Here is a 71467-nt window from a genome sequence, read left to right as displayed (position 1 = left end):
CAGAAGCTCCCTTACCTTTCGTCTGAACCAAAGAACCAGAAGCGACGGCGCCTTTTAGATACTTCTTGATAAATGGTGCAACTTTCTCGGCATCTACCTTGTAATTGGCGGCGACGAATTTTTTTATAGCTTGAAGAGAAGAACCACCACGTTCCTTTAAACCCTTAATAGCGTTATTGACCATCTCGGAAGTGGGAGGATGAGAAGGTTTGGCTCTAGGATTTTTTGCTTTCTTCTCCTTTTTAGCATGATGATGAACTTGAGGTGAAGTCGTCGAAGCAGCAGCATTAGCCGATGCGGATTGATTTTCTACGTCTGCCATTTTTTTCTCGTATTCTCGTATTATTATTATGACAGCAGAATAGATATATACTTGATAGGTAGTATATAGTAGGTAAATATAAACCTAAACGAACCAACCAACACAATTCGAATACACGAGCGCTCAAACTAAAGATATTTTCGCGCCACGACTAAGTTTTTATTGCCTAGAAAATAAACCCGACCGCGGACTAAACAAACACCACGCTCGCCAACATTAAAATTATCGGGGCCTCACACTAGACTTTGGCGTGATGACATCGTTCCTTTTTGACGATCGTCAATGTTTTCGAGCCGACGACAAAACCAATTTTGAAAAAAAGATTTTTCCTATATATTCTGAAATTTATATCAACGAAACGACTATTCTCAGGACCTAGTGACGTCCTTACAGACGCTCGCCGTACCGACGACTTATTCGCGGTTAAAGAGAACATCAAACTGCGACGTCGTCGACAGATACTTACTGGGTAAACGTGAAAAGTTGGTCTTTGGTCTGTCGAAAGTCTAATCTATCCTCTACCGAATGCCAATAAGAATTTTTTTAAATACTTTTGTTTTTGTGCGGAAAAATTCTTTCAAAACAGTCGATGCACGAAACGAAACCAACTACGAAACCGGAACTTTTTGGAAGATGACGGGCCCCAGGAGTCATTAGGGTACATTGAATGCAAACATTAAAAAAAAAATAGTTGTTTATGTTTTCTAAAAGTTTTTTCTATACTTTGGTCTTGATAAAAACAACGAAATCTCAAAAAACATTCGAAGATGCAAACGTTTGATGTAAACTGTTGTATGATAGAAAATGTCACAATAAAAACGTTTATTTTATTAATATTTGTTGTTTTAGTATACTTATAACTTTACCGATGTTTCATTATTGTACAATACTCTATTTTATAAATAAAATGCATTTCTAAATAGAAACAAATTTGATTCGTTTCGTTGCAATGCGTTGTCATCTATACGTTCTAACTATTAGCAACATTCACTGAAAACTATTTTTAAACTTATCAATTTTGTATTTCAATTTCAATTTCAATAGTTAGTTCTATCCACCTACGTAATACAAATTCTGTCACTTTACACAAACACAAAAATGTGTTATAGTGAAGAATATGTAGGTAGTTAGTTACCAACCTATACACGTTAAAATATACTTTGGTTTTATTTGTTTGCATCTTACTGTTTTGTTTTTCTTTACCTAAAGTAAAAACCAAAATTCAACTTGGAACCAAAATTATTATAGAAAAGAACAACAACAACAACAACAACAACAACAACAACAACAACAACAACAACAACAACAGATGACAATGTAGTTTACTTCTTTCGTTTATATGAGATGCTTTTTTTCAAGTGACACTTCACAAATTGTAAATTCTACTAAAACAGATATACCTAATGTCTGTTTGTCTCTTTCTCTCTCTCTCTTGCACTCAGTAATAAATTGGTACTTTTTAATAAATTAATAATACCTAGATAATAGAAAACAGTTCCTTTCGCGCTCTCGAGGTGAACACATCGAGTCTCTGCGCTGACTCTGATCGCTCAGCCACTCGATTGTTTGCTAAGTGAAGTGACAGTGAAATCCAAAGTGATAAATTGCAAAAGTTTCCACAATGGAGAACGAGCGTCGGCTCCGCTCCAAGGGCCCGGTGAAACACTCACCAAAAAAACCCCTCAACCTACCCACTTCACTTCCGTCTTCTGCAAACTCTCCAAAAACGCTTCCCCAAAACAAACCCATTCCGTCCCTTATGGACAAAAAAATTTTGCCACCCCCACAAACTCACGCCACTACATTAAAATCCACAAAACACACCCAACAACGTTCACGCACACCCTCACCATCAAACTCCGAAACATCAGCATCCTTTTCGTCTACCACTTCGGAAAAATCGTCTTCAACTACCACTTCAAAAAAACTCTCATTTCGCTACTCAATCCAAAACATCCCTGCCCCACTCGCCACTCAAAAAAGCTTTTACTCTCACCTCATTTCACTCGGCCTCCACCAAATTGACTCTCTAAAAGTCAATTACAACAAATCCGCTCTTCTTGTTCTTTCCAGGCAACTTACCCCTAACCAAATTTCAACGCTTCAAGCTGGCTTCCCTGGCTCGAAAATCCAGTTCAAACTCTTAAACCCCACACGCCTCCTACCCCAAATCGAACCCAAACCCATCACTTTTTCCATCGTTGTCAGAGACGTCAGCTCTGACATCGAACCCCAAGACGTCATTTCAGCCCTGAATAATTTCCACATTCAAAAAGTTTGGCGCATCATTTCCGCCAAAACCAACAAACCAACTCCTCTCATGCGTATCGTGACACCGGACAAAACGGCGATCGACACACTCCTGTCAAATGGCCTTTCACTTTTCGGCCACGTTCACCCCTGCGAGCCGTCGCACCCCCCAAAACCAGCCCCTCTCCAGTGCGCCAAGTGCTTCACATTTGGCCATTCTTTTTCCCAATGCCCCAACAAGCCCATCTGCCCCACTTGCCCCGACAATCATCGGTCAAAACCGTGCCCTTCCGCAGTTTCAAACCCCAAATGCCCCAAATGCCAGGGGAATCACCCCGCTTGGTCCCGAGATTGCCCCCAATTTATCAAACCCTCCCAAATGACCCCAGAAACCCCCGTCGTTCCCATCAAAATCGTTGACAAGGAATTCGATCCCGAAAATTCTGACGACGACTCCGACGAGCGCGAACCCTTCGTTTCTGCCCGTCAATTCCTACGCTTCATCACAAAAACCCTTTTTGACCTTTTTCCGTTCGAGAAACAGAAAATCCAATCTGTTCTCGAACATTCCGCTCGCGCTTGTCTCCGACGCGATCTAAAAATCTCACACTCATCAAACAAAATTCACTTCACTTTTGGATAAATCCACCATTTCGGTGAATCCTTCTGGCCCCCGTTTCAAAAATGGCTTCTCTGAATTTCGCCACAGTCAATACGGGAGGGATTTCTCGTAAATTTGCCTCCTTGAGACATTTTCTACACATCGACCAAATTCACATCGCAGCAATCACAGAGACACAATCCAAACGACCCGTAAACATCACAGGCTTCCACTCCTACAACAAACCCAGCCCCACAACCCGAGCCAAACACGGCGTCACACTTCTTGTCTCAACTTCACTCGCTTCATCTCAACACATCTTACCCCCTCATCTTGACCACCTTCAAGCCGTTGCAGCCACCATTCACATTAACAATTTAAACATTCTGTTTATTTGTTATTACAATCCTCCTCTCGAAACCGTCAGTACCCAACTCCTCGATTACACTTCCACATTCAGACACGCAGTCATTCTCGGAGACTTCAACGCTCGACACACCGATTTTGGCGACACAATTTCAAACACAAACGGCAGACACCTCACACGCTCTCTCAACACTCTTCCTCTTTGTCGTCTTCGAAATCAATTTCCCACACTCATCAATCACGTTGGCACATCGATCGTAGACCACATCATTGTGACCGATAATCTCACACACATCACAAACACAGACTCTTTCATTGGCACCACAGTCACCTCCGATCATCTCCCTCTTGTCTCAAACTTCACACTTCAAGGCCCCCAACCGCGACCCACGCACATCCCCATTTTCGATTTCAACAACACAAACTGGACCGACTTTCAAAATTACATCACAAACAACCTCCCACACATTGACGACACACTTGACCCCAACACCATTGACACACAAGTAACACAACTAACACAACTCATCAAACAAGCTCAAACACTTTTTGTACCCATCAAACACATTCCAACAAATCGCAAACCATTGCCCCCTCAAATCCTTGCCCTCATCCGAGTCAAACGCCGAATTTATCGCGAATTCGTGCAAACCAGATCTCCAGTCCTCAAAACTGTCTTTAACCGTCTCAATGCACAAATAAGACGTGACATCAACCAATTTCGTCTTGCCCACTGGTCAAACAGTTGTAGCTCCCTCGATTACCGAGACGGTAAAAAGTTTTGGGACAAATTCAATTCACTCACAGGCCGAAAATCTCACCCCATCCACCATTTGTCAGTCAACAACACCATTTTTAACACCCCACAAGACAAAGCAAATTGTTTTGCTGCTACCCTCCAAAACATCCACCAAGTCCCCAATGACCCACATTTCAACCAACACTTTTTTAACACAGTCACTAACAACACTCTCCGTTTCAGGCAAAACCTCCCCCGACTTGACTACGACGCTGACCTCGACCCAGACCCCGACCCAGACTTTCCACCCGACAACCCGGACTTGACCGCTCCAACCACCGACGACGAGATCAAAGCCCTCATTATCCGGCTGAAGAACTCGAAAGCCCCAGGACCAGACCAGATCAAACCCATTCTTCTCAAACATCTCCCTGACACAGCCATCACATCCATCACCACAATTTACAATTCTTGCTTCAATTCCGGTCACTTTCCAACCCCATGGAAAGAAGCCACCACCATCATGATTCCCAAGCCCAACAAAGACCCCAACAACCCACTTTCTTATCGTCCCATCTCTCTCCTCAACATTCTGGGAAAAATCTTCGAAACAATTCTTGCCTCTCGTCTCCGACACACTCTCGAAGAAAACAACCTACTGCCCCCTGAACAATTCGGTTTTCGCCCCCATCGCTCCACTTCCGACCCCACTTTCGAACTCTTCACCGACTCAACCCGGAGTGCCAATCTCGGCCAGTGCACACTAGCCGTCTTCTTGGACGTCGAACGTGCATTTGACCGTGTTTGGCACGATGGTCTCATCCAAAAATTTCTTTCCCACAACATCAACCTCAACTTCATCAAATTAATCGACTCTTTTCTCTCAAACCGCTCCTGCAAAGTCAAAGTCCAAAATTCCTTTTCTTATCCCGTCCCCCTTCTCTCCGGGGTCCCTCAAGGCTCCGTTCTGTCGCCCATTCTTTACATTTTTTACAGTTCTGATTTTCCTGTTTCAGATCTTCACCAGACCAAAACCCGCTTCTTCGCCGACGACACCGCCCTCTGGACATCCCGGACCACCGCCGCCTCAGCCTCCAGGACCCTGCAGCCCCTCCTCAACCAGATCTCCACATGGACTCGCAAGTGGAGAGTGAAGATCAACCCCACAAAATCCACCGCCATCCTCTTCAAACACCCCAACCTCACACGAAACAAGAAATTCGACCCACGCGACATCACCATCACACTCAACAACACACCCATCGACCTTGTGCCATCCACAAGGTACCTAGGAATCACCTACACACACACATGCTCACTCGACACCGACCTCCAGAACACGCTCAAGAAAGTCCGCAACCGATCCAACCTCCTCCGCCATCTCATGGGAAACTTCCAAGGGTGCCATTCCCGCACTCTTCTCCACACCTACAACACATTCATCCGACCCGTCATCGAGTACCGAGCCCCCATCTACGCATCTCTCCCACACACCAAGACACATCGCATTGCCACATGCGAACGACAAATCCTTCGCCGAATTCACCGCCTCGACCGCTTCCACGCCAGCAATTCCCTCCACCAGGACACAAACACCACCCCCATCACAGACCGTCTTCACAAACTCCAACAAAACTACATCAAACGCACACTCAACAACAACAACACAATTGCCCAAAACACACTCAACACTTCACATAAGTTTCTCACACGCGACAACACTCTTCGCAACCGAGTCCCCCGGATCCCCAGAAGAAAACTGCCCCATCCACCCACGGCGCTTCTCTCAGCGCTGTACCCCGACCTGCCCGACAATCTTCAACTTCTCGTTGAAGAGACGCCCCTCACAATGAGACGCCACTGACGACACCGACAAGACACCCACGACGACATCCACATCCACAGCTTCCTACGAGCCCCAAACTTCTCACACACACATAATAGGAAACTCTTTCCTTCGATGTCGACAATGGCGCGCGCGTATAAAATAAAAATAATTATAACTTGGAAGATAATTTAAAAATTATCACTAAAATATTTTTATTTATTTGCCTACGCAATTAGATAGAAATTTGGTAGAAATCTATTTTTACTAATTTGGATGATTTTTGATATATGAACCGAATATTTGATTGCATGTTTCAACAATAACTAAGATTAAATTCTCGAAACGTTTTACGTGGCGTATCATAATCTATTTTGCATTTAGATTAAAAAAAAGTATGTAATGTTTTGGTTAAGCACAAACGTGTTTCTAACTGTTTTTTTTTGTGATTTGAAGTAAAAAAAGTCATATACAAAATGAAAATTTTAAATATGATAGAAAGACAGATTGATAGATTAAGTAGTTTAAGTTTACTAGATATAGATAGTTTAAGTTTAATCTGGTTTTTTTTAATTCTTAAGCACACAACGTCAAAGAAGTTAATTAAAATGTTGCCAAATGTTTATAAATATTAGATCATTTGTCTGCTGATCTACTTAATTCATAAACCGAGTAAGTATTGTAGACTTTATTGAATCAATAAAAAATTTACAACTTTTGATGAAACAAATATGTTTTTTATAAAAAATATTTATAGTGTTAATTTGAAGATATTTAAAAAAATAATATTTGTTACAAATTTTTATTTTATTAACAAAAATTGAAATAGTCATTACAGAACGCCACCGAGTTACTTTAAAATTGAAGAGGATAATTAATAAATAAGTTTATTAAAAAATCGAGAAATATTTGTTTGAATAAGATAGATTTATACAAATTCATTATTGTTTTAAAAATTAGTAAACATGGTTTTCTTTATCTGTAGATATTATAGCTAATAAAGATGCGTAAATTTTCTAGATCAGGCAACTAACATTTTAAGCATTGTCATAAAATTGTCATTTTTTGACTATTTTTCATTTGGAAGTATATTAAGTATTTAATATAAATACTTTTTTTTTGTTTTAATCAGTTATTATTAATTCTATTACATTTATTTTTTTGTTTTGTTTTTACTTTCCAATATTAAAGCTTCTGTACTAATAATATTAGCTTTGTTTGCGTAGGATATTTAGGACTAATCCTAAATTAGTCCAAGACTCATTTAAAGCGCATGTGCGGTTCTGAACCAGCTATGGATTATCGTTTACCACAAACAATAATATACCGTTGTCAAGTATGCAGTAAATGTTTAAAAATCGGAAAACCGCAAAAAATTATCACACATTTATAAAAGAGAAACATTGGTACAAAAAAGTGTAAAATGTAAAAAACTACTCATTTTCACATTCACAAAAGTTATTTTACAAATAATTTCGATTTAGTAATATATTAAATAAATCTCAATAATAAAATAGACAGTAAAGCACCAAAACACGAGAGTAACAAAGACAAAACCGCTTTCGTCAACTGCGCAAGTCTAGAACTAAAAATCTTTGATCGAATGAACATGAAGATCGTTTGGACTGGTTCTGAACTGATCCGGTATCTAGGTTATATTCTCGACCGTGAACGACGGCCTGTAACTAAAAGTTCAGGTTTTTTTCTCATATGTACTGTGCATGCAATTAATGCCAGAACAAGCTGATCGATCGCTATCGTGAACAAAGCTTTTGATTCCCTATCTGTATACCTATGACTAAACGTAATTATCATAGTAAGATATTATTTTATTTATCTGTTTAAGGTTTGAGTATAATTGTACAAGTACAAGTATAGAGTTAAGAAGATAAAGTCAGGTTAGGTCAGGTCAGATCAGGTCGGGTCGGGTCGGGTCAAGTCGGGTCGGGTCGGGTCGGGTCGGGTCGGGTCGGGTCGGGTCGGGTCGAGTCGAGTCGAGTCGAGTCGGGTCGGGTCGGGTATTAGAGAGGGGTATTGAAAATGAAGAAATATAAGCAAAAACTTATAAGTGTGCAGAGGAAACTCCTTCGGCCCACATCTTGACTACGCACTCGCGAAGGGTAAGATAGCCACGGGAATGCTGAGATCTCTCGTATGTCGGCGGAGCGCGTTGTCAATTGACAACAAGCTCTTGTTGTACAAATCAGTGATCCGACCTACCATGACTTATGCTTCTGTGGCTTGGGCGTTCGCGCCCTGTAAGACTCGGATGCATAAGTTACAAACTTTCCAAAACAAATTTCTCCGTCAAGCATTCAACGCCCCGTGGTTTGTTCGCAACAACCAATTGCACCGAGAGGCGAAGATGCCGACGATGGAGGAATTCTTCCGTGAGACCGCCGAGCGAGCCTTTTCGAAGGCGGAAGCCCACCCGAACCCCCTGGTGCGAGAGGCCGTTGACTACGACGAAAACGGTCCGTCCAGATGCAAGAGGCCAAGGATGGCTCTCTTGTGATCGAAAAATGCCTTCTCACTCAGATCTTCCGAATCTGGTAAGCATCAAATGTCATTGCCACATTTATCTGTCGCAGCTCTTTTCAGATTCCATCAAATGGATCACTTCGGGGGAATCCCCGGAGCGCCCTCTTCTTTTCTTCTGGCGCCATGCAAACCGGCATGGCTACCCAGCGTGCGTTCAGGTATGAAGGACCAATGGTTCCGATCCCTAAGGTGACGCGAGGGGTTTTAGTGGGTATTGTCGGCTTGCACATTTACCGACCGAGTCCCACATAACCAGACCTAGTCTGGTATGCGTAAAAGCATTTCCCCTCAGATAATAGCAGAGGTCGCTTCTGGCTTCTATCGCCTTTCAAATTAAAGACAGTAGGAAGGTACTTGATAGAACAGGCAACAAGCATAAAGTGATAGAGCAATCTATCACGGCATGGCAAGCCAGATGGGACAACAGTTCCAAAAGAAAATGGACGCATCGCATCGTCTTATCTCGAACATAAGTCGGTAGATGGAAAGGAGAAAACCTGTGAGACAGGTAAATTACTACCTAATACAGTTTTTAATAGGACATAAGGCTTTTCTGTCATATCTACACCGTATGCATCGAGCAGATGATGACCGCTGTGTATACTGCAACGAGGAAGATACAGCCGAACATGTGTTTTTCGAAAACATGTGTTTTATCAACGCGATGCCATTCGATAGAAGTGGGAATTACAAATAAGTAATAAACTTATACATGATAATCTAGTTGAAAAAATGCTCGAGAACAATGAGCATTGGAGAACAGTACAGAAATTTACAGAGGAGATTTATAAAACTAAGAAAATGGGGGAAGAAGGAAGAAATCAATGTTCGAAAAGCTCTGATTCTTCGTAAACGAAAAGACGTAGAAAAATGCCCGCTGAGGGACCTAGATCATCTGCCGTAGGAGGCGGCCAGAAGATGTCTTGGGAACCAGCGTGCACGATCTAAGAACGGAGGCGCTAATTCCTGGAGAAAAAGAATAAGCTTTCACTCCTGACGGTATGGTCAGGTCAGGTCAGGTCAAGTGGCTGAGATGGGTGGCTTAGATTCTATACATTAGATATACCTTTTTCATTGCCTAGTATGGTTGAAAGTGTATTTTGGACATTTAAAAAAACCATACAAATCTTAAGAATGCATCAAGTTCAAGAAAATCTAAGAATGCTTCTCCTGTAGAAATGTCATAAAAAGATATTGGAAGATTAGAAATAATAGTTGTCTGAGATAGTTCAAGCATTAATAATTTTAAAATAGCAAACACATTATATCTTTGATCAAGTTTTGGGTATGGGAAAAAATTGACAAAAACACATTTTCTGAGCACAGAAGCTCGCCGGAAAAACGAAAACTGAACAATGTAAGGAGCTGTTTTAGCGCAATTCTTTAGATTTTATACGACAATTTAAAAAAAGTAAATTTTAGTCTATTTTCCAATTTAAGAAAAAAATACACTGGAAAAAATATAACGAAAATTTTCAAGATATCACAGCTCTAAAAAACTTGGTTTAAAAAGTTACCAGAATTGACCCACATGGATGGGATTCCAAACCCCGATTAACCAAGTGTATGTAATAAAAAGGTAGTTATAGTAAAAAGTAATCAAAAAATTGTTTTGCTAAATTATTGTTTTCTATGTGAGGCCATAAATTAATCATTCCACTCTTGTATATAGTTTTATAAATCGAATTTATAACAAACATTTAGGGTAGATATCTACTATAAAAGATTTGTTTATTATAATAAATTGTTAGTTAATTTCTTTGAGGAAAGTACTATTGATCTATTTATTTTTTATAATTATTAATAATAACTATTAGTGTACCTATTAATAGCGCAAAGTTGTACCTTTGTCGATTGAAGCATTTTCTCAAAATCGACAATATAAATTTGCGCTCGCAACACACATACACAAAACTTTTTCTGAATCTCCAAGTATTAACAATATACCATAATATTCAGAACAAAACCATGTAACAATTTATTAAAATTGGCAATTATTTATTTTCTGTTTACTCGTTGTTACTAGTAACTATAGCTAGTTACAAAAATCACTGGACATTTGATTTCAAAAAAAAAAAAATAATAATAATAATAAAAAATAAACAAAATGGGAGAACAAGCGTTTTTTTCAGTTATGTCGCTTTAAAGCGACAAAGTGACAGTTTTGGAGAAACGTCAACCTTACGTTGCTAATATAGACATTATAATATGTAATAATTATAAATGACAGCACAACAACTTATACTTATTTTAAGAAATCCGCGTCTTAATTATGCACCCAAATATAATACTAAATATTAAACTAAAAAGGATGTACAAACGAGAGAATGTTATAAATATTTTTTAAATTTCTAATTTAAGAGTTCGTCGCTGCTCCTTTCAGATTCCATCAAATGGATAACTTCGGGGGAAAACCCGGAGCGCCGTCTTCTTTTTTTTCTAAGGCAACACGGCATGGCATGGCTGCCCAGGGTGCGTTCAGGAATGAAGAACCAATGGTTCCGATTCCTCAGGTGAAATTGAATTCGTATCAGAATATGTAGTATTGTTTGTAATGTAATAACTAAAAAAAATGAAATTAAGACATATAGAAGAAACACTAAAGAGAGTTAAGAATTTGATTAATCCGAGATGTTACTTTCCTGCTATTTCTTGATTTCTTTTGCGTCGCACTTTTACCGATGTAATTTGTTTTTGCTGTTTCATTTTAAATTTAATTTAAAAAGAGCTTCGATTGATAAAAAAAAATCTAGATTTGAGTGGTCGGTCATTAGATTTATTTTTTACTTAATGAAACAAATTTTATTTACTTTTAAATGTTAATTGTGGTTCTGAAAAGAACCGATTTCATTTTTTTCTTCTTTTTAAACGATGAAAGAAAAAACTTCTCTATTTTGAACTTGTGTATTTGGTGACGGCTTTGGTACCTTCAGAGACTGCGTGCTTTGCCAATTCACCAGGCAACAAGAGACGAACCGCTGTTTGAATTTCCCGGCTCGTAATCGTCGAACGCTTGTTGTAATGCGCAAGACGAGAAGCTTCAGCGGCGATCCGTTCAAAGATATCATTAACGAAACTGTTCATGATGCTCATCGCCTTGCTCGAAATACCGGTATCGGGGTGTACTTGCTTCAATACCTTATAAATATAGATTGCATAGCTTTCCTTCCTCCTGCGCTTCTTTTTCTTGTCGCTCTTCGAAATATTCTTTTGAGCTTTTCCAGCCTTTTTCGCTGCTTTACCGCTTGTCTTTGGTGGCATATTTTTTAATATTTCTAATCTTAATAAAGAAAAAAAAAACACGACACAAACGAACTGTAATACGCACAACGAACACAAAATATACCTGTCAACTTGAAAGTTCAAGCTAAAATCATGGTGCACTTTTTTTTTTTTTTTTTTTTTTTTTGGAGAGGGGAAATGCCTTTACGCATACCAGACTAGGTCTGGTTATGTGGGACTCGGTCGGTAAGTGTGCAAGCCGACAATACCCACTAAAACCCCTCGCGTCACCTTAGGGATCGGAACCATTGGTCCTTCATCCCTGAACGCACGCTGGGCAGCCATGCCGGTTTGCATGGCGCCAGAAGAAGAGAAGAGGGCGCTCCGGGGATTCCCCCGAAGTGATCCATTTGATGGAATCTGAAAAGAGCAGATTCGGAAGATCTGGGTGAGAAGGCATCTTCGATCACAAGAGAGCCATCCTTGGCCTCTTGCATCTGGATGGACCGTTTTCGTCGTAGTCAACGGCCTCTCGGACCAGGGGGTTCGGGTGGGCTTCCGCCTTCGAAAAGGCTCGCTCGGCTGTCTCACGGAAGAATTCCTCCATCGTCGGCATCTTCGCCTCTCGGTGCAATTGGTTGTTGCGAACAAACCACGGGGCGTTGAATGCTTGACGGAGAAATTTGTTTTGGAAAGTTTGTAACTTATGCATCCGAGTCTTACAGGGCGCGAATGCCCAAGCCACAGAAGCATAAGTCATGGTAGGTCGGATCACTGATTTGTACAACAAGAGCTTGTTGTCAATTGACAACGCGCTCCGCCGACATACGAGAGATCTCAGCATTCCCGTGGCCATCTTGCCCTTCGCGAGTGCGTAGTCAAGATGTGGGCCGAAGGAGAGTTTTTTGTCCAGAATGACCCCGAGATATTTGACCTGGTCAGACCAGGGAATATCCGCGTTGAACATTCGAACAAACCCATCAGGGCTGACTCTACGTCGTGCCAACAAAAGCGCTCGGCTTTTGTCGGGGTTGACGTTTATGAGCCACCTGCGACACCAGTTTTCGATGCATTCCACAGACTCCTGCAAGTAGCGGGTAGCCATGTAGGGTTGCTTCGATCTGGTGAGAATCGCTGTGTCATCTGCGTATATTGCCAGTGTCGTACGGTCAGTTTTTGGGATGTCGTGGGTGAAAATGGAGTAAAGGAGAGGTGAAAGAACGGAGCCCTGAGGGACTCCGGCTTCCAGGTCCTGGGGATCTGAAACAGAGTTATTGATTCTCACCTGGAAACGGCGTCCAACGAGAAACGATCTGATCATTTGAACCATTGCGAGCGGAATGCCAGTCTGATGGAGCTTATGAATAAGCCCATCATGCCAAACCGCATCGAATGCTTTAGCCACGTCGAGAAACACTGCACCAGTAACTTGCTTGCGCTCGATACTGATGGAAGCGTGCTCTACGACTCGTAGTAGCTGATCAGTTGTTGAATGATTCGACCGAAAGCCGAATTGTTCATCGGGGACGATGTGCCGCTCCTGGGTGAGCTGGAGGAGGCGGGTGCGGATGAGACGTTCTGCGACCTTTCCCACGGCCGACAGCAAGCTGATTGGCCTGTGGTTCTGGGGAAACTTTGGGTCCTTCCCCGGTTTCGGGATGAAAATGACCGTTGCCATTTTCCAACGCTGTGGAAAATATCTGAAACTGAACATTGCATTTAAAATACCTGTCAGTTCGACGATGACTTTCAGCGGGAGGTTCTTGAGAGCCCTGTTGCTGATTTCGTCTGGTCCGGATGCCTTCCGTTTCTTCAGTTTCCGAATCACTCCGGAAACTTCTTCGGGGGTTGTCGGGGTCAGGGGTTCATCTGGGTCTTCGGTGGCGATGGATTCCACGTGATCCTCGATCTCTTCGACGTGGTCCAGGTCCGCATTCGTGAGGTTGAGTGAGCATTGTCTGCTCATGCTCAACGCGAACGCTTCTGCTTTCTCCTCGTCGGTGAAGACGATCCCGTTCTCACTGTGGATTGGTGGAAGCGGTTTTCGGTCAGATCTCAGCACCCTCGACATTCTCCAGACGGAGTTGTCCTCGGTGGTGAGAGATTGAAGCTTGGCCTCCCATCTCTCGTTTCTGAAATCAGAAAGTGCTTTTCTCACCTCCCATCTCAGCCGGTTGGCTTCTGCACGGTCCACCGGAAAACCGGTACGTTGTGCAATCCGTCTGGCTCGCCTTTTTGCCCTGATGAGGTCCCTGATTTCCCATGAAATCTCCAGTCTTGGGGCCGGAGTTCTCCGTTCCCTGGTGGCGGAGGCGATGGCGTCCCGGATCTTCGTCTCGAAGGTTTGGACCGCCTCGTCGATTTCTTCTTTGGATCTGATCGGTGGGATTGTTCCGAAGTTGTTCACCAGGTGCTTGGTGAACTTCCTCCAATCCACTGAGGTATAACGACATACAATCGGATCGTTTGCCTCGTTCCCGATTTGCATCAGGACGGGGTTATGATCCGAAGAGAGGTCGTTTATTGCCGTCAGCCGAACCTGGTGCACGACGTTTTTGACGATTGCTACGTCAAGGATGTCTGCAGCACCGTCCGAGTTTCGGTAGAACGTGGGTTCTACCGGAGCCATGACGGAGATGTCCAGGTTTTGATCCGTGAAGCCGTTGAGGAAGTTTCCGTTTCTGTTCGAACGGCGGCTTCCCCAGTTGATGTGCTTGGCGTTAAAATCACCAGCAGCGATCGTTGGTGTGTTGCCGTCGAAAAGTGTCTGCAGGTCCTCTTCGAGAATTGGAATTTGTGGTCGGTTGTAGCATGCAAACAGGCGCAGGGGCCCATTTGCAGTGGCTACGTTGATGCCCACGGCTTCCATGTTGCGAAGATCGGGTGTTGCTAGAACAGAATGTTTTATTCTGTTACTTACAAAAATTGCCGTTCCTCCTCCTGGGCCGATCCCTCTGTCCGCCCTGTGGAGAGTGAAACCCCGAATTTTTGGGTCCGTCGTTTGAGGTTGCAACTTTGTTTCGCACACAAGTACGATGTCAAGTTGCAGCCTGTCGACGAATTCTTCGAGTTCGTCCCGGGCCGCTCGAAGACCATTGGCGTTCCAGAACGCCACCTGAAAAGAATTTTGGATCAGTTGATTTGCACCCATCAACGATTCAAAAGAAGAGCGACGAAAGCTGAGAGCTTTTCAGCCAACTCTTCCGGGCTCTTTGCCATTGCCACGGCCGTGGCAATCTGGTTCCTCTGCAAACCAAAGGTCACCGTTTGACGCTGTTGAGCGGTCTTTTTGGCGCCTCCTTTGCCTTTGGTGGCGGTGGGGTTTGCCTTGGGAGCGACGACCTTGGGGGCGGCCGTTGGCTTGGGAGCGGCGGCCTTTTTGGGGGCTGCTGCCTTGGGGGTGGCGGCCTTGGCGGGGGCGGCCTTGGCGGGGGCGGTTGTCCTGGGGGTGGCGGTTTTCTGCAGCTTGGGGAACTGCGGACAGCCTCTGTAATTGGCCGTGTGGGGGCCATTACAATTGGCACACTTGGGAGGCTCCTTGCTCTCCTTCGTGCACACTTTTGTGTCATGTGCTTCCCCGCACTTGACACATCGGTGTTCTGCCGTGCAGTTCCTCTGTGCGTGGAAAAATCGCTGGCACCGATGGCACTGTGCTGCTTTGCCTGATTTCCTCGGTTTTTCAACCTTGACCATCAGGCTGCAGACGGTCTTGATTTGCCAGACATCCTTTGTCTGGCTGAGTGGTGCCTCGACGAGCACCAACGGGAGTTGCCTCTTTCCGGCGTGCATCCGGTGGACGCAGACAGGATTGAAGCCCTGGAGCTTCAAGTCCTGGAGCACTGCCTCCATGGATACCTGGACTGGAATCCCGCGCAGGACGACCCTGGTGTTCTTCTCCTCAGGGAGGGTGAAAGTATGGTACGGGATTTTCTCCTCGTCCATGAATTTCGTGAATGATCTGAAATCAGCTACGGTAGTTGGCTGAATTCGGATCTGATCACTCACGCTCCTCGCCTTTGTGAAACCGTACTTCCGTTCATTGGCCACGGACGAAACGCGTTGCCATTTTCCTGCGTCTCTCAAGAAAATCGGCGGAATTCGTGGGGCCTTTGAAATGGGGGCTGTCGGGGTGGAGCCCTGGGGGGCTGTCGGGGGAGAGACCCGGGGGGCTGCCGGGATGGAGATCCGGGGGGCTGCCGATGTGGAGCACTTTGGGGCCGCCGCGACGGAAGCCCAAGTGGCGATCCTGGGAGAGGGCTTGGGCGAAGAAGGCTTCTTCTTCTTCCTCCTTTCTTCCATCTCACTTTCTTCCCCATTTTCGACATCCGATGGGGTCGGCTCGAAATCATCCTCGTTCGACAGGCTCGAGAACCTGTTCCCTGTGTCGATCTCATTGTCGACGGGGGATGGGGATGGAGCTCCTCGCTTCTTCCCAGTTTTCACTGGGCTGAAGCCCTCGGTTTCCATGAAATCCTGGGATTCCCCGGATTTCAGCGAATGTGCTGAAAACCCGGTGAAGGTCGAGGTGGAACCGGCTTCGGAGGCTTTGTCTGAAAAGACTGCCTCCTCGAGACGCTGGAGTCTCTCGCTGAGGGGTGCCAGAAGAGTCTTCATGGCACCCATGATGGCTTCGAGTGTCAATGGGGGACTTGAACCCGCCATTTTTTCACTCTTTACTTACTTGTAAACTTTAGATATTTGTAGAAGGAACTTTCCCTCCTTCTAACGTGTTGAAAAACACGTTTCGAAGTCGGAGAAAGTTCGTGTGAAACGTTTTATTTGCCAATCAGCGCGTTGAAAAAACACGCTTTTTGAACAAAAGTCGGCTTAAAAAAGCCGATTTTGAATTTCGGCTTGAAAAAGCCGTGAATGAATTTGTTCCGGCTTGAAAAAGCCGAATTTTGAACTTGTTAGTTCAGACGAAGCTAAAATTTAACCATAAGGTTAAATCGAGCCCGACCGTAAACTAAACAAGGGGGCGGGCATTGACTTAACGCCGAGACGTTAAATTGTACCTGACTGAAGACTGAACGTGGCTCTTCGAAAGTCGATTGGAGAAAATCGGAAACAGGACTGCTCTCGACGGCTACTCGGACACGACTGATCATGGTGCACTACTTGTTAAAAATGTTTTATATACGAATTTACTCCGAATCAAGACCCCACCTTTTAGTATAATCATCCAGTCAGAAATACGACTTCTCTATAAGTAACCGTATAAATACGAAGCCAGAAACGCAACTTTAGTCATTCGCAGTCGCAGTAGTAGCATACAAGTTATACGCGCAGCATATTCTTATAGTTTATTTTGACTTTTCCATAAACTACGAAAACCACCATCATATCAACATGTCTGGACGTGGAAAAGGAGGAAAGGTAAAAGGAAAAGCCAAGTCTCGTTCGAGCAGGGCCGGTCTTCAGTTTCCTGTTGGAAGAATACATCGTTTACTTCGTAAAGGTAATTACGCCGAACGAGTCGGTGCCGGTGCTCCAGTTTATTTGGCGGCTGTGATGGAATATCTTGCCGCTGAAGTTCTTGAATTGGCTGGAAATGCTGCTCGTGACAACAAAAAAACTCGTATTATTCCACGTCATCTTCAATTGGCCATCAGAAATGACGAAGAATTAAACAAGCTCCTTTCCGGTGTGACAATCGCTCAAGGTGGTGTTTTACCCAACATCCAGGCGGTCCTTTTGCCGAAAAAAACCGAAAAGAAACCATAAACAGCTAACTGTTGTCTCTCTAGTTGCTGTGAGAAGCAGCAAGCTACAAAAAAATAATAATATCGGCCCTTCTCAGGGCCATCATTTTTTTAACAAATAAAAAAAAGAATCACAAACTTTTTTTAAAGAGTAAATAAACATACCTACTTAAAGTTACATAAAACTTGGCAAAAATTTATTGCACGATTTAAAAAAAAAAGAGCACTCAAGATGTTTTATTTTCTTAATAGTTTAAAAGCAGGTAAATTTTTATTGCCTCTCCTAGACGGCGAGCTACACGCCGCGCCGGTGGGGGGCTAGCTAATCCATGTATATCGGTTAGGCTTTGATGTTTTCTTTCTTTAGTGGTAATTATTATTTATCTCTGAAAAGTCAAAATTCATCCCTTTAAGGAAAAGCATACGATTGATTAAACAACAAAGTCATAAAAACCACACAACTTTATTTGTTACATTTCCTAGAAATATAAAAACAGTTTGGAAATCAAACATTTATTATACTGGTGGTTTAACTGAGAGCCTTGTGATACGTACTTTTTTCATTTGTTTAGAAATATTTTTGTGGTTCTGAAAAGAACCGTTTTTTTTCGTCGAAAATTAAAATGCGATGAATAGTAGAGAGTAGATTGATGTAACTAACGATGAGGAAGAAACATAAAAACCAAACAATGCTGGTATACCGGTATTGTCGTCGCCTCGTAGTCTCATAGATAAAACATAGGTTATAAAAAAAACTTAACCGCCAAAACCGTAAAGTGTACGCCCTTGACGCTTCAAAGCGTAAACGACATCCATGGCGGTGACGGTTTTACGTTTTGCGTGTTCGGTGTAGGTGACGGCATCACGAATGACGTTTTCGAGGAATACCTTCAGGACACCTCTGGTTTCTTCGTAAATGAGACCGGAGATACGTTTCACTCCTCCACGACGTGCCAATCTTCTGATCGCGGGCTTCGTGATGCCCTGGATGTTATCACGTAAAACTTTACGATGACGTTTTGCTCCACCTTTTCCCAATCCCTTTCCACCTTTGCCACGACCGGTCATTTTGAATGATTATTGATTCAAATTAAGCTTTGTTTCACAAAAGAAAACGACACAGATTTGACTGCTTCGTCGAAAACAACTACCTGCTCGCCAGATTAGTCAACTCATTTTATAGTTTAGTTTCGCTCCGCCTCTTAAGTTACTTTTTTGACCAATCAGATAACGCATAGTGTCACCCTAGTTAATAAAATACGGCGAAAAATTTTGTTGCAGGGTCATATGAACCGTCGCCGTTGTTAGTGACGTACGTAGGTGTTTATGTGTGTGTATGTGTAGTTGAGGGATAAAGAAGTAGTCAAAAAAATGGCCCGTACCAAACAAACTGCTCGTAAATCGACCGGTGGAAAAGCTCCACGAAAACAGCTTGCCACTAAGGCAGCAAGAAAAAGCGCACCCGCCACTGGAGGAGTGAAAAAACCTCATCGCTACAGGCCCGGTACAGTGGCACTGCGTGAAATTCGTCGTTATCAGAAAAGCACCGAACTGTTGATTCGTAAATTGCCCTTCCAACGCTTGGTCAGGGAAATAGCCCAGGATTTCAAGACCGATCTTCGTTTCCAAAGTTCTGCCGTTATGGCACTCCAAGAAGCGAGTGAAGCGTATCTTGTCGGACTTTTTGAAGATACAAATTTATGTGCCATCCATGCAAAACGCGTCACCATCATGCCTAAAGACATCCAACTGGCAAGACGTATTCGAGGAGAACGAGCTTAAAATGAAAAAATAAACAAAAAAAAAAACGGTTCTTTTCAGAACCACAAAATTGTTTACAAATGAAAATGTTTCGCAATATTGACAGTAATTAAAGTAATAGTACGCGGATCATAATGAATTTTAAACTCTGTCAAACAATAAAAACAATGATGCTTTTATTTATGATTGTTCGCTCTGGTTAAGGGTAGGTAAACAAATCGTTTTAATTGATCGGTACTTCAAGAACGGCGGCGGCATCAAAAGAATTTAATTTATTTAAGTAGGTACCATAAAAATGAGTAAAGTTAAATATCGAATAAAGTCATAAAAGTGGTTAGGTAGGTGAGGAGGGATAATGCGTTTTTAGCGCCGACACCCTACAGACATTATCGTTTGTTTGTTTGTATAAATTAATAATTATATTTCGATTTAGGTATATGCAGATAGGTGTGAAAACTTTTTTTTATTTGTATAGAAATTAATTTGTGGCCCTGAAAAGGGCCATTTATGTATGCCCTCGACGGCCTTAAACAGTCGATAATCCAGGACGTCACCACCATCATCATCATCATCATTATCATCATCATCGGTTCGTAGTCGACGACGACGAAGACGACGACAAATGAGATTATTGCCATAGCTCACTTCTTTCTTTTAGGAGAAGCAGGAGATTTCTTCGCTTTAGCAGATATAGCCTTGGCGCTTTTTGGTTTCGGTGCCTTAGGTTTCTTCGTTGGACCGGCCTTATTTGATTTCTTTGCTTTCGAAGGTGATTTCGGCTTTGATGAAGCTGTTGCCGCAACAGCTCTACCTGTAGAGGAAGCAGCGGTTGTTTTCTTCTCAGCGCCGACAGAAGCGGCCTTTTTTGCTTTCGCGACGGCTACGCTCTTCTTTTCGGCTGCGACTTTTTTCGCTTTTGGCGAAGATGGTTTCTTACCGGTTTTTGGTGCCGAAACGGCGGAACGTTTTCCAGTGTTTTTTTTAACTTTTGAAACTGCTGAGGATTTTTTCTTTCTTTCGCCAGTAGCAGCGGCTGCCGCGGCGGCAGCAGCTCTAGCAGCAGAAGCAGCAGCAGCAGCTCTGGCCTTTGCACCACCACCGGAGGCGGACGAGGAAGCAAGTTTAAACGATCCAGAAGCTCCCTTACCTTTCGTCTGAACCAAAGAACCAGAAGCGACGGCGCCTTTTAGATACTTCTTGATAAATGGTGCAACTTTCTCGGCATCTACCTTGTAATTGGCGGCGACGAATTTTTTTATAGCTTGAAGAGAAGAACCACCACGTTCCTTTAAACCCTTAATAGCGTTATTGACCATCTCGGAAGTGGGAGGATGAGAAGGTTTGGCTCTAGGATTTTTTGCTTTCTTCTCCTTTTTAGCATGATGATGAACTTGAGGTGAAGTCGTCGAAGCAGCAGCATTAGCCGATGCGGATTGATTTTCTACGTCTGCCATTTTTTTCTCGTATTCTCGTATTATTATTATGACAGCAGAATAGATATATACTTGATAGGTAGTATATAGTAGGTAAATATAAACCTAAACGAACCAACCAACACAATTCGAATACACGAGCGCTCAAACTAAAGATATTTTCGCGCCACGACTAAGTTTTTATTGCCTAGAAAATAAACCCGACCGCGGACTAAACAAACACCACGCTCGCCAACATTAAAATTATCGGGGCCTCACACTAGACAACTCTTTGATCATCCCCCGAAGAGATCAGTCGTGCCGCGTATTGTGTCTCTTCGAGTGAGGTTAGCGTGAAAATGGCCGGCCGCAGTTCGCGGCAAAGGCCGTTACAGTCAACGAAAGCATTGACCACTGTCACGGGGGTGGTTAATGCCAGGAAGCGACCCGTGAGTCTACAGAAAAAGACGTCGTCTTCGACATCACAACCTCAGCCAGCTCCAGGCGCTAAAACGGTTTTCAAGGGCAGGAAAACCGTTGTTGCCAGGGAACTGGATATCAACAGGCCACCTCCATCAAAGGACAAGAAGGCCCCAAAACCCTCCAAAACGGAGGGCGATCACCATACAGCGGACTCGGTGAGTGAGCATTCCGCTAGCCTAACCGACTCTGACCTTATGCGAAAGGTCATTGAATATATTGAAGGAAATTCCCGCGCGAAAAAAGTCGTTGGCTCTTCCCGCGCTCCAACCGTCTTAACCGCCGTAACCGACTCCGTAACGGAGTCGAGTATTTCTGGCGGTAGTCAAAGACCTAAGCCCCATCGGTCGGGGGTAAAGGTCATCAAAGCCCAGGTCCATAAATCGGCGTCTCAGTCGTCACTGACCAAGGCAAATCAGCCATCGGTAGCTCATCCACGCTATCAAATACACCATCTCCCCAGAGATTTTCAAACCTTGAAAAAACTCCACTGCACCCTCCGCTCGGTCGCGGTCAAACTCATCACCCTAAACATTTTCAAGAAGGATGAGAGCGCTATTTTCACGAGCGTACATCCCCTGACCCCGGACCATCAGAAAATGATCTTGGATGCTCTGGGTTCCCCAGGCGCCAAAATCACTCCTATCAATAAGCCCGCAAAGCCCCAGCCCCCGAAGCGGAAAAATCATCTACCGTCGTTCTCCTGCGTCCTGCGTCACGTCGACGAGGACATAAATGACACCGACATTCTGGAAGCCTGCTCCGAGCAGGGATACCATGTCACAAAGGTGTGGCGAATAATTTCTCGCAAAACAGGTAAATCGACCGACCTGTATCGCCTCCTTACTAGGGAACAGGAAACCCTAGATAAACTTCTGAAGAAAGGCCTCATCCTTTTCTCTAAACTCCACAGATGCGAACCCTCACAAGTTCCACCTGTAACCCAGGCCGTGTGCGCCAGGTGTCAAACAGTCGGACACAGTCAGGATAAATGCCCGTCCTCATCTATCAAGTGTCCCAAGTGTGGTGAAACACACAAACTCCATGAGTGCACGAGCGAACTCACCCGTTGCGTGAACTGCGAAGGAGAGCACTTAACGTTCTCCAAAAAATGCCCTGCTAGAAAAGCCCCTCTAGCAACAAATTCTCAAGCGACTTACGTCCAGATTGTGAAGAATTCGAGACCCGAAACGGCTGAGCCGGTCACGGTCGATCAGTTTATCCGAGCACTGTCCTTTGTGGTATTAAATCTTTTCCCGGACAAGCGAGACCAAGGAAGTATGCTTGTCAGTCGTGCATCACGAATCTTTTTGAAAAGAGAAGTTAAATACAATTTTTCTGGGGACATGCTTCATGTCTCAATTGACAAGTTGAGTACCCACAAAAATGGCGGTTAATTCCATCAAAATCGCCACGGCCAACTCCGGGGGGGTCACCCGGAAGAAGGCCGCAATAGAAAATTTCCTTTTCCGGGATAATATTGAAATTCTGGGTATCACCGAAGTTAAGGCCAAATCCTTTCCAAAATTCAGAGGCTTCAATGCCATCCACAGGAGATACCCAGCTCAACAGGGTCAACGCGAAACTCGAGGAGTAGCCATTCTAATCAAAAAAGGTTTTGCCTTCAGCGAACACCAACTCCCCAACAACTTACAACACTTGGATTGCATCGCGGTCGACACTTACATTGACTCCAACATCATTACATTCTTTACCTACTACAATTCCCCAAGACAGTGTCTAAGCAACGAATTAATGCAGTACGCCGCATCTCTCCCCAAAGCCATCATCCTAGGCGATTTTAATGCTAGACATACTGATTTTGGCGACACTTTAACCAATCGAAACGGCCACATTCTCATCGATGCAATCAGTAATTTGCCCCTGTACAGAATTCCCAACTCTTCCCCGACCCACATCAATCATTGGGAAGGATACTCTATCGTAGATCACATCCTCGTCACAGATTCCTTGTCCAACCGTGCTAGCGACTCTGCTAACATCGGAACAACAATTACGTCAGACCACCTTCCACTAGTATTTGATCTATCTGTATCCAAGCCAAGAACCCCAACTCCAGAGTACATCATCATTCGAGATTCCAAAAACACAGATTGGGAAAAGTTCCGTATCATCCTGGAAAAGGAAATTGTACCTCTTGACCCAACCACCACCCCCGAGGAGATCGAGCGCCAGGTCTTCTACATATCAGAACTAATACAAGACGCATATCTTCAATGCACTCCCGAAAAACAAATTCCATTGCACAAAACCCCGCTCCCCCCTGAAATTGTCGACAAAATTCGGCTGAAACGACAAGTTTACAGAGAATACATTAACACCCGCGATCCGGACATTAAGACACAATGGAACCGACTTAATGCCACAATTCGACGCGACATTAATCGTCATCGAGAGAAACTTTGGAGAGAAACATGTTCAGGACTCAACTACCGCGACGGGAAACGCTTTTGGAACAAATTAAAAATCTTAACGGGACAAAAATCAAACCCACGACACTTTTTGAAAGTTAACAATCAATTCATCACAACTGACACGGACAAAGCAAACGCTTACGCAAAACACTTAGAGAAAATTTTCCAAATTCCTGAAGATCCGTTGTTCAATGACTCTCATAAAAAACGGGTCGAGACATTCCACTCGCAGTTCATTCACCGCACCCAAGCACGCACCTGCTACATAACACAAGCCGACCGCCACAAGGACACACAAACAGATGACGTCAGCACCGTACTCGAACCCATTCAATTAGAGGAAATCGCGACAAAAATACACTTACTAAAAAACAACAAAGCACCCGGAAATGATAACATTAAAAACATTACACTCAAACACCTTCCACACTCTGTCTTGCAGGCAATTGTTCAAATTTTCAACAATTGTCTTTCTACGTCTTACTTTCCTTGTCTCTGGAAATCTGGAATCGCAATTATGATCCAAAAACCCGGAAAACCCCCAGACGACCCAAACTCTTATAGGCCAGTCACACTTCTGAGTGGAATTGGAAAACTTTTTGAGAGAATAATCACCGAAAGACTTCGTAATTTCTGCGAAGGCAACTCGCTCTTCCCCCCCACGCAGTTTGGATTCCGTGCACAAAGGTCAACGTGCGACCCACTTACGGCGCTGCAAACAGATGTTGCGCGGCACTTGAACCTAGGTCAGTGTGTCTTGGGAGTCTTTCTCGACATCGAAAAAGCTTTCGATAAAGTTTGGCACGCTGGATTGATTTACAAATTAAAACAATTACACTTTAGCGACCAATTAACACAACTAATACACTCGTTTTTATCGCACAGAACACTAAAAGTTCGAGAAGGAAATGAACTATCTAACCCAATCAGTATAAACGCCGGGGTTCCCCAAGGTTCTGTTCTGTCCCCTCTTCTCTACCTAATCTACTGTCATGATATACCAATCAAATCTCAAATTGCTACAAAAACCATTCTCTTTGCTGATGACACGGCCCTGTGGACAGGACAGAAAACATCTTTCAAGGCCACTCAAGTCCTTCAAGAGTGCCTGGATGAATTCCAAAAGTGGGCTTCCAAATGGAGGATAAAACCTAACCCAACCAAGTCTTCGGCCATTCTCTTCCGAAACGGACACCAATGCCAGTCGTGGAAATTTCAAACCCGGAACATCCACCTTTCTCTTTGGAATATCCAAATTCCCCTAAGCAACGAGGTCCGATATCTAGGTATCTCATTCCATAAATATGGAAACTTTTCTTCTGACTTGAATGCTACCCTTCGAACGGTGAGGCAAAGAGCGGGAATTATTTCTAGGTTACGGGGAGGGTTGCAAGGCTGTTCTTCCGAAACCTTGCACCACACATATAAAACATTCATACGGCCGGTCATCGAATTCCGTGCTGTACTCTATGTGTCCCTCAACTCTCCTGAAATCGAAAGACTCATCTCTTGCGAAAGGAAGATCTTGCGTAAAATCTTCGACTTATATTTCAAATTCCCGTCCGAACGACTGTATGAACACATTGGCGCACACTCGATCAATGAGCGTTTAAAAAAGCTCCAGTCGTCTTACGTACTTCGTACGCTCCGGTCCCAAAATGAAATAGCAAAGCAAACGCTCCGTACATCTTGGACTGACCCCCACAATAAAAACCTCTCCACTTCTCAAACCTTTCCAAGCAAACCCAAAATGAAAAAAGTCCACCTTCCGAGCGCTTTGCTAGAAATAACAGCCCGTGAAAACGAGCTGTCGGCCAGTCTGGAAAACATCATCGAAGAAACACCACTTTCCATTAGAGTCAAATAATCCAAACATCTCTAATCTCTAATCCCCTTTTCAAACCAGACTGACCATTTAACTCAAACGGAGCCGGGAAACTATCGACTTACGACTTTACACTGCTCTTAACAAACAATGACATAACACCATACACAAAACAGATACTGCTTTCCTGTTGACTGTTCTAGGAAAAGGCCGTGAAGAGGCCCAACGCGGAATCCCTCTATGAAGGATTCGCGGCCTCTTCACCTCCCCAACTCCACAAACAAATTACACCATCACGCTGGAACAGAGGAGCCGGAAGTAACAACTGAACGGGGGCCCAAAGTCAACAAAGACCAGCAAGATAAGAACATAGAACCTAAAACCCACGCAAACACGTCGCTCTACTCTCATCTTTAAACAATCTATGTACAACTACGAATCTTCTTTACTTTCCGGTCCCGGTGGAGGTTTTTCTGCAGTTTCCCTCTACCCTACGCGAATGCGGGGACTTTGTCCGAAGTCGGCTGCAGACGCAAAAACTTTCTCTTTGCACAATTTCCTACAACTTCAAGTTCACTCTATTTGGCAATCAAGCAATTCCAACTTTATCTCAAGCTCAACTAGATTTTCGCTCTTCACACTCACCCCCCCTCACCCAGACTCAACAGATGACAACAACACTTAGATCAAGGCTGAAGAGGCATGACGCCTAGAACGGCCTTGGGGAACTGCAACGTCGCAACATGAAGCCGAACACCTGGCCTAACTGTGTGGACATTGTATTGTATTATATCACAGCATAATTGCACTTGTATGTTTCCCAATAAACGTTTTTCACTTCACTTCACTTCTCACACTAGACTTTGGCGTGATGACATCGTTCCTTTTTGACGATCGTCAATGTTTTCGAGCCGACGACAAAACCAATTTTGAAAAAAAGATTTTTCCTATATATTCTGAAATTTATATCAACGAAACGACTATTCTCAGGACCTAGTGACGTCCTTACAGACGCTCGCCGTACCGACGACTTATTCGCGGTTAAAGAGAACATCAAACTGCGACGTCGTCGACAGATACTTACTGGGTAAACGTGAAAAGTTGGTCTTTGGTCTGTCGAAAGTCTAATCTATCCTCTACCGAATGCCAATAAGAATTTTTTTAAATACTTTTGTTTTTGTGCGGAAAAATTCTTTCAAAACAGTCGATGCACGAAACGAAACCAACTACGAAACCGGAACTTTTTGGAAGATGACGGGCCCCAGGAGTCATTAGGGTACATTGAATGCAAACATTAAAAAAAAAATAGTTGTTTATGTTTTCTAAAAGTTTTTTCTATACTTTGGTCTTGATAAAAACAACGAAATCTCAAAAAACATTCGAAGATGCAAACGTTTGATGTAAACTGTTGTATGATAGAAAATGTCACAATAAAAACGTTTATTTTATTAATATTTGTTGTTTTAGTATACTTATAACTTTACCGATGTTTCATTATTGTACAATACTCTATTTTATAAATAAAATGCATTTCTAAATAGAAACAAATTTGATTCGTTTCGTTGCAATGCGTTGTCATCTATACGTTCTAACTATTAGCAACATTCACTGAAAACTATTTTTAAACTTATCAATTTTGTATTTCAATTTCAATTTCAATAGTTAGTTCTATCCACCTACGTAATACAAATTCTGTCACTTTACACAAACACAAAAATGTGTTATAGTGAAGAATATGTAGGTAGTTAGTTACCAACCTATACACGTTAAAATATACTTTGGTTTTATTTGTTTGCATCTTACTGTTTTGTTTTTCTTTACCTAAAGTAAAAACCAAAATTCAACTTGGAACCAAAATTATTATAGAAAAGAACAACAACAACAACAACAACAACAACAACAACAACAACAACAACAGATGACAATGTAGTTTACTTCTTTCGTTTATATGAGATGCTTTTTTTCAAGTGACACTTCACAAATTGTAAATTCTACTAAAACAGATATACCTAATGTCTGTTTGTCTCTTTCTCTCTCTCTCTTGCACTCAGTAATAAATTGGTACTTTTTAATAAATTAATAATACCTAGATAATAGGAAACTCTTTCCTTCGATGTCGACAATGGCGCGCGCGTATAAAATAAAAATAATTATAACTTGGAAGATAATTTAAAAATTATCACTAAAATATTTTTATTTATTTGCCTACGCAATTAGATAGAAATTTGGTAGAAATCTATTTTTACTAATTTGGATGATTTTTGATATATGAACCGAATATTTGATTGCATGTTTCAACAATAACTAAGATTAAATTCTCGAAACGTTTTACGTGGCGTATCATAATCTATTTTGCATTTAGATTAAAAAAAAGTATGTAATGTTTTGGTTAAGCACAAACGTGTTTCTAACTGTTTTTTTTTGTGATTTGAAGTAAAAAAAGTCATATACAAAATGAAAATTTTAAATATGATAGAAAGACAGATTGATAGATTAAGTAGTTTAAGTTTACTAGATATAGATAGTTTAAGTTTAATCTGGTTTTTTTTAATTCTTAAGCACACAACGTCAAAGAAGTTAATTAAAATGTTGCCAAATGTTTATAAATATTAGATCATTTGTCTGCTGATCTACTTAATTCATAAACCGAGTAAGTATTGTAGACTTTATTGAATCAATAAAAAATTTACAACTTTTGATGAAACAAATATGTTTTTTATAAAAAATATTTATAGTGTTAATTTGAAGATATTTAAAAAAATAATATTTGTTACAAATTTTTATTTTATTAACAAAAATTGAAATAGTCATTACAGAACGCCACCGAGTTACTTTAAAATTGAAGAGGATAATTAATAAATAAGTTTATTAAAAAATCGAGAAATATTTGTTTGAATAAGATAGATTTATACAAATTCATTATTGTTTTAAAAATTAGTAAACATGGTTTTCTTTATCTGTAGATATTATAGCTAATAAAGATGCGTAAATTTTCTAGATCAGGCAACTAACATTTTAAGCATTGTCATAAAATTGTCATTTTTTGACTATTTTTCATTTGGAAGTATATTAAGTATTTAATATAAATACTTTTTTTTTGTTTTAATCAGTTATTATTAATTCTATTACATTTATTTTTTTGTTTTGTTTTTACTTTCCAATATTAAAGCTTCTGTACTAATAATATTAGCTTTGTTTGCGTAGGATATTTAGGACTAATCCTAAATTAGTCCAAGACTCATTTAAAGCGCATGTGCGGTTCTGAACCAGCTATGGATTATCGTTTACCACAAACAATAATATACCGTTGTCAAGTATGCAGTAAATGTTTAAAAATCGGAAAACCGCAAAAAATTATCACACATTTATAAAAGAGAAACATTGGTACAAAAAAGTGTAAAATGTAAAAAACTACTCATTTTCACATTCACAAAAGTTATTTTACAAATAATTTCGATTTAGTAATATATTAAATAAATCTCAATAATAAAATAGACAGTAAAGCACCAAAACACGAGAGTAACAAAGACAAAACCGCTTTCGTCAACTGCGCAAGTCTAGAACTAAAAATCTTTGATCGAATGAACATGAAGATCGTTTGGACTGGTTCTGAACTGATCCGGTATCTAGGTTATATTCTCGACCGTGAACGACGGCCTGTAACTAAAAGTTCAGGTTTTTTTCTCATATGTACTGTGCATGCAATTAATGCCAGAACAAGCTCATCGATCGCTATCGTGAACAAAGCTTTTGATTCCCTATCTGTATACCTATGACCTATGACTAAACGTAATTATCATAGTAAGATATTATTTTATTTATCTGTTTAAGGTTTGAGTATAATTGTACAAGTACAAGTATAGAGTTAAGAAGATAAAGTCAGGTTAGGTCAGGTCAGATCAGGTCGGGTCGGGTCGGGTCAAGTCGGGTCGGGTCGGGTCGGGTCGGGTCGGGTCGGGTCGGGTCGGGTCGAGTCGAGTCGAGTCGAGTCGGGTCGGGTCGGGTATTAGAGAGGGGTATTGAAAATGAAGAAATATAAGCAAAAACTTATAAGTGTGCAGAGGAAACTCCTTCGGCCCACATCTTGACTACGCACTCGCGAAGGGTAAGATAGCCACGGGAATGCTGAGATCTCTCGTATGTCGGCGGAGCGCGTTGTCAATTGACAACAAGCTCTTGTTGTACAAATCAGTGATCCGACCTACCATGACTTATGCTTCTGTGGCTTGGGCGTTCGCGCCCTGTAAGACTCGGATGCATAAGTTACAAACTTTCCAAAACAAATTTCTCCGTCAAGCATTCAACGCCCCGTGGTTTGTTCGCAACAACCAATTGCACCGAGAGGCGAAGATGCCGACGATGGAGGAATTCTTCCGTGAGACCGCCGAGCGAGCCTTTTCGAAGGCGGAAGCCCACCCGAACCCCCTGGTGCGAGAGGCCGTTGACTACGACGAAAACGGTCCGTCCAGATGCAAGAGGCCAAGGATGGCTCTCTTGTGATCGAAAAATGCCTTCTCACTCAGATCTTCCGAATCTGGTAAGCATCAAATGTCATTGCCACATTTATCTGTCGCAGCTCTTTTCAGATTCCATCAAATGGATCACTTCGGGGGAATCCCCGGAGCGCCCTCTTCTTTTCTTCTGGCGCCATGCAAACCGGCATGGCTACCCAGCGTGCGTTCAGGTATGAAGGACCAATGGTTCCGATCCCTAAGGTGACGCGAGGGGTTTTAGTGGGTATTGTCGGCTTGCACATTTACCGACCGAGTCCCACATAACCAGACCTAGTCTGGTATGCGTAAAAGCATTTCCCCTCAGATAATAGCAGAGGTCGCTTCTGGCTTCTATCGCCTTTCAAATTAAAGACAGTAGGAAGGTACTTGATAGAACAGGCAACAAGCATAAAGTGATAGAGCAATCTATCACGGCATGGCAAGCCAGATGGGACAACAGTTCCAAAAGAAAATGGACGCATCGCATCGTCTTATCTCGAACATAAGTCGGTAGATGGAAAGGAGAAAACCTGTGAGACAGGTAAATTACTACCTAATACAGTTTTTAATAGGACATAAGGCTTTTCTGTCATATCTACACCGTATGCATCGAGCAGATGATGACCGCTGTGTATACTGCAACGAGGAAGATACAGCCGAACATGTGTTTTTCGAAAACATGTGTTTTATCAACGCGATGCCATTCGATAGAAGTGGGAATTACAAATAAGTAATAAACTTATACATGATAATCTAGTTGAAAAAATGCTCGAGAACAATGAGCATTGGAGAACAGTACAGAAATTTACAGAGGAGATTTATAAAACTAAGAAAATGGGGGAAGAAGGAAGAAATCAATGTTCGAAAAGCTCTGATTCTTCGTAAACGAAAAGACGTAGAAAAATGCCCGCTGAGGGACCTAGATCATCTGCCGTAGGAGGCGGCCAGAAGATGTCTTGGGAACCAGCGTGCACGATCTAAGAACGGAGGCGCTAATTCCTGGAGAAAAAGAATAAGCTTTCACTCCTGACGGTATGGTCAGGTCAGGTCAGGTCAAGTGGCTGAGATGGGTGGCTTAGATTCTATACATTAGATATACCTTTTTCATTGCCTAGTATGGTTGAAAGTGTATTTTGGACATTTAAAAAAACCATACAAATCTTAAGAATGCATCAAGTTCAAGAAAATCTAAGAATGCTTCTCCTGTAGAAATGTCATAAAAAGATATTGGAAGATTAGAAATAATAGTTGTCTGAGATAGTTCAAGCATTAATAATTTTAAAATAGCAAACACATTATATCTTTGATCAAGTTTTGGGTATGGGAAAAAATTGACAAAAACACATTTTCTGAGCACAGAAGCTCGCCGGAAAAACGAAAACTGAACAATGTAAGGAGCTGTTTTAGCGCAATTCTTTAGATTTTATACGACAATTTAAAAAAAGTAAATTTTAGTCTATTTTCCAATTTAAGAAAAAAATACACTGGAAAAAATATAACGAAAATTTTCAAGATATCACAGCTCTAAAAAACTTGGTTTAAAAAGTTACCAGAATTGACCCACATGGATGGGATTCCAAACCCCGATTAACCAAGTGTATGTAATAAAAAGGTAGTTATAGTAAAAAGTAATCAAAAAATTGTTTTGCTAAATTATTGTTTTCTATGTGAGGCCATAAATTAATCATTCCACTCTTGTATATAGTTTTATAAATCGAATTTATAACAAACATTTAGGGTAGATATCTACTATAAAAGATTTGTTAATTTTATTAATTTGTAGTTAATTTCTTTGAGGAAAGTACTATTGATCTATTTATTTTTTATAATTATTAATAATAACTATTAGTGTACCTATTAATAGCGCAAAGTTGTACCTTTGTCGATTGAAGCATTTTCTCAAAATCGACAATATAAATTTGCGCTCGCAACACACATACACAAAACTTTTTCTGAATCTCCAAGTATTAACAATATACCATAATATTCAGAACAAAACCATGTAACAATTTATTAAAATTGGCAATTATTTATTTTCTGTTTACTCGTTGTTACTAGTAACTATAGCTAGTTACAAAAATCACTGGACATTTGATTTCAAAAAAAAAAAAATAATAATAATAATAAAAAATAAACAAAATGGGAGAACAAGCGTTTTTTTCAGTTATGTCGCTTTAAAGCGACAAAGTGACAGTTTTGGAGAAACGTCAACCTTACGTTGCTAATATAGACATTATAATATGTAATAATTATAAATGACAGCACAACAACTTATACTTATTTTAAGAAATCCGCGTCTTAATTATGCACCCAAATATAATACTAAATATTAAACTAAAAAGGATGTACAAACGAGAGAATGTTATAAATATTTTTTAAATTTCTAATTTAAGAGTTCGTCGCTGCTCCTTTCAGATTCCATCAAATGGATAACTTCGGGGGAAAACCCGGAGCGCCGTCTTCTTTTTTTTCTAAGGCAACACGGCATGGCATGGCTGCCCAGGGTGCGTTCAGGAATGAAGAACCAATGGTTCCGATTCCTCAGGTGAAATTGAATTCGTATCAGAATATGTAGTATTGTTTGTAATGTAATAACTAAAAAAAATGAAATTAAGACATATAGAAGAAACACTAAAGAGAGTTAAGAATTTGATTAATCCGAGATGTTACTTTCCTGCTATTTCTTGATTTCTTTTGCGTCGCACTTTTACCGATGTAATTTGTTTTTGCTGTTTCATTTTAAATTTAATTTAAAAAGAGCTTCGATTGATAAAAAAAAATCTAGATTTGAGTGGTCGGTCATTAGATTTATTTTTTACTTAATGAAACAAATTTTATTTACTTTTAAATGTTAATTGTGGTTCTGAAAAGAACCGATTTCATTTTTTTCTTCTTTTTAAACGATGAAAGAAAAAACTTCTCTATTTTGAACTTGTGTATTTGGTGACGGCTTTGGTACCTTCAGAGACTGCGTGCTTTGCCAATTCACCAGGCAACAAGAGACGAACCGCTGTTTGAATTTCCCGGCTCGTAATCGTCGAACGCTTGTTGTAATGCGCAAGACGAGAAGCTTCAGCGGCGATCCGTTCAAAGATATCATTAACGAAACTGTTCATGATGCTCATCGCCTTGCTCGAAATACCGGTATCGGGGTGTACTTGCTTCAATACCTTATAAATATAGATTGCATAGCTTTCCTTCCTCCTGCGCTTCTTTTTCTTGTCGCTCTTCGAAATATTCTTTTGAGCTTTTCCAGCCTTTTTCGCTGCTTTACCGCTTGTCTTTGGTGGCATATTTTTTAATATTTCTAATCTTAATAAAGAAAAAAAAAACACGACACAAACGAACTGTAATACGCACAACGAACACAAAATATACCTGTCAACTTGAAAGTTCAAGCTAAAATCATGGTGCACTATTCAATTCAATTCAAATACGTTTATTCAAAATAAATTACATTTCAAAAGGGATTTTGATAAAATATATACAAGATATTTATAACTTAATCTACGAGTCCGGACTGTTTTAGGCTTTTGGCCTCTTCAGTCAAGGAAATGGATGAATGTTGTGTGGGAGTGTGTGTGTCGTCGGGTGGTGAGTGAAAGAGTGAGAAGTTTGGGGCTCGTAGGAAGCTGTGGATGTGGATGTCGTCGTGGGTGTCTTGTCGGTGTCGTCAGTGGCGTCTCATTGTGAGGGGCGTCTCTTCAACGAGAAGTTGAAGATTGTCGGGCAGGTCGGGGTACAGCGCTGAGAGAAGCGCCGTGGGTGGATGGGGCAGTTTTCTTCTGGGGATCCGGGGGACTCGGTTGCGAAGAGTGTTGTCGCGTGTGAGAAACTTATGTGAAGTGTTGAGTGTGTTTTGGGCAATTGTGTTGTTGTTGTTGAGTGTGCGTTTGATGTAGTTTTGTTGGAGTTTGTGAAGACGGTCTGTGATGGGGGTGGTGTTTGTGTCCTGGTGGAGGGAATTGCTGGCGTGGAAGCGGTCGAGGCGGTGAATTCGGCGAAGGATTTGTCGTTCGCATGTGGCAATGCGATGTGTCTTGGTGTGTGGGAGAGATGCGTAGATGGGGGCTCGGTACTCGATGACGGGTCGGATGAATGTGTTGTAGGTGTGGAGAAGAGTGCGGGAATGGCACCCTTGGAAGTTTCCCATGAGATGGCGGAGGAGGTTGGATCGGTTGCGGACTTTCTTGAGCGTGTTCTGGAGGTCGGTGTCGAGTGAGCATGTGTGTGTGTAGGTGATTCCTAGGTACCTTGTGGATGGCACAAGGTCGATGGGTGTGTTGTCGAGTGTGATGGTGATGTCGCGTGGGTCGAATTTCTTGTTTCGTGTGAGGTTGGGGTGTTTGAAGAGGATGGCGGTGGATTTTGTGGGGTTGATCTTCACTCTCCACTTGCGAGTCCATGTGGAGATCTGGTTGAGGAGGGGCTGCAGGGTCCTGGAGGCTGAGGCGGCGGTGGTCCGGGATGTCCAGAGGGCGGTGTCGTCGGCGAAGAAGCGGGTTTTGGTCTGGTGAAGATCTGAAACAGGAAAATCAGAACTGTAAAAAATGTAAAGAATGGGCGACAGAACGGAGCCTTGAGGGACCCCGGAGAGAAGGGGGACGGGATAAGAAAAGGAATTTTGGACTTTGACTTTGCAGGAGCGGTTTGAGAGAAAAGAGTCGATTAATTTGATGAAGTTGAGGTTGATGTTGTGGGAAAGAAATTTTTTTTTTTTTTTGCACTACTTGTTAAAAATGTTTTATATACGAATTTACTCCGAATCAAGACCCCACCTTTTAGTATAATCATCCAGTCAGAAATACGACTTCTCTATAAGTAACCGTATAAATACGAAGCCAGAAACGCAACTTTAGTCATTCGCAGTCGCAGTAGTAGCATACAAGTTATACGCGCAGCATATTCTTATAGTTTATTTTGACTTTTCCATAAACTACGAAAACCACCATCATATCAACATGTCTGGACGTGGAAAAGGAGGAAAGGTAAAAGGAAAAGCCAAGTCTCGTTCGAGCAGGGCCGGTCTTCAGTTTCCTGTTGGAAGAATACATCGTTTACTTCGTAAAGGTAATTACGCCGAACGAGTCGGTGCCGGTGCTCCAGTTTATTTGGCGGCTGTGATGGAATATCTTGCCGCTGAAGTTCTTGAATTGGCTGGAAATGCTGCTCGTGACAACAAAAAAACTCGTATTATTCCACGTCATCTTCAATTGGCCATCAGAAATGACGAAGAATTAAACAAGCTCCTTTCCGGTGTGACAATCGCTCAAGGTGGTGTTTTACCCAACATCCAGGCGGTCCTTTTGCCGAAAAAAACCGAAAAGAAACCATAAACAGCTAACTGTTGTCTCTCTAGTTGCTGTGAGAAGCAGCAAGCTACAAAAAAATAATAATATCGGCCCTTCTCAGGGCCATCATTTTTTTAACAAATAAAAAAAAGAATCACAAACTTTTTTTAAAGAGTAAATAAACATACCTACTTAAAGTTACATAAAACTTGGCAAAAATTTATTGCACGATTTAAAAAAAAAAGAGCACTCAAGATGTTTTATTTTCTTAATAGTTTAAAAGCAGGTAAATTTTTATTGCCTCTCCTAGACGGCGAGCTACACGCCGCGCCGGTGGGGGGCTAGCTAATCCATGTATATCGGTTAGGCTTTGATGTTTTCTTTCTTTAGTGGTAATTATTATTTATCTCTGAAAAGTCAAAATTCATCCCTTTAAGGAAAAGCATACGATTGATTAAACAACAAAGTCATAAAAACCACACAACTTTATTTGTTACATTTCCTAGAAATATAAAAACAGTTTGGAAATCAAACATTTATTATACTGGTGGTTTAACTGAGAGCCTTGTGATACGTACTTTTTTCATTTGTTTAGAAATATTTTTGTGGTTCTGAAAAGAACCGTTTTTTTTCGTCGAAAATTAAAATGCGATGAATAGTAGAGAGTAGATTGATGTAACTAACGATGAGGAAGAAACATAAAAACCAAACAATGCTGGTATACCGGTATTGTCGTCGCCTCGTAGTCTCATAGATAAAACATAGGTTATAAAAAAAACTTAACCGCCAAAACCGTAAAGTGTACGCCCTTGACGCTTCAAAGCGTAAACGACATCCATGGCGGTGACGGTTTTACGTTTTGCGTGTTCGGTGTAGGTGACGGCATCACGAATGACGTTTTCGAGGAATACCTTCAGGACACCTCTGGTTTCTTCGTAAATGAGACCGGAGATACGTTTCACTCCTCCACGACGTGACAATCTTCTGATCGCGGGCTTCGTGATGCCCTGGATGTTATCACGTAAAACTTTACGATGACGTTTTGCTCCACCTTTTCCCAATCCCTTTCCACCTTTGCCACGACCGGTCATTTTGAATGATTATTGATTCAAATTAAGCTTTGTTTCACAAAAGAAAACGACACAGATTTGACTGCTTCGTCGAAAACAACTACCTGCTCGCCAGATTAGTCAACTCATTTTATAGTTTAGTTTCGCTCCGCCTCTTAAGTTACTTTTTTGACCAATCAGATAACGCATAGTGTCACCCTAGTTAATAAAATACGGCGAAAAATTTTGTTGCAGGGTCATATGAACCGTCGCCGTTGTTAGTGACGTACGTAGGTGTTTATGTGTGTGTATGTGTAGTTGAGGGATAAAGAAGTAGTCAAAAAAATGGCCCGTACCAAACAAACTGCTCGTAAATCGACCGGTGGAAAAGCTCCACGAAAACAGCTTGCCACTAAGGCAGCAAGAAAAAGCGCACCCGCCACTGGAGGAGTGAAAAAACCTCATCGCTACAGGCCCGGTACAGTGGCACTGCGTGAAATTCGTCGTTATCAGAAAAGCACCGAACTGTTGATTCGTAAATTGCCCTTCCAACGCTTGGTCAGGGAAATAGCCCAGGATTTCAAGACCGATCTTCGTTTCCAAAGTTCTGCCGTTATGGCACTCCAAGAAGCGAGTGAAGCGTATCTTGTCGGACTTTTTGAAGATACAAATTTATGTGCCATCCATGCAAAACGCGTCACCATCATGCCTAAAGACATCCAACTGGCAAGACGTATTCGAGGAGAACGAGCTTAAAATGAAAAAATAAACAAAAAAAAAAACGGTTCTTTTCAGAACCACAAAATTGTTTACAAATGAAAATGTTTCGCAATATTGACAGTAATTAAAGTAATAGTACGCGGATCATAATGAATTTTAAACTCTGTCAAACAATAAAAACAATGATGCTTTTATTTATGATTGTTCGCTCTGGTTAAGGGTAGGTAAACAAATCGTTTTAATTGATCGGTACTTCAAGAACGGCGGCGGCATCAAAAGAATTTAATTTATTTAAGTAGGTACCATAAAAATGAGTAAAGTTAAATATCGAATAAAGTCATAAAAGTGGTTAGGTAGGTGAGGAGGGATAATGCGTTTTTAGCGCCGACACCCTACAGACATTATCGTTTGTTTGTTTGTATAAATTAATAATTATATTTCGATTTAGGTATATGCAGATAGGTGTGAAAACTTTTTTTTATTTGTATAGAAATTAATTTGTGGCCCTGAAAAGGGCCATTTATGTATGCCCTCGACGGCCTTAAACAGTCGATAATCCAGGACGTCACCACCATCATCATCATCATCATTATCATCATCATCGGTTCGTAGTCGACGACGACGAAGACGACGACAAATGAGATTATTGCCATAGCTCACTTCTTTCTTTTAGGAGAAGCAGGAGATTTCTTCGCTTTAGCAGATATAGCCTTGGCGCTTTTTGGTTTCGGTGCCTTAGGTTTCTTCGTTGGACCGGCCTTATTTGATTTCTTTGCTTTCGAAGGTGATTTCGGCTTTGATGAAGCTGTTGCCGCAACAGCTCTACCTGTAGAGGAAGCAGCGGTTGTTTTCTTCTCAGCGCCGACAGAAGCGGCCTTTTTTGCTTTCGCGACGGCTACGCTCTTCTTTTCGGCTGCGACTTTTTTCGCTTTTGGCGAAGATGGTTTCTTACCGGTTTTTGGTGCCGAAACGGCGGAACGTTTTCCAGTGTTTTTTTTAACTTTTGAAACTGCTGAGGATTTTTTCTTTCTTTCGCCAGTAGCAGCGGCTGCCGCGGCGGCAGCAGCTCTAGCAGCAGAAGCAGCAGCAGCAGCTCTGGCCTTTGCACCACCACCGGAGGCGGACGAGGAAGCAAGTTTAAACGATCCAGAAGCTCCCTTACCTTTCGTCTGAACCAAAGAACCAGAAGCGACGGCGCCTTTTAGATACTTCTTGATAAATGGTGCAACTTTCTCGGCATCTACCTTGTAATTGGCGGCGACGAATTTTTTTATAGCTTGAAGAGAAGAACCACCACGTTCCTTTAAACCCTTAATAGCGTTATTGACCATCTCGGAAGTGGGAGGATGAGAAGGTTTGGCTCTAGGATTTTTTGCTTTCTTCTCCTTTTTAGCATGATGATGAACTTGAGGTGAAGTCGTCGAAGCAGCAGCATTAGCCGATGCGGATTGATTTTCTACGTCTGCCATTTTTTTCTCGTATTCTCGTATTATTATTATGACAGCAGAATAGATATATACTTGATAGGTAGTATATAGTAGGTAAATATAAACCTAAACGAACCAACCAACACAATTCGAATACACGAGCGCTCAAACTAAAGATATTTTCGCGCCACGACTAAGTTTTTATTGCCTAGAAAATAAACCCGACCGCGGACTAAACAAACACCACGCTCGCCAACATTAAAATTATCGGGGCCTCACACTAGACTTTGGCGTGATGACATCGTTCCTTTTTGACGATCGTCAATGTTTTCGAGCCGACGACAAAACCAATTTTGAAAAAAAGATTTTTCCTATATATTCTGAAATTTATATCAACGAAACGACTATTCTCAGGACCTAGTGACGTCCTTACAGACGCTCGCCGTACCGACGACTTATTCGCGGTTAAAGAGAACATCAAACTGCGACGTCGTCGACAGATACTTACTGGGTAAACGTGAAAAGTTGGTCTTTGGTCTGTCGAAAGTCTAATCTATCCTCTACCGAATGCCAATAAGAATTTTTTTAAATACTTTTGTTTTTGTGCGGAAAAATTCTTTCAAAACAGTCGATGCACGAAACGAAACCAACTACGAAACCGGAACTTTTTGGAAGATGACGGGCCCCAGGAGTCATTAGGGTACATTGAATGCAAACATTAAAAAAAAAATAGTTGTTTATGTTTTCTAAAAGTTTTTTCTATACTTTGGTCTTGATAAAAACAACGAAATCTCAAAAAACATTCGAAGATGCAAACGTTTGATGTAAACTGTTGTATGATAGAAAATGTCACAATAAAAACGTTTATTTTATTAATATTTGTTGTTTTAGTATACTTATAACTTTACCGATGTTTCATTATTGTACAATACTCTATTTTATAAATAAAATGCATTTCTAAATAGAAACAAATTTGATTCGTTTCGTTGCAATGCGTTGTCATCTATACGTTCTAACTATTAGCAACATTCACTGAAAACTATTTTTAAACTTATCAATTTTGTATTTCAATTTCAATTTCAATAGTTAGTTCTATCCACCTACGTAATACAAATTCTGTCACTTTACACAAACACAAAAATGTGTTATAGTGAAGAATATGTAGGTAGTTAGTTACCAACCTATACACGTTAAAATATACTTTGGTTTTATTTGTTTGCATCTTACTGTTTTGTTTTTCTTTACCTAAAGTAAAAACCAAAATTCAACTTGGAACCAAAATTATTATAGAAAAGAACAACAACAACAACAACAACAACAACAACAACAACAACAACAACAACAACAACAGATGACAATGTAGTTTACTTCTTTCGTTTATATGAGATGCTTTTTTTCAAGTGACACTTCACAAATTGTAAATTCTACTAAAACAGATATACCTAATGTCTGTTTGTCTCTTTCTCTCTCTCTCTTGCACTCAGTAATAAATTGGTACTTTTTAATAAATTAATAATACCTAGATAATAGGAAACTCTTTCCTTCGATGTCGACAATGGCGCGCGCGTATAAAATAAAAATAATTATAACTTGGAAGATAATTTAAAAATTATCACTAAAATATTTTTATTTATTTGCCTACGCAATTAGATAGAAATTTGGTAGAAATCTATTTTTACTAATTTGGATGATTTTTGATATATGAACCGAATATTTGATTGCATGTTTCAACAATAACTAAGATTAAATTCTCGAAACGTTTTACGTGGCGTATCATAATCTATTTTGCATTTAGATTAAAAAAAAGTATGTAATGTTTTGGTTAAGCACAAACGTGTTTCTAACTGTTTTTTTTTGTGATTTGAAGTAAAAAAAGTCATATACAAAATGAAAATTTTAAATATGATAGAAAGACAGATTGATAGATTAAGTAGTTTAAGTTTACTAGATATAGATAGTTTAAGTTTAATCTGGTTTTTTTTAATTCTTAAGCACACAACGTCAAAGAAGTTAATTAAAATGTTGCCAAATGTTTATAAATATTAGATCATTTGTCTGCTGATCTACTTAATTCATAAACCGAGTAAGTATTGTAGACTTTATTGAATCAATAAAAAATTTACAACTTTTGATGAAACAAATATGTTTTTTATAAAAAATATTTATAGTGTTAATTTGAAGATATTTAAAAAAATAATATTTGTTACAAATTTTTATTTTATTAACAAAAATTGAAATAGTCATTACAGAACGCCACCGAGTTACTTTAAAATTGAAGAGGATAATTAATAAATAAGTTTATTAAAAAATCGAGAAATATTTGTTTGAATAAGATAGATTTATACAAATTCATTATTGTTTTAAAAATTAGTAAACATGGTTTTCTTTATCTGTAGATATTATAGCTAATAAAGATGCGTAAATTTTCTAGATCAGGCAACTAACATTTTAAGCATTGTCATAAAATTGTCATTTTTTGACTATTTTTCATTTGGAAGTATATTAAGTATTTAATATAAATACTTTTTTTTTGTTTTAATCAGTTATTATTAATTCTATTACATTTATTTTTTTGTTTTGTTTTTACTTTCCAATATTAAAGCTTCTGTACTAATAATATTAGCTTTGTTTGCGTAGGATATTTAGGACTAATCCTAAATTAGTCCAAGACTCATTTAAAGCGCATGTGCGGTTCTGAACCAGCTATGGATTATCGTTTACCACAAACAATAATATACCGTTGTCAAGTATGCAGTAAATGTTTAAAAATCGGAAAACCGCAAAAAATTATCACACATTTATAAAAGAGAAACATTGGTACAAAAAAGTGTAAAATGTAAAAAACTACTCATTTTCACATTCACAAAAGTTATTTTACAAATAATTTCGATTTAGTAATATATTAAATAAATCTCAATAATAAAATAGACAGTAAAGCACCAAAACACGAGAGTAACAAAGACAAAACCGCTTTCGTCAACTGCGCAAGTCTAGAACTAAAAATCTTTGATCGAATGAACATGAAGATCGTTTGGACTGGTTCTGAACTGATCCGGTATCTAGGTTATATTCTCGACCGTGAACGACGGCCTGTAACTAAAAGTTCAGGTTTTTTTCTCATATGTACTGTGCATGCAATTAATGCCAGAACAAGCTCATCGATCGCTATCGTGAACAAAGCTTTTGATTCCCTATCTGTATACCTATGACTAAACGTAATTATCATAGTAAGATATTATTTTATTTATCTGTTTAAGGTTTGAGTATAATTGTACAAGTACAAGTATAGAGTTAAGAAGATAAAGTCAGGTTAGGTCAGGTCAGATCAGGTCGGGTCGGGTCGGGTCAAGTCGGGTCGGGTCGGGTCGGGTCGGGTCGGGTCGGGTCGGGTCGGGTCGAGTCGAGTCGAGTCGAGTCGGGTCGGGTCGGGTATTAGAGAGGGGTATTGAAAATGAAGAAATATAAGCAAAAACTTATAAGTGTGCAGAGGAAACTCCTTCGGCCCACATCTTGACTACGCACTCGCGAAGGGTAAGATAGCCACGGGAATGCTGAGATCTCTCGTATGTCGGCGGAGCGCGTTGTCAATTGACAACAAGCTCTTGTTGTACAAATCAGTGATCCGACCTACCATGACTTATGCTTCTGTGGCTTGGGCGTTCGCGCCCTGTAAGACTCGGATGCATAAGTTACAAACTTTCCAAAACAAATTTCTCCGTCAAGCATTCAACGCCCCGTGGTTTGTTCGCAACAACCAATTGCACCGAGAGGCGAAGATGCCGACGATGGAGGAATTCTTCCGTGAGACCGCCGAGCGAGCCTTTTCGAAGGCGGAAGCCCACCCGAACCCCCTGGTGCGAGAGGCCGTTGACTACGACGAAAACGGTCCGTCCAGATGCAAGAGGCCAAGGATGGCTCTCTTGTGATCGAAAAATGCCTTCTCACTCAGATCTTCCGAATCTGGTAAGCATCAAATGTCATTGCCACATTTATCTGTCGCAGCTCTTTTCAGATTCCATCAAATGGATCACTTCGGGGGAATCCCCGGAGCGCCCTCTTCTTTTCTTCTGGCGCCATGCAAACCGGCATGGCTACCCAGCGTGCGTTCAGGTATGAAGGACCAATGGTTCCGATCCCTAAGGTGACGCGAGGGGTTTTAGTGGGTATTGTCGGCTTGCACATTTACCGACCGAGTCCCACATAACCAGACCTAGTCTGGTATGCGTAAAAGCATTTCCCCTCAGATAATAGCAGAGGTCGCTTCTGGCTTCTATCGCCTTTCAAATTAAAGACAGTAGGAAGGTACTTGATAGAACAGGCAACAAGCATAAAGTGATAGAGCAATCTATCACGGCATGGCAAGCCAGATGGGACAACAGTTCCAAAAGAAAATGGACGCATCGCATCGTCTTATCTCGAACATAAGTCGGTAGATGGAAAGGAGAAAACCTGTGAGACAGGTAAATTACTACCTAATACAGTTTTTAATAGGACATAAGGCTTTTCTGTCATATCTACACCGTATGCATCGAGCAGATGATGACCGCTGTGTATACTGCAACGAGGAAGATACAGCCGAACATGTGTTTTTCGAAAACATGTGTTTTATCAACGCGATGCCATTCGATAGAAGTGGGAATTACAAATAAGTAATAAACTTATACATGATAATCTAGTTGAAAAAATGCTCGAGAACAATGAGCATTGGAGAACAGTACAGAAATTTACAGAGGAGATTTATAAAACTAAGAAAATGGGGGAAGAAGGAAGAAATCAATGTTCGAAAAGCTCTGATTCTTCGTAAACGAAAAGACGTAGAAAAATGCCCGCTGAGGGACCTAGATCATCTGCCGTAGGAGGCGGCCAGAAGATGTCTTGGGAACCAGCGTGCACGATCTAAGAACGGAGGCGCTAATTCCTGGAGAAAAAGAATAAGCTTTCACTCCTGACGGTATGGTCAGGTCAGGTCAGGTCAAGTGGCTGAGATGGGTGGCTTAGATTCTATACATTAGATATACCTTTTTCATTGCCTAGTATGGTTGAAAGTGTATTTTGGACATTTAAAAAAACCATACAAATCTTAAGAATGCATCAAGTTCAAGAAAATCTAAGAATGCTTCTCCTGTAGAAATGTCATAAAAAGATATTGGAAGATTAGAAATAATAGTTGTCTGAGATAGTTCAAGCATTAATAATTTTAAAATAGCAAACACATTATATCTTTGATCAAGTTTTGGGTATGGGAAAAAATTGACAAAAACACATTTTCTGAGCACAGAAGCTCGCCGGAAAAACGAAAACTGAACAATGTAAGGAGCTGTTTTAGCGCAATTCTTTAGATTTTATACGACAATTTAAAAAAAGTAAATTTTAGTCTATTTTCCAATTTAAGAAAAAAATACACTGGAAAAAATATAACGAAAATTTTCAAGATATCACAGCTCTAAAAAACTTGGTTTAAAAAGTTACCAGAATTGACCCACATGGATGGGATTCCAAACCCCGATTAACCAAGTGTATGTAATAAAAAGGTAGTTATAGTAAAAAGTAATCAAAAAATTGTTTTGCTAAATTATTGTTTTCTATGTGAGGCCATAAATTAATCATTCCACTCTTGTATATAGTTTTATAAATCGAATTTATAACAAACATTTAGGGTAGATATCTACTATAAAAGATTTGTTAATTTTATTAATTTGTAGTTAATTTCTTTGAGGAAAGTACTATTGATCTATTTATTTTTTATAATTATTAATAATAACTATTAGTGTACCTATTAATAGCGCAAAGTTGTACCTTTGTCGATTGAAGCATTTTCTCAAAATCGACAATATAAATTTGCGCTCGCAACACACATACACAAAACTTTTTCTGAATCTCCAAGTATTAACAATATACCATAATATTCAGAACAAAACCATGTAACAATTTATTAAAATTGGCAATTATTTATTTTCTGTTTACTCGTTGTTACTAGTAACTATAGCTAGTTACAAAAATCACTGGACATTTGATTTCAAAAAAAAAAAAATAATAATAATAATAAAAAATAAACAAAATGGGAGAACAAGCGTTTTTTTCAGTTATGTCGCTTTAAAGCGACAAAGTGACAGTTTTGGAGAAACGTCAACCTTACGTTGCTAATATAGACATTATAATATGTAATAATTATAAATGACAGCACAACAACTTATACTTATTTTAAGAAATCCGCGTCTTAATTATGCACCCAAATATAATACTAAATATTAAACTAAAAAGGATGTACAAACGAGAGAATGTTATAAATATTTTTTAAATTTCTAATTTAAGAGTTCGTCGCTGCTCCTTTCAGATTCCATCAAATGGATAACTTCGGGGGAAAACCCGGAGCGCCGTCTTCTTTTTTTTCTAAGGCAACACGGCATGGCATGGCTGCCCAGGGTGCGTTCAGGAATGAAGAACCAATGGTTCCGATTCCTCAGGTGAAATTGAATTCGTATCAGAATATGTAGTATTGTTTGTAATGTAATAACTAAAAAAAATGAAATTAAGACATATAGAAGAAACACTAAAGAGAGTTAAGAATTTGATTAATCCGAGATGTTACTTTCCTGCTATTTCTTGATTTCTTTTGCGTCGCACTTTTACCGATGTAATTTGTTTTTGCTGTTTCATTTTAAATTTAATTTAAAAAGAGCTTCGATTGATAAAAAAAAATCTAGATTTGAGTGGTCGGTCATTAGATTTATTTTTTACTTAATGAAACAAATTTTATTTACTTTTAAATGTTAATTGTGGTTCTGAAAAGAACCGATTTCATTTTTTTCTTCTTTTTAAACGATGAAAGAAAAAACTTCTCTATTTTGAACTTGTGTATTTGGTGACGGCTTTGGTACCTTCAGAGACTGCGTGCTTTGCCAATTCACCAGGCAACAAGAGACGAACCGCTGTTTGAATTTCCCGGCTCGTAATCGTCGAACGCTTGTTGTAATGCGCAAGACGAGAAGCTTCAGCGGCGATCCGTTCAAAGATATCATTAACGAAACTGTTCATGATGCTCATCGCCTTGCTCGAAATACCGGTATCGGGGTGTACTTGCTTCAATACCTTATAAATATAGATTGCATAGCTTTCCTTCCTCCTGCGCTTCTTTTTCTTGTCGCTCTTCGAAATATTCTTTTGAGCTTTTCCAGCCTTTTTCGCTGCTTTACCGCTTGTCTTTGGTGGCATATTTTTTAATATTTCTAATCTTAATAAAGAAAAAAAAAACACTACTTGTTAAAAATGTTTTATATACGAATTTACTCCGAATCAAGACCCCACCTTTTAGTATAATCATCCAGTCAGAAATACGACTTCTCTATAAGTAACCGTATAAATACGAAGCCAGAAACGCAACTTTAGTCATTCGCAGTCGCAGTAGTAGCATACAAGTTATACGCGCAGCATATTCTTATAGTTTATTTTGACTTTTCCATAAACTACGAAAACCACCATCATATCAACATGTCTGGACGTGGAAAAGGAGGAAAGGTAAAAGGAAAAGCCAAGTCTCGTTCGAGCAGGGCCGGTCTTCAGTTTCCTGTTGGAAGAATACATCGTTTACTTCGTAAAGGTAATTACGCCGAACGAGTCGGTGCCGGTGCTCCAGTTTATTTGGCGGCTGTGATGGAATATCTTGCCGCTGAAGTTCTTGAATTGGCTGGAAATGCTGCTCGTGACAACAAAAAAACTCGTATTATTCCACGTCATCTTCAATTGGCCATCAGAAATGACGAAGAATTAAACAAGCTCCTTTCCGGTGTGACAATCGCTCAAGGTGGTGTTTTACCCAACATCCAGGCGGTCCTTTTGCCGAAAAAAACCGAAAAGAAACCATAAACAGCTAACTGTTGTCTCTCTAGTTGCTGTGAGAAGCAGCAAGCTACAAAAAAATAATAATATCGGCCCTTCTCAGGGCCATCATTTTTTTAACAAATAAAAAAAAGAATCACAAACTTTTTTTAAAGAGTAAATAAACATACCTACTTAAAGTTACATAAAACTTGGCAAAAATTTATTGCACGATTTAAAAAAAAAAGAGCACTCAAGATGTTTTATTTTCTTAATAGTTTAAAAGCAGGTAAATTTTTATTGCCTCTCCTAGACGGCGAGCTACACGCCGCGCCGGTGGGGGGCTAGCTAATCCATGTATATCGGTTAGGCTTTGATGTTTTCTTTCTTTAGTGGTAATTATTATTTATCTCTGAAAAGTCAAAATTCATCCCTTTAAGGAAAAGCATACGATTGATTAAACAACAAAGTCATAAAAACCACACAACTTTATTTGTTACATTTCCTAGAAATATAAAAACAGTTTGGAAATCAAACATTTATTATACTGGTGGTTTAACTGAGAGCCTTGTGATACGTACTTTTTTCATTTGTTTAGAAATATTTTTGTGGTTCTGAAAAGAACCGTTTTTTTTCGTCGAAAATTAAAATGCGATGAATAGTAGAGAGTAGATTGATGTAACTAACGATGAGGAAGAAACATAAAAACCAAACAATGCTGGTATACCGGTATTGTCGTCGCCTCGTAGTCTCATAGATAAAACATAGGTTATAAAAAAAACTTAACCGCCAAAACCGTAAAGTGTACGCCCTTGACGCTTCAAAGCGTAAACGACATCCATGGCGGTGACGGTTTTACGTTTTGCGTGTTCGGTGTAGGTGACGGCATCACGAATGACGTTTTCGAGGAATACCTTCAGGACACCTCTGGTTTCTTCGTAAATGAGACCGGAGATACGTTTCACTCCTCCACGACGTGACAATCTTCTGATCGCGGGCTTCGTGATGCCCTGGATGTTATCACGTAAAACTTTACGATGACGTTTTGCTCCACCTTTTCCCAATCCCTTTCCACCTTTGCCACGACCGGTCATTTTGAATGATTATTGATTCAAATTAAGCTTTGTTTCACAAAAGAAAACGACACAGATTTGACTGCTTCGTCGAAAACAACTACCTGCTCGCCAGATTAGTCAACTCATTTTATAGTTTAGTTTCGCTCCGCCTCTTAAGTTACTTTTTTGACCAATCAGATAACGCATAGTGTCACCCTAGTTAATAAAATACGGCGAAAAATTTTGTTGCAGGGTCATATGAACCGTCGCCGTTGTTAGTGACGTACGTAGGTGTTTATGTGTGTGTATGTGTAGTTGAGGGATAAAGAAGTAGTCAAAAAAATGGCCCGTACCAAACAAACTGCTCGTAAATCGACCGGTGGAAAAGCTCCACGAAAACAGCTTGCCACTAAGGCAGCAAGAAAAAGCGCACCCGCCACTGGAGGAGTGAAAAAACCTCATCGCTACAGGCCCGGTACAGTGGCACTGCGTGAAATTCGTCGTTATCAGAAAAGCACCGAACTGTTGATTCGTAAATTGCCCTTCCAACGCTTGGTCAGGGAAATAGCCCAGGATTTCAAGACCGATCTTCGTTTCCAAAGTTCTGCCGTTATGGCACTCCAAGAAGCGAGTGAAGCGTATCTTGTCGGACTTTTTGAAGATACAAATTTATGTGCCATCCATGCAAAACGCGTCACCATCATGCCTAAAGACATCCAACTGGCAAGACGTATTCGAGGAGAACGAGCTTAAAATGAAAAAATAAACAAAAAAAAAAACGGTTCTTTTCAGAACCACAAAATTGTTTACAAATGAAAATGTTTCGCAATATTGACAGTAATTAAAGTAATAGTACGCGGATCATAATGAATTTTAAACTCTGTCAAACAATAAAAACAATGATGCTTTTATTTATGATTGTTCGCTCTGGTTAAGGGTAGGTAAACAAATCGTTTTAATTGATCGGTACTTCAAGAACGGCGGCGGCATCAAAAGAATTTAATTTATTTAAGTAGGTACCATAAAAATGAGTAAAGTTAAATATCGAATAAAGTCATAAAAGTGGTTAGGTAGGTGAGGAGGGATAATGCGTTTTTAGCGCCGACACCCTACAGACATTATCGTTTGTTTGTTTGTATAAATTAATAATTATATTTCGATTTAGGTATATGCAGATAGGTGTGAAAACTTTTTTTTATTTGTATAGAAATTAATTTGTGGCCCTGAAAAGGGCCATTTATGTATGCCCTCGACGGCCTTAAACAGTCGATAATCCAGGACGTCACCACCATCATCATCATCATCATTATCATCATCATCGGTTCGTAGTCGACGACGACGAAGACGACGACAAATGAGATTATTGCCATAGCTCACTTCTTTCTTTTAGGAGAAGCAGGAGATTTCTTCGCTTTAGCAGATATAGCCTTGGCGCTTTTTGGTTTCGGTGCCTTAGGTTTCTTCGTTGGACCGGCCTTATTTGATTTCTTTGCTTTCGAAGGTGATTTCGGCTTTGATGAAGCTGTTGCCGCAACAGCTCTACCTGTAGAGGAAGCAGCGGTTGTTTTCTTCTCAGCGCCGACAGAAGCGGCCTTTTTTGCTTTCGCGACGGCTACGCTCTTCTTTTCGGCTGCGACTTTTTTCGCTTTTGGCGAAGATGGTTTCTTACCGGTTTTTGGTGCCGAAACGGCGGAACGTTTTCCAGTGTTTTTTTTAACTTTTGAAACTGCTGAGGATTTTTTCTTTCTTTCGCCAGTAGCAGCGGCTGCCGCGGCGGCAGCAGCTCTAGCAGCAGAAGCAGCAGCAGCAGCTCTGGCCTTTGCACCACCACCGGAGGCGGACGAGGAAGCAAGTTTAAACGATCCAGAAGCTCCCTTACCTTTCGTCTGAACCAAAGAACCAGAAGCGACGGCGCCTTTTAGATACTTCTTGATAAATGGTGCAACTTTCTCGGCATCTACCTTGTAATTGGCGGCGACGAATTTTTTTATAGCTTGAAGAGAAGAACCACCACGTTCCTTTAAACCCTTAATAGCGTTATTGACCATCTCGGAAGTGGGAGGATGAGAAGGTTTGGCTCTAGGATTTTTTACTTTCTTCTCCTTTTTAGCATGATGATGAACTTGAGGTGAAGTCGTCGAAGCAGCAGCATTAGCCGATGCGGATTGATTTTCTACGTCTGCCATTTTTTTCTCGTATTCTCGTATTATTATTATGACAGCAGAATAGATATATACTTGATAGGTAGTATATAGTAGGTAAATATAAACCTAAACGAACCAACCAACACAATTCGAATACACGAGCGCTCAAACTAAAGATATTTTCGCGCCACGACTAAGTTTTTATTGCCTAGAAAATAAACCCGACCGCGGACTAAACAAACACCACGCTCGCCAACATTAAAATTATCGGGGCCTCACACTAGACTTTGGCGTGATGACATCGTTCCTTTTTGACGATCGTCAATGTTTTCGAGCCGACGACAAAACCAATTTTGAAAAAAAGATTTTTCCTATATATTCTGAAATTTATATCAACGAAACGATTATTCTCAGGACCTAGTGACGTCCTTACAGACGCTCGCCGTACCGACGACTTATTCGCGGTTAAAGAGAACATCAAACTGCGACGTCGTCGACAGATACTTACTGGGTAAACGTGAAAAGTTGGTCTTTGGTCTGTCGAAAGTCTAATCTATCCTCTACCGAATGCCAATAAGAATTTTTTTAAATACTTTTGTTTTTGTGCGGAAAAATTCTTTCAAAACAGTCGATGCACGAAACGAAACCAACTACGAAACCGGAACTTTTTGGAAGATGACGGGCCCCAGGAGTCATTAGGGTACATTGAATGCAAACATTAAAAAAAAAATAGTTGTTTATGTTTTCTAAAAGTTTTTTCTATACTTTGGTCTTGATAAAAACAACGAAATCTCAAAAAACATTCGAAGATGCAAACGTTTGATGTAAACTGTTGTATGATAGAAAATGTCACAATAAAAACGTTTATTTTATTAATATTTGTTGTTTTAGTATACTTATAACTTTACCGATGTTTCATTATTGTACAATACTCTATTTTATAAATAAAATGCATTTCTAAATAGAAACAAATTTGATTCGTTTCGTTGCAATGCGTTGTCATCTATACGTTCTAACTATTAGCAACATTCACTGAAAACTATTTTTAAACTTATCAATTTTGTATTTCAATTTCAATTTCAATAGTTAGTTCTATCCACCTACGTAATACAAATTCTGTCACTTTACACAAACACAAAAATGTGTTATAGTGAAGAATATGTAGGTAGTTAGTTACCAACCTATACACGTTAAAATATACTTTGGTTTTATTTGTTTGCATCTTACTGTTTTGTTTTTCTTTACCTAAAGTAAAAACCAAAATTCAACTTGGAACCAAAATTATTATAGAAAAGAACAACAACAACAACAACAACAACAACAACAACAACAACAACAACAACAACAACAGATGACAATGTAGTTTACTTCTTTCGTTTATATGAGATGCTTTTTTTCAAGTGACACTTCACAAATTGTAAATTCTACTAAAACAGATATACCTAATGTCTGTTTGTCTCTTTCTCTCTCTCTCTTGCACTCAGTAATAAATTGGTACTTTTTAATAAATTAATAATACCTAGATAATAGGAAACTCTTTCCTTCGATGTCGACAATGGCGCGCGCGTATAAAATAAAAATAATTATAACTTGGAAGATAATTTAAAAATTATCACTAAAATATTTTTATTTATTTGCCTACGCAATTAGATAGAAATTTGGTAGAAATCTATTTTTACTAATTTGGATGATTTTTGATATATGAACCGAATATTTGATTGCATGTTTCAACAATAACTAAGATTAAATTCTCGAAACGTTTTACGTGGCGTATCATAATCTATTTTGCATTTAGATTAAAAAAAAGTATGTAATGTTTTGGTTAAGCACAAACGTGTTTCTAACTGTTTTTTTTTGTGATTTGAAGTAAAAAAAGTCATATACAAAATGAAAATTTTAAATATGATAGAAAGACAGATTGATAGATTAAGTAGTTTAAGTTTACTAGATATAGATAGTTTAAGTTTAATCTGGTTTTTTTTAATTCTTAAGCACACAACGTCAAAGAAGTTAATTAAAATGTTGCCAAATGTTTATAAATATTAGATCATTTGTCTGCTGATCTACTTAATTCATAAACCGAGTAAGTATTGTAGACTTTATTGAATCAATAAAAAATTTACAACTTTTGATGAAACAAATATGTTTTTTATAAAAAATATTTATAGTGTTAATTTGAAGATATTTAAAAAAATAATATTTGTTACAAATTTTTATTTTATTAACAAAAATTGAAATAGTCATTACAGAACGCCACCGAGTTACTTTAAAATTGAAGAGGATAATTAATAAATAAGTTTATTAAAAAATCGAGAAATATTTGTTTGAATAAGATAGATTTATACAAATTCATTATTGTTTTAAAAATTAGTAAACATGGTTTTCTTTATCTGTAGATATTATAGCTAATAAAGATGCGTAAATTTTCTAGATCAGGCAACTAACATTTTAAGCATTGTCATAAAATTGTCATTTTTTGACTATTTTTCATTTGGAAGTATATTAAGTATTTAATATAAATACTTTTTTTTTGTTTTAATCAGTTATTATTAATTCTATTACATTTATTTTTTTGTTTTGTTTTTACTTTCCAATATTAAAGCTTCTGTACTAATAATATTAGCTTTGTTTGCGTAGGATATTTAGGACTAATCCTAAATTAGTCCAAGACTCATTTAAAGCGCATGTGCGGTTCTGAACCAGCTATGGATTATCGTTTACCACAAACAATAATATACCGTTGTCAAGTATGCAGTAAATGTTTAAAAATCGGAAAACCGCAAAAAATTATCACACATTTATAAAAGAGAAACATTGGTACAAAAAAGTGTAAAATGTAAAAAACTACTCATTTTCACATTCACAAAAGTTATTTTACAAATAATTTCGATTTAGTAATATATTAAATAAATCTCAATAATAAAATAGACAGTAAAGCACCAAAACACGAGAGTAACAAAGACAAAACCGCTTTCGTCAACTGCGCAAGTCTAGAACTAAAAATCTTTGATCGAATGAACATGAAGATCGTTTGGACTGGTTCTGAACTGATCCGGTATCTAGGTTATATTCTCGACCGTGAACGACGGCCTGTAACTAAAAGTTCAGGTTTTTTTCTCATATGTACTGTGCATGCAATTAATGCCAGAACAAGCTCATCGATCGCTATCGTGAACAAAGCTTTTGATTCCCTATCTGTATACCTATGACTAAACGTAATTATCATAGTAAGATATTATTTTATTTATCTGTTTAAGGTTTGAGTATAATTGTACAAGTACAAGTATAGAGTTAAGAAGATAAAGTCAGGTTAGGTCAGGTCAGATCAGGTCGGGTCGGGTCGGGTCAAGTCGGGTCGGGTCGGGTCGGGTCGGGTCGGGTCGGGTCGGGTCGGGTCGAGTCGAGTCGAGTCGAGTCGGGTCGGGTCGGGTATTAGAGAGGGGTATTGAAAATGAAGAAATATAAGCAAAAACTTATAAGTGTGCAGAGGAAACTCCTTCGGCCCACATCTTGACTACGCACTCGCGAAGGGTAAGATAGCCACGGGAATGCTGAGATCTCTCGTATGTCGGCGGAGCGCGTTGTCAATTGACAACAAGCTCTTGTTGTACAAATCAGTGATCCGACCTACCATGACTTATGCTTCTGTGGCTTGGGCGTTCGCGCCCTGTAAGACTCGGATGCATAAGTTACAAACTTTCCAAAACAAATTTCTCCGTCAAGCATTCAACGCCCCGTGGTTTGTTCGCAACAACCAATTGCACCGAGAGGCGAAGATGCCGACGATGGAGGAATTCTTCCGTGAGACCGCCGAGCGAGCCTTTTCGAAGGCGGAAGCCCACCCGAACCCCCTGGTGCGAGAGGCCGTTGACTACGACGAAAACGGTCCGTCCAGATGCAAGAGGCCAAGGATGGCTCTCTTGTGATCGAAAAATGCCTTCTCACTCAGATCTTCCGAATCTGGTAAGCATCAAATGTCATTGCCACATTTATCTGTCGCAGCTCTTTTCAGATTCCATCAAATGGATCACTTCGGGGGAATCCCCGGAGCGCCCTCTTCTTTTCTTCTGGCGCCATGCAAACCGGCATGGCTACCCAGCGTGCGTTCAGGTATGAAGGACCAATGGTTCCGATCCCTAAGGTGACGCGAGGGGTTTTAGTGGGTATTGTCGGCTTGCACATTTACCGACCGAGTCCCACATAACCAGACCTAGTCTGGTATGCGTAAAAGCATTTCCCCTCAGATAATAGCAGAGGTCGCTTCTGGCTTCTATCGCCTTTCAAATTAAAGACAGTAGGAAGGTACTTGATAGAACAGGCAACAAGCATAAAGTGATAGAGCAATCTATCACGGCATGGCAAGCCAGATGGGACAACAGTTCCAAAAGAAAATGGACGCATCGCATCGTCTTATCTCGAACATAAGTCGGTAGATGGAAAGGAGAAAACCTGTGAGACAGGTAAATTACTACCTAATACAGTTTTTAATAGGACATAAGGCTTTTCTGTCATATCTACACCGTATGCATCGAGCAGATGATGACCGCTGTGTATACTGCAACGAGGAAGATACAGCCGAACATGTGTTTTTCGAAAACATGTGTTTTATCAACGCGATGCCATTCGATAGAAGTGGGAATTACAAATAAGTAATAAACTTATACATGATAATCTAGTTGAAAAAATGCTCGAGAACAATGAGCATTGGAGAACAGTACAGAAATTTACAGAGGAGATTTATAAAACTAAGAAAATGGGGGAAGAAGGAAGAAATCAATGTTCGAAAAGCTCTGATTCTTCGTAAACGAAAAGACGTAGAAAAATGCCCGCTGAGGGACCTAGATCATCTGCCGTAGGAGGCGGCCAGAAGATGTCTTGGGAACCAGCGTGCACGATCTAAGAACGGAGGCGCTAATTCCTGGAGAAAAAGAATAAGCTTTCACTCCTGACGGTATGGTCAGGTCAGGTCAGGTCAAGTGGCTGAGATGGGTGGCTTAGATTCTATACATTAGATATACCTTTTTCATTGCCTAGTATGGTTGAAAGTGTATTTTGGACATTTAAAAAAACCATACAAATCTTAAGAATGCATCAAGTTCAAGAAAATCTAAGAATGCTTCTCCTGTAGAAATGTCATAAAAAGATATTGGAAGATTAGAAATAATAGTTGTCTGAGATAGTTCAAGCATTAATAATTTTAAAATAGCAAACACATTATATCTTTGATCAAGTTTTGGGTATGGGAAAAAATTGACAAAAACACATTTTCTGAGCACAGAAGCTCGCCGGAAAAACGAAAACTGAACAATGTAAGGAGCTGTTTTAGCGCAATTCTTTAGATTTTATACGACAATTTAAAAAAAGTAAATTTTAGTCTATTTTCCAATTTAAGAAAAAAATACACTGGAAAAAATATAACGAAAATTTTCAAGATATCACAGCTCTAAAAAACTTGGTTTAAAAAGTTACCAGAATTGACCCACATGGATGGGATTCCAAACCCCGATTAACCAAGTGTATGTAATAAAAAGGTAGTTATAGTAAAAAGTAATCAAAAAATTGTTTTGCTAAATTATTGTTTTCTATGTGAGGCCATAAATTAATCATTCCACTCTTGTATATAGTTTTATAAATCGAATTTATAACAAACATTTAGGGTAGATATCTACTATAAAAGATTTGTTAATTTTATTAATTTGTAGTTAATTTCTTTGAGGAAAGTACTATTGATCTATTTATTTTTTATAATTATTAATAATAACTATTAGTGTACCTATTAATAGCGCAAAGTTGTACCTTTGTCGATTGAAGCATTTTCTCAAAATCGACAATATAAATTTGCGCTCGCAACACACATACACAAAACTTTTTCTGAATCTCCAAGTATTAACAATATACCATAATATTCAGAACAAAACCATGTAACAATTTATTAAAATTGGCAATTATTTATTTTCTGTTTACTCGTTGTTACTAGTAACTATAGCTAGTTACAAAAATCACTGGACATTTGATTTCAAAAAAAAAAAAATAATAATAATAATAAAAAATAAACAAAATGGGAGAACAAGCGTTTTTTTCAGTTATGTCGCTTTAAAGCGACAAAGTGACAGTTTTGGAGAAACGTCAACCTTACGTTGCTAATATAGACATTATAATATGTAATAATTATAAATGACAGCACAACAACTTATACTTATTTTAAGAAATCCGCGTCTTAATTATGCACCCAAATATAATACTAAATATTAAACTAAAAAGGATGTACAAACGAGAGAATGTTATAAATATTTTTTAAATTTCTAATTTAAGAGTTCGTCGCTGCTCCTTTCAGATTCCATCAAATGGATAACTTCGGGGGAAAACCCGGAGCGCCGTCTTCTTTTTTTTCTAAGGCAACACGGCATGGCATGGCTGCCCAGGGTGCGTTCAGGAATGAAGAACCAATGGTTCCGATTCCTCAGGTGAAATTGAATTCGTATCAGAATATGTAGTATTGTTTGTAATGTAATAACTAAAAAAAATGAAATTAAGACATATAGAAGAAACACTAAAGAGAGTTAAGAATTTGATTAATCCGAGATGTTACTTTCCTGCTATTTCTTGATTTCTTTTGCGTCGCACTTTTACCGATGTAATTTGTTTTTGCTGTTTCATTTTAAATTTAATTTAAAAAGAGCTTCGATTGATAAAAAAAAATCTAGATTTGAGTGGTCGGTCATTAGATTTATTTTTTACTTAATGAAACAAATTTTATTTACTTTTAAATGTTAATTGTGGTTCTGAAAAGAACCGATTTCATTTTTTTCTTCTTTTTAAACGATGAAAGAAAAAACTTCTCTATTTTGAACTTGTGTATTTGGTGACGGCTTTGGTACCTTCAGAGACTGCGTGCTTTGCCAATTCACCAGGCAACAAGAGACGAACCGCTGTTTGAATTTCCCGGCTCGTAATCGTCGAACGCTTGTTGTAATGCGCAAGACGAGAAGCTTCAGCGGCGATCCGTTCAAAGATATCATTAACGAAACTGTTCATGATGCTCATCGCCTTGCTCGAAATACCGGTATCGGGGTGTACTTGCTTCAATACCTTATAAATATAGATTGCATAGCTTTCCTTCCTCCTGCGCTTCTTTTTCTTGTCGCTCTTCGAAATATTCTTTTGAGCTTTTCCAGCCTTTTTCGCTGCTTTACCGCTTGTCTTTGGTGGCATATTTTTTAATATTTCTAATCTTAATAAAGAAAAAAAAAACACGACACAAACGAACTGTAATACGCACAACGAACACAAAATATACCTGTCAACTTGAAAGTTCAAGCTAAAATCATGGTGCACTATTCAATTCAATTCAAAATACGTTTATTCAAAATAAATTACATTTCAAAAGGGATTTTGATAAAATATATACAAGATATTTACAACTTAATCTACGAGTCCGGACTGTTTTAGGCTTTTGGCCTCTTCAGTCAAGGAAATGGATGAATGTTGTGTGGGAGTGTGTGTGTCGTCGGGTGGTGAGTGAAAGAGTGAGAAGTTTGGGGCTCGTAGGAAGCTGTGGATGTGGATGTCGTCGTGGGTGTCTTGTCGGTGTCGTCAGTGGCGTCTCATTGTGAGGGGCGTCTCTTCAACGAGAAGTTGAAGATTGTCGGGCAGGTCGGGGTACAGCGCTGAGAGAAGCGCCGTGGGTGGATGGGGCAGTTTTCTTCTGGGGATCCGGGGGACTCGGTTGCGAAGAGTGTTGTCGCGTGTGAGAAACTTATGTGAAGTGTTGAGTGTGTTTTGGGCAATTGTGTTGTTGTTGTTGAGTGTGCGTTTGATGTAGTTTTGTTGGAGTTTGTGAAGACGGTCTGTGATGGGGGTGGTGTTTGTGTCCTGGTGGAGGGAATTGCTGGCGTGGAAGCGGTCGAGGCGGTGAATTCGGCGAAGGATTTGTCGTTCGCATGTGGCAATGCGATGTGTCTTGGTGTGTGGGAGAGATGCGTAGATGGGGGCTCGGTACTCGATGACGGGTCGGATGAATGTGTTGTAGGTGTGGAGAAGAGTGCGGGAATGGCACCCTTGGAAGTTTCCCATGAGATGGCGGAGGAGGTTGGATCGGTTGCGGACTTTCTTGAGCGTGTTCTGGAGGTCGGTGTCGAGTGAGCATGTGTGTGTGTAGGTGATTCCTAGGTACCTTGTGGATGGCACAAGGTCGATGGGTGTGTTGTCGAGTGTGATGGTGATGTCGCGTGGGTCGAATTTCTTGTTTCGTGTGAGGTTGGGGTGTTTGAAGAGGATGGCGGTGGATTTTGTGGGGTTGATCTTCACTCTCCACTTGCGAGTCCATGTGGAGATCTGGTTGAGGAGGGGCTGCAGGGTCCTGGAGGCTGAGGCGGCGGTGGTCCGGGATGTCCAGAGGGCGGTGTCGTCGGCGAAGAAGCGGGTTTTGGTCTGGTGAAGATCTGAAACAGGAAAATCAGAACTGTAAAAAATGTAAAGAATGGGCGACAGAACGGAGCCTTGAGGGACCCCGGAGAGAAGGGGGACGGGATAAGAAAAGGAATTTTGGACTTTGACTTTGCAGGAGCGGTTTGAGAGAAAAGAGTCGATTAATTTGATGAAGTTGAGGTTGATGTTGTGGGAAAGAAATTTTTGGATGAGACCATCGTGCCAAACACGGTCAAATGCACGTTCGACGTCCAAGAAGACGGCTAGTGTGCACTGGCCGAGATTGGCACTCCGGGTTGAGTCGGTGAAGAGTTCGAAAGTGGGGTCGGAAGTGGAGCGATGGGGGCGAAAACCGAATTGTTCAGGGGGCAGTAGGTTGTTTTCTTCGAGAGTGTGTCGGAGACGAGAGGCAAGAATTGTTTCGAAGATTTTTCCCAGAATGTTGAGGAGAGAGATGGGACGATAAGAAAGTGGGTTGTTGGGGTCTTTGTTGGGCTTGGGAATCATGATGGTGGTGGCTTCTTTCCATGGGGTTGGAAAGTGACCGGAATTGAAGCAAGAATTGTAAATTGTGGTGATGGATGTGATGGCTGTGTCAGGGAGATGTTTGAGAAGAATGGGTTTGATCTGGTCTGGTCCTGGGGCTTTCGAGTTTTTCAGCCGGATAATGAGGGCTTTGATCTCGTCGTCGGTGGTTGGAGCGGTCAAGTCCGGGTTGTCGGGTGGAAAGTCTGGGTCGGGGTCTGGGTCGAGGTCAGCGTCGTAGTCAAGTCGGGGGAGGTTTTGCCTGAAACGGAGAGTGTTGTTAGTGACTGTGTTAAAAAAGTGTTGGTTGAAATGTGGGTCATTGGGGACTTGGTGGATGTTTTGGAGGGTAGCAGCAAAACAATTTGCTTTGTCTTGTGGGGTGTTAAAAATGGTGTTGTTGACTGACAAATGGTGGATGGGGTGAGATTTTCGGCCTGTGAGTGAATTGAATTTGTCCCAAAACTTTTTACCGTCTCGGTAATCGAGGGAGCTACAACTGTTTGACCAGTGGGCAAGACGAAATTGGTTGATGTCACGTCTTATTTGTGCATTGAGACGGTTAAAGACAGTTTTGAGGACTGGAGATCTGGTTTGCACGAATTCGCGATAAATTCGGCGTTTGACTCGGATGAGGGCAAGGATTTGAGGGGGCAATGGTTTGCGATTTGTTGGAATGTGTTTGATGGGTACAAAAAGTGTTTGAGCTTGTTTGATGAGTTGTGTTAGTTGTGTTACTTGTGTGTCAATGGTGTTGGGGTCAAGTGTGTCGTCAATGTGTGGGAGGTTGTTTGTGATGTAATTTTGAAAGTCGGTCCAGTTTGTGTTGTTGAAATCGAAAATGGGGATGTGCGTGGGTCGCGGTTGGGGGCCTTGAAGTGTGAAGTTTGAGACAAGAGGGAGATGATCGGAGGTGACTGTGGTGCCAATGAAAGAGTCTGTGTTTGTGATGTGTGTGAGATTATCGGTCACAATGATGTGGTCTACGATCGATGTGCCAACGTGATTGATGAGTGTGGGAAATTGATTTCGAAGACGACAAAGAGGAAGAGTGTTGAGAGAGCGTGTGAGGTGTCTGCCGTTTGTGTTTGAAATTGTGTCACCAAAATCGGTGTGTCGAGCGTTGAAGTCTCCGAGAATGACTGCGTGTCTGAATGTGGAAGTGTAATCGAGGAGTTGGGTACTGACGGTTTCGAGAGGAGGATTGTAATAACAAATAAACAGAATGTTTAAATTGTTAATGTGAATGGTGGCTGCAACGGCTTGAAGGTGGTCAAGATGAGGGGGTAAGATGTGTTGAGATGAAGCGAGTGAAGTTGAGACAAGAAGTGTGACGCCGTGTTTGGCTCGGGTTGTGGGGCTGGGTTTGTTGTAGGAGTGGAAGCCTGTGATGTTTACGGGTCGTTTGGATTGTGTCTCTGTGATTGCTGCGATGTGAATTTGGTCGATGTGTAGAAAATGTCTCAAGGAGGCAAATTTACGAGAAATCCCTCCCGTATTGACTGTGGCGAAATTCAGAGAAGCCATTTTTGAAACGGGGGCCAGAAGGATTCACCGAAATGGTGGATTTATCCAAAAGTGAAGTGAATTTTGTTTGATGAGTGTGAGATTTTTAGATCGCGTCGGAGACAAGCGCGAGCGGAATGTTCGAGAACAGATTGGATTTTCTGTTTCTCGAACGGAAAAAGGTCAAAAAGGGTTTTTGTGATGAAGCGTAGGAATTGACGGGCAGAAACGAAGGGTTCGCGCTCGTCGGAGTCGTCGTCAGAATTTTCGGGATCGAATTCCTTGTCAACGATTTTGATGGGAACGACGGGGGTTTCTGGGGTCATTTGGGAGGGTTTGATAAATTGGGGGCAATCTCGGGACCAAGCGGGGTGATTCCCCTGGCATTTGGGGCATTTGGGGTTTGAAACTGCGGAAGGGCACGGTTTTGACCGATGATTGTCGGGGCAAGTGGGGCAGATGGGCTTGTTGGGGCATTGGGAAAAAGAATGGCCAAATGTGAAGCACTTGGCGCACTGGAGAGGGGCTGGTTTTGGGGGGTGCGACGGCTCGCAGGGGTGAACGTGGCCGAAAAGTGAAAGGCCATTTGACAGGAGTGTGTCGATCGCCGTTTTGTCCGGTGTCACGATACGCATGAGAGGAGTTGGTTTGTTGGTTTTGGCGGAAATGATGCGCCAAACTTTTTGAATGTGGAAATTATTCAGGGCTGAAATGACGTCTTGGGGTTCGATGTCAGAGCTGACGTCTCTGACAACGATGGAAAAAGTGATGGGTTTGGGTTCGATTTGGGGTAGGAGGCGTGTGGGGTTTAAGAGTTTGAACTGGATTTTCGAGCCAGGGAAGCCAGCTTGAAGCGTTGAAATTTGGTTAGGGGTAAGTTGCCTGGAAAGAACAAGAAGAGCGGATTTGTTGTAATTGACTTTTAGAGAGTCAATTTGGTGGAGGCCGAGTGAAATGAGGTGAGAGTAAAAGCTTTTTTGAGTGGCGAGTGGGGCAGGGATGTTTTGGATTGAGTAGCGAAATGAGAGTTTTTTTGAAGTGGTAGTTGAAGACGATTTTTCTGAAGTGGTAGACGAAAAGGATGCTGATGTTTCGGAGTTTGATGGTGAGGGTGTGCGTGAACGTTGTTGGGTGTGTTTTGTGGATTTTAATGTAGTGGCGTGAGTTTGTGGGGGTGGCAAAATTTTTTTGTCCATAAGGGACGGAATGGGTTTGTTTTGGGGAAGCGTTTTTGGAGAGTTTGCAGAAGACGGAAGTGAAGTGGGTAGGTTGAGGGTTTTTTTTGGTGAGTGTTTCACCGGGCCCTTGGAGCGGAGCCGACGCTCGTTCTCCATTGTGGAAACTTTTGCAATTTATCACTTTGGATTTCACTGTCACTTCACTTAGCAAACAATCGAGTGGCTGAGCGATCAGAGTCAGCGCAGAGACTCGATGTGTTCACCTCGAGAACGCGAAAGGAACTGAGGTGCACTATTCAATTCAATTCAAAATACGTTTATTCAAAATAAATTACATTTCAAAAGGGATTTTGATAAATATATACAAGATATTTACAACTTAATCTACGAGTCCGGACTGTTTTAGGCTTTTGGCCTCTTCAGTCAAGGAAATGGATGAATGTTGTGTGGGAGTGTGAGTGTCGTCGGGTGGTGAGTGAAAGAGTGAGAAGTTTGGGGCTCGTAGGAAGCTGTGGATGTGGATGTCGTCGTGGGTGTCTTGTCGGTGTCGTCAGTGGCGTCTCATTGTGAGGGGCGTCTCTTCAACGAGAAGTTGAAGATTGTCGGGCAGGTCGGGGTACAGCGCTGAGAGAAGCGCCGTGGGTGGATGGGGCAGTTTTCTTCTGGGGATCCGGGGGACTCGGTTGCGAAGAGTGTTGTCGCGTGTGAGAAACTTATGTGAAGTGTTGAGTGTGTTTTGGGCAATTGTGTTGTTGTTGTTGAGTGTGCGTTTGATGTAGTTTTGTTGGAGTTTGTGAAGACGGTCTGTGATGGGGGTGGTGTTTGTGTCCTGGTGGAGGGAATTGCTGGCGTGGAAGCGGTCGAGGCGGTGAATTCGGCGAAGGATTTGTCGTTCGCATGTGGCAATGCGATGTGTCTTGGTGTGTGGGAGAGATGCGTAGATGGGGGCTCGGTACTCGATGACGGGTCGGATGAATGTGTTGTAGGTGTGGAGAAGAGTGCGGGAATGGCACCCTTGGAAGTTTCCCATGAGATGGCGGAGGAGGTTGGATCGGTTGCGGACTTTCTTGAGCGTGTTCTGGAGGTCGGTGTCGAGTGAGCATGTGTGTGTGTAGGTGATTCCTAGGTACCTTGTGGATGGCACAAGGTCGATGGGTGTGTTGTTGAGTGTGATGGTGATGTCGCGTGGGTCGAATTTCTTGTTTCGTGTGAGGTTGGGGTGTTTGAAGAGGATGGCGGTGGATTTTGTGGGGTTGATCTTCACTCTCCACTTGCGAGTCCATGTGGAGATCTGGTTGAGGAGGGGCTGCAGGGTCCTGGAGGCTGAGGCGGCGGTGGTCCGGGATGTCCAGAGGGCGGTGTCGTCGGCGAAGAAGCGGGTTTTGGTCTGGTGAAGATCTGAAACAGGAAAATCAGAACTGTAAAAAATGTAAAGAATGGGCGACAGAACGGAGCCTTGAGGGACCCCGGAGAGAAGGGGGACGGGATAAGAAAAGGAATTTTGGACTTTGACTTTGCAGGAGCGGTTTGAGAGAAAAGAGTCGATTAATTTGATGAAGTTGAGGTTGATGTTGTGGGAAAGAAATTTTTGGATGAGACCATCGTGCCAAACACGGTCAAATGCACGTTCGACGTCCAAGAAGACGGCTAGTGTGCACTGGCCGAGATTGGCACTCTGGGTTGAGTCGGTGAAGAGTTCGAAAGTGGGGTCGGAAGTGGAGCGATGGGGGCGAAAACCGAATTGTTCAGGGGGCAGTAGGTTGTTTTCTTCGAGAGTGTGTCGGAGACGAGAGGCAAGAATTGTTTCGAAGATTTTTCCCAGAATGTTGAGGAGAGAGATGGGACGATAAGAAAGTGGGTTGTTGGGGTCTTTGTTGGGCTTGGGAATCATGATGGTGGTGGCTTCTTTCCATGGGGTTGGAAAGTGACCGGAATTGAAGCAAGAATTGTAAATTGTGGTGATGGATGTGATGGCTGTGTCAGGGAGATGTTTGAGAAGAATGGGTTTGATCTGGTCTGGTCCTGGGGCTTTCGAGTTCTTCAGCCGGATAATGAGGGCTTTGATCTCGTCGTCGGTGGTTGGAGCGGTCAAGTCCGGGTTGTCGGGTGGAAAGTCTGGGTCGGGGTCTGGGTCGAGGTCAGCGTCGTAGTCAAGTCGGGGGAGGTTTTGCCTGAAACGGAGAGTGTTGTTAGTGACTGTGTTAAAAAAGTGTTGGTTGAAATGTGGGTCATTGGGGACTTGGTGGATGTTTTGGAGGGTAGCAGCAAAACAATTTGCTTTGTCTTGTGGGGTGTTAAAAATGGTGTTGTTGACTGACAAATGGTGGATGGGGTGAGATTTTCGGCCTGTGAGTGAATTGAATTTGTCCCAAAACTTTTTACCGTCTCGGTAATCGAGGGAGCTACAACTGTTTGACCAGTGGGCAAGACGAAATTGGTTGATGTCACGTCTTATTTGTGCATTGAGACGGTTAAAGACAGTTTTGAGGACTGGAGATCTGGTTTGCACGAATTCGCGATAAATTCGGCGTTTGACTCGGATGAGGGCAAGGATTTGAGGGGGCAATGGTTTGCGATTTGTTGGAATGTGTTTGATGGGTACAAAAAGTGTTTGAGCTTGTTTGATGAGTTGTGTTAGTTGTGTTACTTGTGTGTCAATGGTGTTGGGGTCAAGTGTGTCGTCAATGTGTGGGAGGTTGTTTGTGATGTAATTTTGAAAGTCGGTCCAGTTTGTGTTGTTGAATTCGAAAATGGGGATGTGCGTGGGTCGCGGTTGGGGGCCTTGAAGTGTGAAGTTTGAGACAAGAGGGAGATGATCGGAGGTGACTGTGGTGCCAATGAAAGAGTCTGTGTTTGTGATGTGTGTGAGATTATCGGTCACAATGATGTGGTCTACGATCGATGTGCCAACGTGATTGATGAGTGTGGGAAATTGATTTCGAAGACGACAAAGAGGAAGAGTGTTGAGAGAGCGTGTGAGGTGTCTGCCGTTTGTGTTTGAAATTGTGTCGCCAAAATCGGTGTGTCGAGCGTTGAAGTCTCCGAGAATGACTGCGTGTCTGAATGTGGAAGTGTAATCGAGGAGTTGGGTACTGACGGTTTCGAGAGGAGGATTGTAATAACAAATAAACAGAATGTTTAAATTGTTAATGTGAATGGTGGCTGCAACGGCTTGAAGGTGGTCAAGATGAGGGGGTAAGATGTGTTGAGATGAAGCGAGTGAAGTTGAGACAAGAAGTGTGACGCCGTGTTTGGCTCGGGTTGTGGGGCTGGGTTTGTTGTAGGAGTGGAAGCCTGTGATGTTTACGGGTCGTTTGGATTGTGTCTCTGTGATTGCTGCGATGTGAATTTGGTCGATGTGTAGAAAATGTCTCAAGGAGGCAAATTTACGAGAAATCCCTCCCGTATTGACTGTGGCGAAATTCAGAGAAGCCATTTTTGAAACGGGGGCCAGAAGGATTCACCGAAATGGTGGATTTATCCAAAAGTGAAGTGAATTTTGTTTGATGAGTGTGAGATTTTTAGATCGCGTCGGAGACAAGCGCGAGCGGAATGTTCGAGAACAGATTGGATTTTCTGTTTCTCGAACGGAAAAAGGTCAAAAAGGGTTTTTGTGATGAAGCGTAGGAATTGACGGGCAGAAACGAAGGGTTCGCGCTCGTCGGAGTCGTCGTCAGAATTTTCGGGATCGAATTCCTTGTCAACGATTTTGATGGGAACGACGGGGGTTTCTGGGGTCATTTGGGAGGGTTTGATAAATTGGGGACAATCTCGGGACCAAGCGGGGTGATTCCCCTGGCATTTGGGGCATTTGGGGTTTGAAACTGCGGAAGGGCACGGTTTTGACCGATGATTGTCGGGGCAAGTGGGGCAGATGGGCTTGTTGGGGCATTGGGAAAAAGAATGGCCAAATGTGAAGCACTTGGCGCACTGGAGAGGGGCTGGTTTTGGGGGGTGCGACGGCTCGCAGGGGTGAACGTGGCCGAAAAGTGAAAGGCCATTTGACAGGAGTGTGTCGATCGCCGTTTTGTCCGGTGTCACGATACGCATGAGAGGAGTTGGTTTGTTGGTTTTGGCGGAAATGATGCGCCAAACTTTTTGAATGTGGAAATTATTCAGGGCTGAAATGACGTCTTGGGGTTCGATGTCAGAGCTGACGTCTCTGACAACGATGGAAAAAGTGATGGGTTTGGGTTCGATTTGGGGTAGGAGGCGTGTGGGGTTTAAGAGTTTGAACTGGATTTTCGAGCCAGGGAAGCCAGCTTGAAGCGTTGAAATTTGGTTAGGGGTAAGTTGCCTGGAAAGAACAAGAAGAGCGGATTTGTTGTAATTGACTTTTAGAGAGTCAATTTGGTGGAGGCCGAGTGAAATGAGGTGAGAGTAAAAGCTTTTTTGAGTGGCGAGTGGGGCAGGGATGTTTTGGATTGAGTAGCGAAATGAGAGTTTTTTTGAAGTGGTAGTTGAAGACGATTTTTCCGAAGTGGTAGACGAAAAGGATGCTGATGTTTCGGAGTTTGATGGTGAGGGTGTGCGTGAACGTTGTTGGGTGTGTTTTGTGGATTTTAATGTAGTGGCGTGAGTTTGTGGGGGTGGCAAAATTTTTTTGTCCATAAGGGACGGAATGGGTTTGTTTTGGGGAAGCGTTTTTGGAGAGTTTGCAGAAGACGGAAGTGAAGTGGGTAGGTTGAGGGGTTTTTTTGGTGAGTGTTTCACCGGGCCCTTGGAGCGGAGCCGACGCTCGTTCTCCATTGTGGAAACTTTTGCAATTTATCACTTTGGATTTCACTGTCACTTCACTTAGCAAACAATCGAGTGGCTGAGCGATCAGAGTCAGCGCAGAGACTCGATGTGTTCACCTCGAGAGCGCGAAAGGAACTGAGGTGCACTACTTGTTAAAAATGTTTTATATACGAATTTACTCCGAATCAAGACCCCACCTTTTAGTATAATCATCCAGTCAGAAATACGACTTCTCTATAAGTAACCGTATAAATACGAAGCCAGAAACGCAACTTTAGTCATTCGCAGTCGCAGTAGTAGCATACAAGTTATACGCGCAGCATATTCTTATAGTTTATTTTGACTTTTCCATAAACTACGAAAACCACCATCATATCAACATGTCTGGACGTGGAAAAGGAGGAAAGGTAAAAGGAAAAGCCAAGTCTCGTTCGAGCAGGGCCGGTCTTCAGTTTCCTGTTGGAAGAATACATCGTTTACTTCGTAAAGGTAATTACGCCGAACGAGTCGGTGCCGGTGCTCCAGTTTATTTGGCGGCTGTGATGGAATATCTTGCCGCTGAAGTTCTTGAATTGGCTGGAAATGCTGCTCGTGACAACAAAAAAACTCGTATTATTCCACGTCATCTTCAATTGGCCATCAGAAATGACGAAGAATTAAACAAGCTCCTTTCCGGTGTGACAATCGCTCAAGGTGGTGTTTTACCCAACATCCAGGCGGTCCTTTTGCCGAAAAAAACCGAAAAGAAACCATAAACAGCTAACTGTTGTCTCTCTAGTTGCTGTGAGAAGCAGCAAGCTACAAAAAAATAATAATATCGGCCCTTCTCAGGGCCATCATTTTTTTAACAAATAAAAAAAAGAATCACAAACTTTTTTTAAAGAGTAAATAAACATACCTACTTAAAGTTACATAAAACTTGGCAAAAATTTATTGCACGATTTAAAAAAAAAAGAGCACTCAAGATGTTTTATTTTCTTAATAGTTTAAAAGCAGGTAAATTTTTATTGCCTCTCCTAGACGGCGAGCTACACGCCGCGCCGGTGGGGGGCTAGCTAATCCATGTATATCGGTTAGGCTTTGATGTTTTCTTTCTTTAGTGGTAATTATTATTTATCTCTGAAAAGTCAAAATTCATCCCTTTAAGGAAAAGCATACGATTGATTAAACAACAAAGTCATAAAAACCACACAACTTTATTTGTTACATTTCCTAGAAATATAAAAACAGTTTGGAAATCAAACATTTATTATACTGGTGGTTTAACTGAGAGCCTTGTGATACGTACTTTTTTCATTTGTTTAGAAATATTTTTGTGGTTCTGAAAAGAACCGTTTTTTTTCGTCGAAAATTAAAATGCGATGAATAGTAGAGAGTAGATTGATGTAACTAACGATGAGGAAGAAACATAAAAACCAAACAATGCTGGTATACCGGTATTGTCGTCGCCTCGTAGTCTCATAGATAAAACATAGGTTATAAAAAAAACTTAACCGCCAAAACCGTAAAGTGTACGCCCTTGACGCTTCAAAGCGTAAACGACATCCATGGCGGTGACGGTTTTACGTTTTGCGTGTTCGGTGTAGGTGACGGCATCACGAATGACGTTTTCGAGGAATACCTTCAGGACACCTCTGGTTTCTTCGTAAATGAGACCGGAGATACGTTTCACTCCTCCACGACGTGCCAATCTTCTGATCGCGGGCTTCGTGATGCCCTGGATGTTATCACGTAAAACTTTACGATGACGTTTTGCTCCACCTTTTCCCAATCCCTTTCCACCTTTGCCACGACCGGTCATTTTGAATGATTATTGATTCAAATTAAGCTTTGTTTCACAAAAGAAAACGACACAGATTTGACTGCTTCGTCGAAAACAACTACCTGCTCGCCAGATTAGTCAACTCATTTTATAGTTTAGTTTCGCTCCGCCTCTTAAGTTACTTTTTTGACCAATCAGATAACGCATAGTGTCACCCTAGTTAATAAAATACGGCGAAAAATTTTGTTGCAGGGTCATATGAACCGTCGCCGTTGTTAGTGACGTACGTAGGTGTTTATGTGTGTGTATGTGTAGTTGAGGGATAAAGAAGTAGTCAAAAAAATGGCCCGTACCAAACAAACTGCTCGTAAATCGACCGGTGGAAAAGCTCCACGAAAACAGCTTGCCACTAAGGCAGCAAGAAAAAGCGCACCCGCCACTGGAGGAGTGAAAAAACCTCATCGCTACAGGCCCGGTACAGTGGCACTGCGTGAAATTCGTCGTTATCAGAAAAGCACCGAACTGTTGATTCGTAAATTGCCCTTCCAACGCTTGGTCAGGGAAATAGCCCAGGATTTCAAGACCGATCTTCGTTTCCAAAGTTCTGCCGTTATGGCACTCCAAGAAGCGAGTGAAGCGTATCTTGTCGGACTTTTTGAAGATACAAATTTATGTGCCATCCATGCAAAACGCGTCACCATCATGCCTAAAGACATCCAACTGGCAAGACGTATTCGAGGAGAACGAGCTTAAAATGAAAAAATAAACAAAAAAAAAACGGTTCTTTTCAGAACCACAAAATTGTTTACAAATGAAAATGTTTCGCAATATTGACAGTAATTAAAGTAATAGTACGCGGATCATAATGAATTTTAAACTCTGTCAAACAATAAAAACAATGATGCTTTTATTTATGATTGTTCGCTCTGGTTAAGGGTAGGTAAACAAATCGTTTTAATTGATCGGTACTTCAAGAACGGCGGCGGCATCAAAAGAATTTAATTTATTTAAGTAGGTACCATAAAAATGAGTAAAGTTAAATATCGAATAAAGTCATAAAAGTGGTTAGGTAGGTGAGGAGGGATAATGCGTTTTTAGCGCCGACACCCTACAGACATTATCGTTTGTTTGTTTGTATAAATTAATAATTATATTTCGATTTAGGTATATGCAGATAGGTGTGAAAACTTTTTTTTATTTGTATAGAAATTAATTTGTGGCCCTGAAAAGGGCCATTTATGTATGCCCTCGACGGCCTTAAACAGTCGATAATCCAGGACGTCACCACCATCATCATCATCATCATTATCATCATCATCGGTTCGTAGTCGACGACGACGAAGACGACGACAAATGAGATTATTGCCATAGCTCACTTCTTTCTTTTAGGAGAAGCAGGAGATTTCTTCGCTTTAGCAGATATAGCCTTGGCGCTTTTTGGTTTCGGTGCCTTAGGTTTCTTCGTTGGACCGGCCTTATTTGATTTCTTTGCTTTCGAAGGTGATTTCGGCTTTGATGAAGCTGTTGCCGCAACAGCTCTACCTGTAGAGGAAGCAGCGGTTGTTTTCTTCTCAGCGCCGACAGAAGCGGCCTTTTTTGCTTTCGCGACGGCTACGCTCTTCTTTTCGGCTGCGACTTTTTTCGCTTTTGGCGAAGATGGTTTCTTACCGGTTTTTGGTGCCGAAACGGCGGAACGTTTTCCAGTGTTTTTTTTAACTTTTGAAACTGCTGAGGATTTTTTCTTTCTTTCGCCAGTAGCAGCGGCTGCCGCGGCGGCAGCAGCTCTAGCAGCAGAAGCAGCAGCAGCAGCTCTGGCCTTTGCACCACCACCGGAGGCGGACGAGGAAGCAAGTTTAAACGATCCAGAAGCTCCCTTACCTTTCGTCTGAACCAAAGAACCAGAAGCGACGGCGCCTTTTAGATACTTCTTGATAAATGGTGCAACTTTCTCGGCATCTACCTTGTAATTGGCGGCGACGAATTTTTTTATAGCTTGAAGAGAAGAACCACCACGTTCCTTTAAACCCTTAATAGCGTTATTGACCATCTCGGAAGTGGGAGGATGAGAAGGTTTGGCTCTAGGATTTTTTGCTTTCTTCTCCTTTTTAGCATGATGATGAACTTGAGGTGAAGTCGTCGAAGCAGCAGCATTAGCCGATGCGGATTGATTTTCTACGTCTGCCATTTTTTTCTCGTATTCTCGTATTATTATTATGACAGCAGAATAGATATATACTTGATAGGTAGTATATAGTAGGTAAATATAAACCTAAACGAACCAACCAACACAATTCGAATACACGAGCGCTCAAACTAAAGATATTTTCGCGCCACGACTAAGTTGTTACCGCGAAGCTTTTTGGCCCTTGTGGCGCAGCTCAGCGTAGCAGCGGTAACAATGGTCGTTACTTGTATGAAACTTCATTTGAAGTCACGAACTGAAAAGTTCGGGGTTTGGTCGGAATGAAACTACTGAGTAAGCATTAAATGAGACAAGGGAAGGAAGGAAGAGCTGGTGGAGGGTCGATAGCGCCCATCGCAGAGACCAGCGTGGTGTTTAGAAGGGAATGAGTACAGGTTGAACACTCACTGACTTAGACTCACTTCATGACTGATTGATTACTCACTTGGTGTGGCTAAGGGTGGCTCGTTTTATGTTAAACAACCCTTAGCCGACATCCAATGGGCTCACAAGGGGTGAGTGTGGGTGGAGCGGTAATTCGTATTGAGGGGTTTTTCGCAGAATTGCGGGGAAAACCCAGAAGGCTCTCGAGAGCGACGCGCGGATTGGTTGGGGCTGGTAACAAGTCGCCCCCGGTTTGAGACGCAAGACGGGCTCGGAGCATTCTGGGTTATTGGCGGAGAGGCGGAGAGGGATGTCTCGTGTTTATTTTATAAGAACAATGTACATAAATGTTAAAATAAAATCACAACAATAATTGCACGAAATAAATGTAAAAGACATGGTGACAAATGAAAAATGGTAGCCGCAGGCGTACCGCTTAGCTTCTAGCGTAGCCCGTTGCCAGATAGCTAACCTTAACGAGTATTTACAGAAATAGTTACCGCAAACTTTATAATTAACTTAGACTAATTACGTAATTATCCTACACTCACTCGTGGGTTTATATACAAAGGAAAGAAAATGAAATATTGTCTTTATCGAGCCAAGGGCGCGGGTCGCATCCGATCTGGCGGCGTCAACCTTTCGATGTCCTCGTCGATAGAAATGGGGGGTCCGCTGGGGTTTCGGGACAGGAAGTCCGGAAGTTCGTTGTCACGTCCCGGGCAATGTTCGAGCTCAAAATTGTAGTGCTGGAGCTCGAGGGCCCAGCGGGCCAGCTTGGCTCGTTCATTTTGGGTGGTTTGTAGCCAGGTTAAAACGCGGCTGTCCGTTCGTATTTTAAATTTTCGGTCTTCTAAGTACGGTCGAAACGTTCGGGTAGCCCAGATTAACGCGAGGCACTCCTGTTCGTTCACGTGGTAGCGTTGTTCCGTTGGGCTGAATTTTGCGCTGGCGTAGGCAATTACCCGCCGGTTGGTTCCGTCCTCCTGGTAAAGGACCGCCGCCATCCCAATGCCACTGGCGTCGGTTTGAAGGGTGAAGGGCAAGTTGGGGTTTGGTCGGTACAGGAAGCGTGGCTTGGCTAGGGCACTCTTCAGGCCCTCGAAGGCGGCTTCTTCCTTGGTGCCCCACTTCCACTTCCCTTTGTTGGACAACAGGTCCGTAAGTGGATGGGCGATTTCGGCAAATCTAGGCACGTAGTCTCGGAGCCAGTTGCACGTGCCCAGAAAAGACCGCAGCGTTTTTCGGTCTCGGGGCCTCGTGGCAGCCTGCACTTCTTCCAAATGAC

At 41.1% G+C, this 71467-nt stretch overlaps 6 protein-coding genes across 7 annotated transcripts; all 6 read right to left on the bottom strand.

The window, feature by feature from the left end:
• Positions 1 to 18154: 18154 nt before the first annotated feature.
• On the bottom strand, positions 18155 to 18753 carry LOC135266962 (histone H4). The gene has a single exon (XM_064358457.1). It carries the CDS (start codon positions 18634 to 18636, stop codon positions 18325 to 18327), a length of 312 nt encoding a protein of 103 aa, XP_064214527.1. The 5' UTR covers positions 18637 to 18753; the 3' UTR covers positions 18155 to 18324.
• A 14082-nt stretch (positions 18754 to 32835) lies between these two features.
• On the bottom strand, positions 32836 to 59954 carry LOC103312145 (probable RNA-directed DNA polymerase from transposon BS). Of its 2 annotated transcripts, XM_064358452.1 has the most exons (3): positions 57649 to 59954; positions 34228 to 34495; positions 32836 to 34175 (listed from the first exon to the last, which is right to left on the bottom strand). In XM_064358452.1, exons 1-3 carry the CDS (start codon positions 59952 to 59954, stop codon positions 33648 to 33650), a joined length of 3102 nt encoding a protein of 1033 aa, XP_064214522.1. In that variant the 3' UTR covers positions 32836 to 33647. The 2 variants fall into 2 exon arrangements, with proteins under 2 accessions (XP_064214522.1, XP_064214523.1); XM_064358453.1 differs by lacking the exons at positions 32836 to 34175; positions 34228 to 34495 and adding an exon at positions 56256 to 57596.
• Positions 35875 to 36455, bottom strand: LOC135266961 (histone H4-like). The gene has a single exon (XM_064358456.1). The coding sequence runs from the start codon at positions 36354 to 36356 to the stop codon at positions 36045 to 36047; it is 312 nt and encodes a 103-aa protein (XP_064214526.1). The 5' UTR covers positions 36357 to 36455; the 3' UTR covers positions 35875 to 36044.
• LOC135266960 (histone H4-like) lies at positions 46889 to 47469 on the bottom strand. The gene has a single exon (XM_064358455.1). It carries the CDS (start codon positions 47368 to 47370, stop codon positions 47059 to 47061), a length of 312 nt encoding a protein of 103 aa, XP_064214525.1. The 5' UTR covers positions 47371 to 47469; the 3' UTR covers positions 46889 to 47058.
• Positions 59955 to 63149: 3195 nt separating the features above from the next.
• LOC135266959 (uncharacterized) lies at positions 63150 to 65977 on the bottom strand. Its single transcript, XM_064358454.1, has 2 exons — positions 63494 to 65977; positions 63150 to 63282 (listed from the first exon to the last, which is right to left on the bottom strand). The coding sequence occupies exons 1-2, from the start codon at positions 64545 to 64547 to the stop codon at positions 63200 to 63202; spliced, it is 1137 nt and encodes a 378-aa protein (XP_064214524.1). The 5' UTR covers positions 64548 to 65977; the 3' UTR covers positions 63150 to 63199.
• A 1193-nt stretch (positions 65978 to 67170) lies between these two features.
• LOC135266964 (histone H4) lies at positions 67171 to 67769 on the bottom strand. The gene has a single exon (XM_064358459.1). The coding sequence runs from the start codon at positions 67650 to 67652 to the stop codon at positions 67341 to 67343; it is 312 nt and encodes a 103-aa protein (XP_064214529.1). The 5' UTR covers positions 67653 to 67769; the 3' UTR covers positions 67171 to 67340.
• Between the last annotated feature and the right edge of the window lie 3698 nt (positions 67770 to 71467).

This window comes from Tribolium castaneum, chromosome 8 (genome assembly GCF_031307605.1).
Source record: "Tribolium castaneum strain GA2 chromosome 8, icTriCast1.1, whole genome shotgun sequence".
Classification (NCBI taxonomy): Eukaryota; Metazoa; Arthropoda; class Insecta; order Coleoptera; family Tenebrionidae; genus Tribolium; species Tribolium castaneum.
The sequence above is the reverse complement of the archived record's forward strand: the minus strand, read 5'-3'. Positions and strand labels throughout refer to the sequence as shown.

Coding starts and splice junctions, on each gene's coding strand:
- LOC135266964 (XM_064358459.1), bottom strand. CDS start 67,652: ATGACCGGTCGTGGCAAAGGTGGAAAGGGATTGGGAAAAGGTGGAGCA.
- LOC103312145 (XM_064358452.1), bottom strand. CDS start 59,954: ATGGCTTCTCTGAATTTCGCCACAGTCAATACGGGAGGGATTTCTCGT. Junction 34,496..57,648: donor GACCTTGTGCCATCCACAAG/GTACCTAGGAAT, acceptor TTCCTGTTTCAG/ATCTTCACCAGACCAAAACC. Junction 34,176..34,227: donor GACCTTGTGCCATCCACAAG/GTACCTAGGAAT, acceptor ACCGACCTCCAG/AACACGCTCAAGAAAGTCCG.
- LOC135266959 (XM_064358454.1), bottom strand. CDS start 64,547: ATGGCTTCTCTGAATTTCGCCACAGTCAATACGGGAGGGATTTCTCGT. Junction 63,283..63,493: donor CTCCCTCGATTACCGAGACG/GTAAAAAGTTTT, acceptor TCTCCGTTTCAG/GCAAAACCTCCCCCGACTTG.
- LOC135266961 (XM_064358456.1), bottom strand. CDS start 36,356: ATGACCGGTCGTGGCAAAGGTGGAAAGGGATTGGGAAAAGGTGGAGCA.
- LOC135266962 (XM_064358457.1), bottom strand. CDS start 18,636: ATGACCGGTCGTGGCAAAGGTGGAAAGGGATTGGGAAAAGGTGGAGCA.
- LOC135266960 (XM_064358455.1), bottom strand. CDS start 47,370: ATGACCGGTCGTGGCAAAGGTGGAAAGGGATTGGGAAAAGGTGGAGCA.